At 38.5% G+C, this 72,089-nt stretch overlaps 4 protein-coding genes across 4 annotated transcripts; 1 reads left to right on the top strand and 3 right to left on the bottom strand.

Annotated features, from left to right (window-relative positions):
- The first annotated feature begins 7,713 nt into the window (after nt 1-7,713).
- On the top strand, nt 7,714-9,953 carry LOC131319011 (gibberellin 20 oxidase 1). The gene is made up of 3 exons (XM_058349106.1): nt 7,714-8,397; nt 8,561-8,885; nt 9,644-9,953. Exons 1-3 carry the CDS (start codon nt 7,859-7,861, stop codon nt 9,905-9,907), a joined length of 1,128 nt encoding a protein of 375 aa, XP_058205089.1. The 5' UTR covers nt 7,714-7,858; the 3' UTR covers nt 9,908-9,953.
- An 11,953-nt stretch (nt 9,954-21,906) lies between these two features.
- LOC131321297 (uncharacterized) lies at nt 21,907-22,987 on the bottom strand. The gene is made up of 3 exons (XM_058352293.1): nt 22,828-22,987; nt 22,483-22,550; nt 21,907-22,407 (listed from the first exon to the last, which is right to left on the bottom strand). Exons 1-3 carry the CDS (start codon nt 22,985-22,987, stop codon nt 21,907-21,909), a joined length of 729 nt encoding a protein of 242 aa, XP_058208276.1.
- A 23,054-nt stretch (nt 22,988-46,041) lies between these two features.
- On the bottom strand, nt 46,042-46,950 carry LOC131321296 (uncharacterized). Its single transcript, XM_058352292.1, has one exon. The coding sequence runs from the start codon at nt 46,948-46,950 to the stop codon at nt 46,042-46,044; it is 909 nt and encodes a 302-aa protein (XP_058208275.1).
- Nucleotides 46,951-55,952: 9,002 nt separating this feature from the next.
- Nucleotides 55,953-61,773, bottom strand: LOC131319078 (uncharacterized). The gene is made up of 5 exons (XM_058349184.1): nt 60,671-61,773; nt 59,941-60,363; nt 59,798-59,845; nt 57,808-58,500; nt 55,953-56,965 (listed from the first exon to the last, which is right to left on the bottom strand). The coding sequence occupies exons 1-5, from the start codon at nt 61,680-61,682 to the stop codon at nt 56,217-56,219; spliced, it is 2,925 nt and encodes a 974-aa protein (XP_058205167.1). The 5' UTR covers nt 61,683-61,773; the 3' UTR covers nt 55,953-56,216.
- Nucleotides 61,774-72,089: the final 10,316 nt, after the last annotated feature.

The following is a 72,089-nucleotide window of genomic DNA, read 5'->3' as shown; positions in this document are numbered from 1 at the left end:
AGACATGGTCTATATGTTTTTCTCTATAAATATCTATATGCACATAAACTGTTTATGTGATACTTATATACGCAGAATCTAAATAAAAAGGTGGGGGACATAAAGGAAATGTGGAGATATGTGACACTATATTAGTTTTGAGAGAAGCATAAAGAAAGGAGGGGAGCATATAAAATTTTACTGCAATTCTTGCTAGTCTTTTTTCTCTTTAGGCAGTAATTTGTAGAAGATGAAATAAAGGTAATGGAATAATTCCAAATCATTGCAGATAAAATTTCGAGCATAATTTAGTTCCAGAGGATTTTTTTTTCTTCCTATTTCTTAACTGCACATTTGTGGGAATGAGCGGCTACCTTAGCACGATGACCCTACAACTAGACATTGTACATACAGTGGTAAATGGATGTTCTTTTTTCTATATTTTGCTTAATAGGTCTCACAGTTACAAAATAGGGAAGTGATTTTCACTCCCAATTTTACAATCCGCATTTTCTTTTTTGTCTTTTATTTACAAGAATTTACTTTTTTGCCTTTTTTAATACACATTTTCACACACAAGGGCAACATTATAAATTCATGTAGATAAAGACAAAACAAAAAAGAGAAAAGGTTTGTAAATTCAAGTGGATTCTACATCTTCTCAATCAATTATACTAATCATTACAAGAAAACCTTCCCTCTCTCAACAATATTTTCAAAAAATATATTTTTGAGAACTTTTTTTTTTTAAGAAACTGTTTTTTCCTTTCCAAAAATTGTTTTTTTTTCAACTTATATCGGAACTGTTTTTTTTTTAAATGTATGTATACAAAAACTATTTTGTTTTTAAAATTGGTATTTTGAAAAAGAATTCAAAAACTATTTTCTAAGTTTTTATTAGTTTGAAAACTATTTACAGTTTTATTTTTTTTGATAGTTTGAAAAGGTGATTGGGCAAGTTTTGGTTATCCAATTTTGATTATGTCATTGTGAATCTACATTGCTAACTTTAGAAATCTCATAAATGGAACAAAAAGATGAGGTGACAACTTTTGGTTAGGCTGTTGTGGATGGTCAGTAGTCATTCATTGTTTAGAAATCATACTGAGCTTTGTAGTGGGTGAATATTTGGGTAGCTAACTGCTTCACCATAACCTAACCATTGAAAAAGGTTGAATACCCCAAGTGTAGGGTTAAGTCGTTTGTCAGCTAACTGTTTCACCAACACCCAACTATTGAAAAAGGTGGAATACGCCAAGTGTAGGGCTAGGTCGTTGTCAGCATAATAACTAGTAAGATCGGGATCGTATCCACAAAGAGCTTCAAATAGCTTGATCGGAAGTAAGTTTTATGTGATTGGTTTGCAGTGTTTAGACGATCGACCGTCAGTTTTACTTTGAACGGTAGAGATTTCTCTCGAAAGATTAGAAATGAGTTTAATGAACTAAAAGAGGTAGGTTTAGGGATCGTCCATGTTACACCCCGCTATTTTCTAAAAATAAACTCCAAAATAAATTGTATTTCAAACACGTATAGACTCCTATTTTCTCCATAAATAAATTACATTACCAAAATAAACTTAAGCCGCCTTCTAAATAATTTTCTAGATGATCCAAAATTATCAATTATTCCAAAACATCTCCAAATTAATCATTATATGCTCCGATTCAATTTTCACTAATCCGGCTCTACACCTGAAAAAGAAATTATGTGGGAAATATACGATACAACAGAATAACAAAGCTCATATTCAAGTGGAATCAATAAACGATAATTGACCACCAAGTCGAAGCAACAATCACAAGGGACCTCATTCCATGTCCTCCTCAATACATGACCAGTGCCCCTCTCCCAATACCTTCCTCATCGAGTCACTCTCGACCCATCCTGGATATTGGATAGACTATTGGTGCACGAGTTCACTTGATCCCTGTACTAAACAGTTCTATAGTACTCAGCCAATAACATCATATTCGATACAATTATTCCACTTTTCAATGATATCCACAACATTGAACAAATATCACGAGATAATCAAAAGGGAGTACAAAAAATGAGAGTGAAGAAATGATTCCGGAAATGGAAAGCATATCGTATATTCTCCGGATTACCTCAAATATGACCGGCCGTTTTGTCTACGAATCAATGCCTTAAAATATTTTTTCGCATACATCACTAGCCCACCAATATCCACCATTCAAACATCACTATCTTTCAAGCTTTTTTTTCTCTTCTCTTTCTCCCCTTGAATACTCTCTTTCTTTATTGACATGGTGGTGTGTGCCGTGTGTGTGGTGTGATGTGTGGAGGGGAGTGGAGGGGAGGCCTATTTATACTAACAATCCTACAAAATCCGGTAGATTCTAGAGGATAAGATCATAATATTATAATATCTAAACAAAATCTTATAATATCTAATAATATTTAGTAAAATCCAACAAATCTTAATGTATCTAAGTATATCTTAGGATATCCAATCATATCTTATCCTAATCATATATAATAAAATCCAATCTAATCATATCCTAGATTTTTAGGATTATGAAGTAGGGTTAGGGTTTCCTAGAAAGTCTAGGTTTAGATTTATCAATTAACAAAATCAATTATATTTACAAAAATACTTCAATAAAATATGTAATTTTATTAGGAAAAATTGGCCTGAGATTCGGATAATTACAACCTTCAAACCCCACCCCCCGTTAAAATAATTTCGTCCTCGAAATTAAAATATACGTAGTCAAAATCATATAATCAAAGTATCATACAGTTTGCAAAAGAATTTTTTTTTTCTTGAAAGGAAATAAGTCAAAATAAATTCAAAGTTCTACCATCGCATAACTTGACTAACTCCAATGTCCTAATAACTTCAAATTCATCCTTTGAATAATAGCCTATACAAAAAAATTATAACCACACTTTTGCTGCGAACTCTGATAAATTTCTAATCCTTATAACCTCAAACAATAATTTCTAATGACATCCCCTCCCGAGCAACACCTCTAGATTATACCCAAGGTCCCGATTACTCTAAATCTCCTCCTCTAATAAATCTCAAATAATAACAAGGATCTTACCCCCGAGCGATGTGAAACTCACACTTCCGGTCAGGACCCACTCTGATACCATTTATAATGCTCCGTTATTTTATAAAAATAAACTCCAAATAAACTGTATTTCAAACACTTATGGGCCCTCTATTTTCTCCATAAATAAATTACATCACCAAAATAAACTTAAGCCGTCTTTCTAAATAATCTTCTAGATGATCCAAAATTATCAATTATTTCAAGACCTCTCCAAATTAATCTTTATATACTCCGATTCAATTTCTACTAATCCGGCTCCACACCTGAAAAAGAAATTATTCGGGAAGTATAAGATACAACAGAATAACAAAGCTCATATTCAAGTGGAATCAATAAACGATAATCGACCACTAAGTCGAAACAACAATCATAAGGGACCTCATACCATGTCCTCATCAATACACGACCAGTGACCCTCCCCCAATACTTTCCTCACCAAGTCACCCTCGACCCATCCTAGATATTGTATAGGTTATTGGTGCATGAGTTCACTCAATTCCTGTACTAAACAATTCTATAATACTCAACCAACATCATACAATTATTTCACTTTCCAATGATATCCACAAGATTGAACAAATATCACGAGATAATCAAAAGGGATAATCAAAAGGGAGTACAAAAATGAGCGTGAAGAAAAGATCCCGGAAGTGGGAAGCATATTGTATATTCCCCGAATTACCTCAAATATGACCGGTCATTTTGTCTACGAATCAATACCTTAAAATATTTTTCCACATACATCACTAGCCCACCAATATCCACCATTCAAAACATCACTATCTTTCAAGCTTTTTTTTCTCTCTTCTCTTTCTCCCCTTGTATTCTCCCTACCTCTATTGACTTGGTGGTGTGGTGTGTGGAGGGGAGGGGAGACCTATTTATACTAACAATCCTACAAAATTCGGTGGATTCTAGAGGATAAGATCATAATCTTATAATATCTAAACAAAATCTTATAATACCTAATAATATCTAGTAAAATCCAAACAAATCTTAATGTATCTAAGTATATCTTAGGATATCCAATCATATCTTATCCTAGTCATATCTAATAAAATCCAATCTAATCTTATCCTAGATTTTTAGGATTATGAAGTAGGGTTAGGGTTTCCTAGAAAGTCTAGGTTTAGATTTATCAATTAACAAAATCAATTATATATAAAAAATACTTCAATAAAATGTTTAATTTTATTAGGAAAAATTGGCCTGAGATTCGGATCATTACAGTCCACCCCGTGAGTTAGGCCATTATCAATTCTCAAATATGACTCAAGTGAGAGTTGCGATTGTACGCTCACATTCAGAAGATTTAGCTTTAAAGACTACGTTTAATCAAATGATATGATTTTACCAGAAATGAACTAACTTGTTTGAACTAATTAATCGAACACGTAGGATGACTAAGTTCCAAGAATGCCGTGTGCCAAGACCGCTGGTTGACACGGCATCAAAGAAGTTAACAATCTTAGTTTAGACCGAAAATTGTTAGATTAGTTCTAATCCAAAAACCATTCTTTAAGCTCGAGATTTTCGAGAACAAATAACAACCTAAATCATTGGGATAGATTAACCCAGGACTTAGCCAAAAGACTACTCAACCATGCTAAAAGAACAAAATATAGTAGAAAAATGAAACATGTGATTTAACTGATAAAACTGAAATAAACTTGATTTATACAAGAATCCAAATCATAGCTACAACATTAATAAACGACAAATTAACGAGATATAAATACCTTGAGTAGTTTTTAAAGAAGTTAATTTGAAAAGCTTGAAAGACTAACAATGGAGTTTCTAGAGAAAAAGCCTTAAAGCATGAAAGGGAACTCACTAGATATTTTGTGAGAGAGAGTACCTTATATACGGGGACGGAACTAGGAATTTTACCATGCATGGGCGATTGTACATGCAAGAAAAAAATATAAATACACATGTATAATAACGTAAATACATTAAAACTCAAATAACGTAAATACATAAATCGGTTTAACTAATAGAATCGATCTCGATGTATGTGTTTTGTTTTTTTTATTGTTCATCTTTCTTTTTTTAATTTATCACAACTGGACAAATTCGGTCCAAGGGCTTCATGTTACTTGATTTTACCAGTCAAAAAATAAAGAATTAGAAGTTTAGAATAACAATTAGGGAAAGACATACCTACGACTTAGATTTCACCAAAATTAATGAGGGTTTCCAAAATCTCTTCTCCTCCGTTGCTATTTTTTCGAAATTGCCTTTCAAGTCTCAACAATTAGGGATGTTTGTACCAAGAGAGAAGGAGGGGGTTTGGTATGCCATTGAGGTTTTTGAGCAAAAAGAAATAATACTATAAACTACTAAACTCATTTAACGAAAGGTGAAAGTTTATTATTTGAATATTCCCAATATTAACTCTCTAATTTTATATTTTAACCCTTAACCTTTAGTAATTAATGTTGGTATGTTACTATTATTTTTTTTTTCAAAATTCTACATAGGGGCGACCATATACATTTTCATAAGAATTTATTTATTTTTACATATGATAGTAGTGTTTTTTTTCCCCTTGCAGAGGTGACTGCCCCTACTGGCCCCTTCTTGACTCCATCCTTGCTTATATACACATGAGTTTCTCTTTCTACAAATATCACAAAATATCTCTAAAAACTTGCCAAAAGTGGCAAGTATACTATAAAAGGAAAGGTGGAAAAAGCATAGATTTTTCAGTCTGTACCGGTACTCGCAATTTCTCAGTACCGGTACACGTCTTCAATGGGCTGGTTTCTGTTGCTCTCTGTTCGGTTTGTACCGATATTGGCATTTCCTCAGTATCGATACAGTTTAGACAGTTTTCTTCCTTGTTCTGGTCTTCCTCCCAATGGCCCTTTGACGTCCCGAACACTTCTCGATACTTCTTTAAACACCCCTTGGGACTAGGTGGATAGAAGCTACGTGGCTTTGGATGCTTTCGGGAGCCAGCCGTGGCGTTAACAACCGCCTTATTCCATGTTTTACCTGAAACTAACAAAAACATCAAAAACATAACCTTCGTGAATAATCATTCAAAATAAGCAAGTTACGCACAAGTGTGTGACTAAAATGAGATAGATAAACCCTATTATTTACACTATTTAAGGCTATAACTAACTCATTACAGATGGTGTAGTACCCTTGCTTTCTGTTTCAAATTTTCAATGACATAATATCCCGTAACAGCATGGACATGGTTTCTGTCATTTCTCGGGAAAATTGATTCCAATAGAGAAACACACTCCTGTCTCTTCCTCATACGCACTGCCCGCGGGGTGCTAAGTTGGTTTTGCAATCATTTTGTGAGTATTTTGACTTCGGAGACCTATATCTCGAGTTCTAGATCTAGGTTTTGGCTTTTAAATCGACCGGCAGAATGCTCTCCAATGGCGATAGTGAAGGCATCATGATGCAAATTCAGTGGTGATACTGTGACAGAAACCAGATCCAGTGAAGATCTTCCAACCATCTCTACGAGCGGAGTATTGAGTCCGACATCGAAGTTGAACGGCTTTTCTTTTGTTTCTTTTGTTTGTGCTTGTTGTTTTGTGTATTGTGTTTTTGTTTTGTTGTATCTACTATCTACTAAGAGTTTTAGTTTATTGTTATGGAGGAGCAAAATTAAAAGCTTAAAGAAAACAGTGATAAATCTCAATAGTATGGAGGCATTGCCATCAATGATGGAGTATATGGACAATACTAATCATTAAGAACAGTGCAATTAACATATCTCATAGATCTTTTGATAAAAAGATTCTAAACAGATAACGAAGAGATCATTTACATCATATATAAAATGCAAAGTAACAAATTCGGGATACTATATTAATTGTTAGAGTTCACGAGACAACCTAGTCTATTGACTCAATCTATACAAGAAATAAGCCCATTATAAATTAAAAATAAAGAAAGAAAGCAAAAGCATTTCTAAGCAAAGAACACCCATAAAAAAATGAAGAGATTTAAACTCTTTATATCCTAATGAGATGCAAGGATTCTGCCCGTGGGGTTGGTAAATAGGGGTGCGGTTAGCATTGCTGTCCCTCTAACAAACGCCAAATCCCATTGGGAAGCTTTGCCCTGGCACCACTTTAATTAAAAGACTACACAGGAAATGGGGACCTTCACCTAATTTGTCCATTCACAAACCAGAAATGCTACATACACTACATACTTTCACTACACCATCTATAATATTTTTTATGGGACTCATTTCGGATCCAACAAAAAATACAGAAAAATATTCATAAATTTTAAAATAATATTTTAGGGGGCCCCGTAAAAAATCAGCTCTAACGGGTATCGATAAATATTATTTATGGGTTTATATGTTCGGAACTGTGCAGTTGAGCATTTTCACTCCTATAAATTTAGAAATAATACTTACCGATACTGGTTAAAGCTGATTTTTTTGCAGGGCCTCCTAAATATTATTTTAAAATTTATAAATATTTTTATGTATTTTTTGGTGGATCCAAAATGAGTCCCATAAAAAATGTAGTGGATGATGCAGTGAAAATGTGTAATGTATGTAGTATTCATCTTGCAATTATGATTTTCCAAAGCCCTTGCAAAATTTACTCTCTTTTGTTTGCATCCGTGGGCTTTGTGGGAGAGAGAGACCTATAAAATTCCAACTTTTGTTCACCCATTTCCCCCATGAACGGTCTTGTCGGCTCTTCCCTTCCTCTCCTCATTTTCTCTGCCTTCAAACCTCTCTCTCTCTCTCTCTCTCTCTAGAGTTCAGTATTAGGCTGGCTGGAAAACCACCTAATGCAATGACAATCAACTGCATAACGAACAAACCAATGACTCAGCCACATAAAGAAGAGCAAAGGCCTTTAGTTTTCGACGCCTCCGTTCTCCAAAACGAGGCCGACATACCCAAACAGTTCATATGGCCCGACCACGAGAAGCCCTGCGCCTCCGCGCCGGAGCTCCCGGTGCCCCTCGTCGACCTCCGCGGCTTCCTCTCCGGCGACGCGAGCTCCGCCGAGAAGGCGTCGCGGCTGGTGGGGCAGGCCTGCCGGAAGCACGGGTTCTTCCTCGTGGTCAACCACGGTGTGGACCCCGCGCTCGTGTCGGACGCTCACCGCTACATGGACTCGTTCTTCGAGCTGCCGCTATGCGAGAAGGAAAGGGCGCAGAGAAAAGTCGGGGAGCATTGCGGGTACGCCAGTAGTTTCACCGGAAGGTTCTCTTCCAAGCTTCCCTGGAAAGAAACTCTTTCTTTCCAGTACTGCGCCGAGGAGAACTCGTCTAACATTGTCCAAGACTATTTCAAGAAGACAATGGGCGAAGAATTCGTCCGGTTCGGGTAAGATAGCATTACCACTTATTAGTCTTAAACTCCAAGAACCCCGAAATTGGTCAAGATCTGCACAAGCTGGCCCGGACATTCGGTTATTAAAAAAATGAAGAATATTTTCTCAAAACTCAGATTGCAAAAGTCTCTAAAATTTCCTTTTTCTTATGTGTAGGCAAGTTTACCAAGAGTATTGCGATGCAATGAGCAGTCTATCGTTGGGGATCATGGAGCTGCTGGGGAGGAGCCTGGGAGTGAGTCGTCAAGAGCATTTCAAGGAATTCTTCGAAGAGAACGAGTCGATAATGAGACTGAACTACTACCCGAGGTGCCAGAAGCCGGAGCAGACCTTAGGAACTGGGCCTCATTGTGATCCAACTTCTTTGACAATCCTGCACCAAGACTCGGTTGGTGGGCTCCAAGTGTTTGTAGATGACCAATGGCACTCTATTGCCCCTAACTTCAATGCCTTTGTCGTTAACATTGGCGACACCTTCATGGTAAGCAAAACAAATTAAATCATTCTTCTTTATTATAGTTGTAGTAGGAGTAATACTTAATTTCCCGTTCTGCTTAAAAAAAAAAAAAAATTACTTATTTTTTTAATTAAAAGTGACGTAAAATGAGAAATAAATATTTAAAAAATAAAAGTCTTAGCGGAATAGGACCTAATTATGAGCATATGATTGATTATGCAGGTTGTAAAAGTTGCTGACATAAAAACAAGTGATATGCAATATTTTTGTAATTAAGGAAACATATTCTTGTTATAGAGTTAAACTAACAAAATCACTCCATAACGATATGGTAATAATACTTTTCAAATTCCAATCAGTAATTAATCTTGATTAGTGATTTATTTTGAAGTTAAAAAAAAAAAAGAAGAAGAAGAAAAAAAAAACCCAATTCAGCGTATCATGGTATGCAACGCGAAAAGATTTTTCGTACAGTACAACTCGATCCTGTTACAACTTTATGTAAGTACTAATTGTAAAAACCCCAATTCAGCGTATCATTGTGCGCAACGCAAAAAGATTTTCGTACAGTACAAGTTGATACTATTACAACTTTATGTAAGTACTCTAACAAGATAATGGATTGAACATGAATCAAAATGAGTGGCCGGAGATCAAAAAGTAAGAGTTCGCATCGAGTTTATTTTATTCGAAAACATCAATAAAAGTTTTTTTTTTTTTTTTCCCTTGCAACATAAATATCTCATATATTGTGGGGTTGTGTTTGTTTTTTATTTTTTCAGGCTCTATCTAATGGAAGATACAAAAGTTGCCTGCACCGAGCAGTGGTAAACAACAAAACTCCTAGGAAATCCCTTGCTTTCTTCCTTTGTCCAAAGAAGGATAAGGTGGTGACCCCACCAGCGGAATTAGTGGACGATAATAACCCCAGGATATATCCCGACTTCACGTGGCCTACCCTGCTCCGCTTCACACAGAAACACTACCGAGCCGATATGAACACCCTTGAAGCTTTCTCCAAATGGGTTTCATCAGAAAACAGCTGAGGTGCTCTCTCTCATTAAATAAAAGGCATCCAATTACAAGTTTGCACGTAGTGGTTCTCGCGATTTTAACTTGTGTATGTATCTTTGCCCAAATGAGAAATGTTAGGTGCAAAAAAAATAGACAAAGAAAATATCCTTAAAGTGTATATGAACGGCTCAGATGCACTGCATCTGAGCCGTTTATATACACTTGCATCTGAGCCGTTTATATACACTTTAAGGATATTTTCTTTGTTCGTAGTACTCCTCCTGCCAAATTTATGACAAGGACATGAGGAGAGAGAGAGAGAGAGAGGAAGAGGGAGAGAGAGAGAGAGAGGGGAAATGTTACTTCATTGGGAAGGAGAGCTGGGGCTTTTGGCGGCAGAGGCAGAGTGGGAAGCCCACTTCCTTTTTTTATTTTTTATTTTATTTTTGTGCTAATGGGGGGTGGTCTGGTTAATTTAACTAGGAGTTTCTACCAGTAAAGATCAATATGGGCCAGTTTTGTATTCTTCTTTCTTTTGAGAATATAGATACATTTATGAACACCATTATTTTCGTCTTTATCCTTGCATATGCAAGGCTTGGAATTGGAGAGCCAATCTTATTCAATCAAGGATAGTTTCCACTTGGTCAATTGGACTAGTAATTCTCCCATTTATTGTATTTTCATTCTTTACTTGTCATGTAATCAAGAAGAAAAATCGACTTCGTAACTACATTGTTACGATTTAGTCCCCATCATCTCTCTTTAACTACTACGGAGTAGTGTTAGATATGAATTGACTAATATTCAGCCTTCTTTTCTTTTTTTTTTTAATGGCAAAGAGAATTTTATTAATTTTTGAATAGACATTACAAAGACTAAAGGGAAACAGGGATTTAAACGGTATCACAATCCGCCTCAAACATCCCAACTAGGTTGGTACGTAAGAACTGGAACAATCATATGCCAATTCAAGACCCAAAAACAGATAAAGGAGATGGTGAGAAACCAACTCAGAAAATGGAAAAGAAGAAAACACATTGCACTTGGATATTAGCATACAAATAAGTGAACAAAAGCAGGGGAACAAGTATCCCACTACAACAAGCTTAACACCTTTCCTTGAATATTAGCATTGTCCCCTGAGTTAATGAACACCAGGAGCCTTCAAGAGGGGGACATATAATCAGGGGGAGTGTGTTCATGCATGAATCATGATGGGTGCGTGTGTGTGATTTTTTGTTGGTTTTGGGAGTTGGTTCTATGGCTTCAGTCCATTTAGTTGCGTTACGGAAGGGTGGGTGGGGATTGATCTGAGGGCGCGTTCGCTGTGGGAGTGGGTGTATTTTCTTCTATCCTAGTTGGTAACTTGTCTGGAGTTGTTCAAGAAAATCGCTTGAACCGTAAAATCGATCTGATCCGGACTGAACCCTCTTATTTGGTTCAATTCTGCGGTTTTACAGTCAGGTTATGGTTCCAAAAAAAAGAAGAACTGTTAATTTTGGTTCGGGTACTGGTTCTCAATTAATGAACCGTTATTAGAACCGAATCGGACCATTTAAAACTAAGATAAATATATCTTTTCCTTGCTAAACTTAATTTATTTAGAGATGAAATCTCATTTGTTAGGAAAGCTTTTATTTTCTTTCTTCCTTTCCTATTCCCACAGATTCTCTTCCTATTTCTTTAATTTTTTGAGTTCATATTTTGTGAATAAGTGTTTGGATGCTTATTAGATAGAACCGGAACCAAACCAAAACCGGACTGGTCTTGCGGTTTGGTTCTGGTTAGGTTCTATACATATATTGGTTAGGTTCTAGTTCTCAATTTTTTAAAACCGTTTGAAATGGTTCGGTTACTGATTTTCTAGAGAATCGGACCAATCCGAACCGTGTACACCCGTACTTGACATCCTCGTAATGTTCCGTTATTATTCCTCGTGCTTAGAGTTCTTTTAATCGTCATAATTTCTTGCTTAATTAATAATCTTTGAAATCTAGCACTAATCATGTAAAACAAACAAATGGAGAGTTAGAATACTAATCCTACTGAATCCTAGATATGCAGCCAGATGAAACGTCAGCAATTCCAACCTGTAGTACTCTTCTTAATTATTTTTCCGAAGAAACTAACCTACTAATACCGGACGTTGAACCATGTAACAAATTGAACCCTGAATGTTTAGTTCTTCTATCTTAGACCCTAAATTTGTAATATGATTTCAATCCTATCTATCCATCCATGCAATCTGTCAAATAAGACTAAACAGAGAAGGGTCAACATTGTATTTCAACCACGTCAACTTCTACATGTTTCTCCAATATTGGAAATTGGTGGCACTAGTTAATATGATTAATTTCCAGTAAAATAAGCCACGATCGAAAGAGTACTCAAGAACAGGAAAATGGAAAACCATATATGTATGTTGCAATAACTCCTGTGGCTGTAGACATTTTATGGTATTTGATATATACATGTATATGTGCATACATGGCTAATAGTACATACAGAAATGCTGAGCAGGAAAAAAAAAGTACATACAGGAATGCAAAAGAAAAATTACAAGATTAGACGCACCTGCAATCGTTTACACTGATGAATCTTGTATGCCTTGTATTTGATTTGGTTTCAAAGGAGATTGGACGCCTAATAGCTTATGAAGTGTTTGTAATATGCAACCAAGCCCATCAACCATTTAGAATGATTGTGTGATATCTTTTGGTGCTACGAAAATGTGGTGTTGAATTTTTTCTTTTAATTTTGAAATGGAAAATAATAGAGAGAATTCACAGTTGCATTTCGAGTCTCATATGTATGAATTTGATTTGGTTTTGGGGTTTTATGTAAAGATAATGAAGAAAGTGAGTAAAGAGAGAATCGAAAGTAATATTAACATGCCATTGTAGTATATAACAAGACATAGAAGCAAATAAGATCCAAGTAAGAAGCCGAACATTATATTTGTTCACAAAGTTTTTGAAAAGAAAATCAGAAACACATCTGATCAATTGGAACTCTCATTCATGATAAGCCAGAAAACTTAATATCTTGTGAGTGTCTAAGCGGGTGGATAAAAAGGAAGAAAATGGGAAAGAAGGGATGAGGTCTGTAATGGCAAAATTACTCTCCTCCATTAGCATCTGTAAACAGAGACGGCCGGGAAGTGTTTCCTTGATCTGGCTTCAAAAGTTTGGGGTTTAAATTGATGAAATAAAAAGTGCAGAGGTTACTTTGTTACAGGGATCAAACCATAAGGTTTATTTTGTGCGTGGGATTGGATCTACATGGATATAGGCACAATTATGCCGGTCATTGAGGGCCGGCCCCAACACTCTTCTCTACCATACATTTATGTGAGATTGACCCTGCAAAAATATATGATGGAAAATTTGGGGCACAATGTGGCAGTGCCCTAAGACCACTAAATACTTACTCCCTCCATTCCGATTTGTTTGTCCACTTTTAGACTTTTTCATGTCCCAAAATGTTTGTTCATACTAAATGCCCTTTTTGCCCTTGTTTTTTTCAAATAAAGCAACTTGATAATAAAGTTAAAAGGGTAATATTGGAAAGTTAAAATATTTTTAGGTGTAATCAGTGTAGCTTGTCCGGTTTGAGATTTTGAATTCTCTCTTTGCGCACGGTACTCAATAAATTTATTCTCAATTATTACTCTCATTTCTCTCTTTATCTCTCCCCACTCAAAATCCAAAATCTAAATACCGAAACAAACAAGCCCAATTTGTTCTCTAAGAAACTGGGTTCCTAAAAGTAAACAAACAAATTAAAACGGAGGGAGTACTTTAGATGTAAAGATTCTACAAAAATATATAATAGAAAATGGTATTAGTGTGTGCCCGAGACCACTAAATAATTACTCTCGATATAGAGCCCTTTTAAAGAAAGGGCAAAAAAATAAAAAAAAAAAAGGAAGGGTGGGGGGTCACAAACTTCCAAAGGAAAAGACATGGCCCACCACCTTTGGCAACAAGACGGGGTTTGATTCTTTTTATACAAAACTATTGAATGGATTCGGCTAGAATAGGGTAGAATCCATGGAGGGTGGACAGAGCTTTCAATTTGTAAGGGATTCTTTGTGCAAGTGTTTTGGTTTTATCTTTGTTTTCTTTTAAATGAAATGATACTATACTATCTGGAGATTTGGAGGGTTGTGCGATCCACATAAAATCCCAAAAAGGAGCACTTGGGGAGGGCTAGCTTTGTCGTGAGTGTTTTTTCAATTAATTTTGATGGCCGGGATTTGTCGCGGTGTTTGTCCTTGACTGCTGCAACATTCTTTCCTCGAGATATTACTTTTGTACTCCTACTACATGTGTATAGTAGTAGTACTACAACACTACTTGTCAATGATAAAAATACACGAGTCCCCACATATTACATCTCTATTAGCTCAGCACTCTTGTCGCAAGTTGTGTTTAAAAATACTGCTATATATGCCTTAACCTAACATGTTCAAAAGTTTTAGTAAGATAAGAGAATGGTTTGTTTGAAGAACCCGGGGATGGTGTTGTGCGGCACCGTGTTGTGCATGATATTGTGCACGTCTCGGCCATCCGTTCATCTTATACAACTCATGTAAGTAGGCCGGATGACGAGTCAACTATTCAGGCAGGAGAATTAATTAAGCCTAACACGACGCTGGCCTGATCAACTAGATGACCAAAGCCTGTTGGCAATTGGATGGATCACCCGGCCTGGGGTGCAATGGGCAGGCTAAGGTATTAGGTCGGGTTGTGCGCAATAATTTTTCATCGAGGGTAACACGTGACGCCTATCTGTTTGGCCTGACCACTGGCACCAATCATGGCCCGCACTCGTTTGATAGCATGATGTTCTTGCAAAGACAAGAACGTGCATGTAAGGAAGGATTCGGTCTGTCAACGTGGCACCGATCTAATCGATCCATGTGGTGCGTGTGACGTACAACAACATAGTGCTTGATGAGAGTATGGTACGACCACGTGGCACCAATCTAGTCCTGCCATGTGGCACGGTCGTGCATCGTACAAAAGCGTACGTAGTACTCAGCGAGCGTACAGCCCGACCACGTGGCACCAATCATGGTCCAGCCACTTGGCGTGGTCGCTTGCCTCACGACATCATAGTGCCTAAGGATTATCGTGCTCGGTGTTTGGCTAGGGAGTGGCTGTCGATGACGTCACTACGGCACGGATGCTGGTAAGCGTAATCTTGATCGCAAGAAACTCCTATAGTTACAACATTGATAAACCCTAGTGAGGTATGCCATCTTCTTCCAATTCAAGCTCTGTTTCTCCTTACTCTCACTCAAGAATTGACTTAGCCATCAGAGTGCCACTATCGACTGTCACTAGCCGCTGGGTACTAATTTGGTTCCCCTCTTTTGCAGGGCTATGTAAGTTACTAGAGCGATACAAGTCAATTAATCAGATTACACTAATTAGCAACGCATGAAAATTTAATATTAATGATGAGTTTAGACTGTTCTTGAGAGTCAAATAATCTTACTTATTCATTGTTTAATTTTAGGATTTTAACCTAATTTTATTTAGAAAATTTGTTTGTTTAGTTCTAGCTACATGTTTAACGGTTCTGAAACCAATGGACTTTCTATGTTGGATTTCAATCATAGCATGATGCCAATTGCCACACATGCTATTCCTACTGCATCTATGCAGTTATAGTTATAATTTAACTGGGAATCTCCAAGATTTTTCTGTAGAGATGATACAAGACAAATGCTTGAGAGTGATACATTCGAGAATACAAAATTCCAAGGAACAATAATCCCACAAATAGGTCAAAAGATCGATAAGCCCTGGCCAGTTTTTACATTTAACTTGTAATTGGATAAAAGGGTACTCCCAATCCCAATGTCACGCCTCGCCCCGCTAACGTCACCCAAAGTGAGCCTGAGTCGGCACGGTCACATGGCATTTGTGGACCATACCACACTCCAAAAACCAAACATAAATAAAACTCAGCGGATCGAAGACTTCTCACATTAATACAACCAAGTCAATGCTAAAAAACCTCAACTCACAAGTTCAAATAAATAAACATCATTTGTTGGAACATCCCTCCAAACATAATAAATTTCAATTTTCAAAGCTAGAATTTAATGAAAATAAAGATTTTGACTATGAAAAACTGGATGGACTCTTTGAACGATTCAATAATTCTTTGAACGATCAAAAAATATTGAAAACTTTGTGGATAGATACATATACTAGAAAATAAAAAAAACATGATAAGAAGAATTTAAAAGTAAATAAAAAAAACCTCCTCTTTTGACTTTTCTAGCAAATTATACTTCTGCATCATTCCCCGTCTCTTGGCATAGAGTCCCGGTTAAGCTCCAGACGGAAGGGGTAACTTTTAACTACTCAAGATCAAAAGAACTATACTCAACCCAATTCGGCCCCGTTTGATAAGGATATTAGCTATTAGAATTAGACTATCAATTCTAAGGGACTAATAATACTTTTTCTGGTAAATAAAAATGGATTGGGACTATTAGTTCAATGGACTACCAAGGTGGGCTTTGGGGGTATGCACAATACCCTCTTACACTTGGTATTGATAATCCAATCCCAACATAAGCCATGTAAAATTACTTTCCTATCCTTGTTTCAACTAGCTAATGACCAATTCCTCCTCCCTGTTACAGATTTTAGTTCTTGTTTTTTGGGTTCCATTAAACACGAAAAAGAGCTAACTCCATGTAGATTAGGTTTGCTACTATTACTGATATATAGATTAGGTTTGCTACTAATTGTTGGGTATATTTTCAAAATTTCCATCTGCGTAATAATTTTTTTTCAAATGTATTTTTGTTGATGTTGTGATAGTTTTCTGGAAAATTGGTTTGATCCGGAAAATATTCATCTGGGTTTGAGTTGGTTTGATTAGGTATTGAATAAATTAATTTCACATAAGGGCAAAAATAGAAATGTATACTATCAATCCAATCATATTTCATGTGAAACAAATATGATATTAATAATCTCATCTCAAACAAACATACACATTATCAATCCCTTCTCATTATCAATCTCTTCTCATTATCAATCTCAATCTTAATCACATCTCTTTACGAATCTCAACCATATTACTGTTATCAAATGAGGCTGAAGGATACATAAACGAGGCCGAAGAATCCCTTCATGCCTTGGCCAAACAATCCGCCAATCTATTCCGTTTGAAAAAAAAAAAAGAAGACAAAAAATCAGCCAAACAGGCTTTTCTACTCCCCAAAAAATGAGAAATCCAAAAACACATAAAATTTCGTGCAATTTTTGTCTTCAATGGTGTGGTGGACCACCTAAGGTTTTCACTTCATTCCAGATATTCTACTTGACATACTTCCGTTCGTATTGCATCACTTGAAAAGGAAACAGAAATGATGGAGCGCCATAATTCTAAAGTTATGAGGGTAATGCATCGATGGTGTACAGATCGGCATATGGGACCCACACACAGATTTTCCATAAATGTCTCTAACTGTTTGTTAGTTTTAAAATATTTTCTTCAGCGGATTCGTGAAAAATTAGCTAAATAGAATAATTGTATGTGTTTGATTTAATGTACCCACTCAATTGGACATTTGTAAGCAGTTGATTTAATTCCCAAGTTTTCATTCAGAATTCACGATGATGAATTCCTAATGAAAACTTGAAGCATTGGATCGATCATTTAAACATATGACATACCTAACCGAGTTGATTTTTCTTTTAAGGCCATTTGAACAACTGTTTCAAAATTAATGAACAATTCAAGTTATTCGGGTGCGACCCCAAAAGTGGGCCCCACACAACGTCTGGTACAATCTCGATACCCCATCTTTTCGTACCCTTAGCATTTTCCCTTTTGCTATCTTGGCAACCACCACCTCCGGTGTTTTTTTATGAAAGTTGATCATGTTGTTGTTTGGAAACAAGCTAGTAGTTATCCATCCATCGATGGATCGGTTGATGCAGCCAGGTTGTGTGAGGTTGGAGTTTTAACTCAGCTAGCTAGCTAAGGAGTACGGAACATGGGTGGTGTGGAACCAAAACAGTGAGCGGCCAGAAGAAAGGACAAGGATGGTCTCTTTCCCGTACTCCTTTTCAAAAAGCGTCACGCATCATGTGGCAACTTGTGTTTCTTTTGTCTCAGACCTCCCCTTTGCTAACTTGATTGGATTTAATTGGAGTATGCGTATATTTTTCTTGGCTACCAATATACTAGTACTATATCTTTTTAATTTGAACCAACTATTACTACTACTACTACTATATGTCTATGTCTATATTTATTCTTTTATACTATATGTCCAGAGAGAGAGAGAGTGTGTGTATATCTGTTCTCTATTCTTCACCTCTACCACAAAACGACACACCTTAGGATTGTGTCATGGATTCCACCTGTCCTTCCTCTTTCACTCCTACATTTTGATCTGTATGTACTGTACCAATCCTTTGTTTTTGTTTTGTTTTTTCTAGCCCTTTGTCCAATATTTTGATCTGTATGTACTGTACCGATCCTTTGTTTTTGTTTTGTTTTTCTAGTCCTTTGTCACCTAGCTATCACACCATTTTTTATTTTCTTTTGGTAATGCAAGGTGTCCGGACAGGCGGACTAGCTTATGCGCATCTCACACGCTTATGCATGAGTGAGGTGGCCCCAAGAGTTCTTGACAAGAAAAATCGAACCTGAAACCTTAGAATGAAGCAAATACTAAGTCCCAAGTCAAGACCAGTTAACTAACCCCTTGGGATTAGCTATCACACCATTGCTAGCTGTCAGAGCATCCACATCTCCCTCTTCAAATGCATGTTTCCATCAAAGTAAAGAGTAAAACTTCCTAAAGTTGTCCGGCTTCAGCCTCGCTTAAGGTTCACTAAGGCGTTCCGCTTTCCAAAAAAAGGAATTTTTTTTAAAAAAAAGGCAATTTCAAGATCAAAAATTATGTATTTACGCAAATAATTTTCTTACCAATAGGGATCTTGTTTGATAGATCTCATTGAGATCTTTAATACAGTGCAACAAAAATTACAAAAATATTTTTCATTTTCGCTATATTTGAATTTGAAATTACCTTCTTTTTAAAAAAGAAGATTTTGGGAATAAGCAGAACGGGGTCAATTAACGGTGCTACAGTTCTTCATCATACAAGACAAGCTACTGTTCCCTTGCTACTCATTAATTTAATGTTTTGGTTTCCAACTTTGTTCAAATGTGGACTTGCCATGCCTCCAAAACACATCTGAAATTCTAGACTCGTGATTTCTACTTCATTTTCTCAACATGTATGTATATGTGGGAAAAACATTTTTACGGAGTATGCATTAAAAAAGTGTGTGCAAAGGTGAATCTCAAGCGATCTGGATTTTAATGGAACTTTTCTGGGAAAGAATTCAACTCTTCTCTGAAAAAGTTTTTTAAAAATCCGGACCATTGACTGTCAAGACATACAGTTGAGATCAAGCGCCTCTATGAATAAGATAATCTCATGCATATGTGTACATACATAAAGTGATATTTATCGAGGATTCATATTAATGATTTTCCACCAAGAAAATAAAAACATTCAACGATAAGAAAAATGCACACACAAATACTAAAATTAAAACATGATTGTTTGGTTTGAGTTTTGAGAAAGGTTTTTTGAATAATGAGTGAAGATAAATAGAGAAATAAAAGAAATAATTAGAGGGAAAGCTTACTGAGGTTAATGCGGATGCTCTTAAAATATAGCCGTTATAGAGTATGACGTTTGAAGAAAAAAACATACCAAAATTAAATTAGAAGAAGAATGAAATAATATAATAATAAACAAAAAGTTAGAATAGATAATCTGATGCAGTAGACGCTTTAAAAATGACTAGCTAAAGTAATAAAGTGGCCTTTTAAGATATAATTTGGTCTGAAATTTAAAGAGTCTGATACAGATGCTCTAAGTAATCAACCTTCTTTGTTCGTATATATTCTTAGCCGCTGCTATTCGCAACCCAGTTTGTGCTACTTACAGTCGATTGCTATATACAAACAACCACCTTATAAGGATTTGCTAAATACAACCTTGAAAATATCATTGAACTCTCCATTTTGCCCTTCTATACCTTATACCTACAACCCAACCATCCCAACACACCCCCCCCCCCCCCCCCCCCCCCCCCCCCCCCCCCCTCTCTCTCCTTGTTTTTCTGTCGACCCAAGCGCTCCCTCCCTCGACCCAGGCGCTATTTCTTTCACCCCGTTTTCTTCTTCCGCCATTACCACCACCAGCCACCACACCAATCTCACTCCCTCTCACCAGTCACCACTCCCAGCACACTAAACCCACCCCGTCTTTCTCTCTTTCTCCCCCTGTTTGTTCTTCTATATCCCCAGTCACCACACCACAATAGCAACACAACTTTGAAGTGAAAGAGGTGTAAGAGGAGAGCACAATACGCCGACATCACCAACGATTTCAAAGTTCAAACATCGGTAAAATTTTGAATCTTGTTATTATGCAGTTTTGTTTGATTTTTTGTTGAGAAACCCATGAGCGTACTGCTATTTCGTGTATTTCGAATTTAATCGAACATTAGAGTATGATTTTTTTTTTCCACATTTTTGGATATTAAAGTCTGATTATTTGGCTGTTATTCGGATTTTAATACCTGAAATTTATTGCCTCATTCGGATTTTAATATCCGATGGCCCCTATTCGAATATTACAGAAGCTGAATTTGTTAGCTCATTCGTAATTTAATATCCGAAATCTGTTGCCTCATTTCTGATTTTAATATCCGAAATATTTTACACCATTCGGACATTAGAGTCCGATTGTTCCCCGCTATTTCGGTTATTAGAATTCGATTTATATGTCTTTATTTAGAAGTTAGTATCCGATACTCCTACCTTTAATTCATGTGTTCTAACGTATTGTTTGCAATGTATAGGAAATGACACGAGTTAGATGATCTACGTGCTAGTCAGGTTAGCGGAAAGTTTAACTACGTAAATTTATCTTCAAAAACAATTTTTTTTTGTAACGTGAAATATTTTTTTGGCAGGTTATTTTTGACCCGTACACAGAGCGCAAGCAAGTTATCGCAGATGTTTTTTTTTTTACACCGGCTGCATCTCTTGCATGGGCATCCGTGAGCTGTACCTACTTGGTAGAGTATTGAGGCAGTTCGGCATGGTACAGTTGGTCCTAGGACCTCTGTAAGTCCTGTTGCAAGGTCGTAGAGGTGCTAATAATCATTCGTATAGTGTGGTGTACGCATACGCAGATGGTCAATGGAAAAATTGGCGGGGGACAAACGAGTTGCGGTTAGCCCTGAAGTCCCGTGGGAGTCACACCCCAACTACCTTCGTTGGTTTTGGACAGTCTCCCACTTCAGGGTCTCATCCCGTCCCATAGAGGTGCCGTATACCGAGAGTGCAGAGGAGCACAATGCAGCGGCTTTGGCTCTTTTGGACAGTGTTTTGGGTGTGCCTAGGACTTCAACTTGCTCGTATGATTTGCGAAATACAATTCTTGAAGTGCAAAGGACTTTGAGGGCATCGAAGGCTGCTGAAGCCAGCACACTAGACACTAGTATGATGGGTTACACTAGGTGCCGTCTCCGTGACCATACTTGAGACTTGGTGTACTGTGACATGTTTTTGATGGACTATATGGACTTGTATTGATGTATATATTTTGAACACTTTATGGCCATAATTTTTGGCACGGGCAATACTTTAGACAAACATAGAACACTATATATGTTGGGGTGCCATAAACAGAAAAAGGAATCTACTAATTACTCTTATTATAGTTTTGTCGACTTATGAATATTTTTACTATAGCTTCCCCAAGTTGATTAAAAAAAAAGGAACCCATGTACAATCGTCTCATTTTGGGAATTGAAATGTTCCATAAATTTCATATATTACAATAAGATTCTAGAAACTAAAATTTTACATAAAGTCCTTCCAACCTAGTTTAGTTCGATTATCTCTGTGGTTGTACTTTTCTAGCCGACCCAACAAATGTAGCATTTGAGATTTCTCAGCTTTCTCTATCACTCGGTATTTTTGTCATACATTGTACATGATTTGTCGTTACATTCTGAGGATCTTGAACCTTCAAATGGGCTAAGATTTCTCTGGGTTTCACCAAAAAGACTGACAAATTAACCACCGTACCAATCTGTTCTGCCGACAACCTCCCGGTATACAAATGGCCCTCCAAGTACACCACTGGAGGATGATTGTGAGTGTCATTGTGGACAGAGACAATCAAACCATCATTGCCCTTTACAACTTTCAATTCAAATGGGCATTCACATTTTTTGGGGCCTGTGGACTGCACTCTCTTCTTCACAACCACCTCCTTCCCATTAATCTTTTTCACAAACGGCCTATACTTACCGCTCCTTTCACATGAAAACCTCATCCTAGGTGTGCGATTCTTAATACATTTCTCCGAGCCCTTAATTACAATGACAATTCCGTGTCGTTTATCAGTGCATCTTATCCAATCTACCAACGCTTCATCGGATGAAAAAATCTTACACACACATAAAAAAATTTATACCATAATATAAGATTACACATGATAAATGCTCCATCACAAAACACTCACAATCTCCATTGTAAAATGCTCTGTATAATCGTATGGAGGACGAGTGGAAGTAGGTATAGTCGATGGCCCTACATAACTACCAAGCGTTGAGTGTCACCCTGTAACACCCAATGACAAACCAGGTAAGCACAAGATTCTCCACAGTTTCATTCGGATATTAAAATCTGAAAATTGACACCAAATTCGGATATAAGTTTCCGAACATGTTGACAATATTTGGATATTAGTATCAGAAAAGTTTTACATAATTCAGACATTAACATCTAAATAATTAGTGAAGTTTCGGCACTGTGTGTCTGAATGTGTCAGGCCAGAACTGAAATTGAAAATGGAGGGCGGGCTTACCTCTTGTTGCGTTTTTTTCCCCCGTCACTACAACATCTGTGCTAGCAACTTGTTTCTCAATTTCCATTGTGTGATCTTCCAACTGCACATCGTAGTGTAATAATGGGTCAACTATTTCTTGTTTATCAATGGAGGGAGAGGAAGCAATTGAGGTTTCCATTAACAATTTAGGAGGAAGAGGAAAGGAGGAAGACCAGTAGGGTAGCTGCCGATGCCTTCTGGTGGGAGGTGGCTATTGGTGGTGGGAGTTGATGAAAATGGAGGTGGAGGAGTTTGAATGGGGAGGGAGAATGAGGGAGGCGTACAAAAGGGGTGGGAACCCTTGCGGTTGTATGTAATATTTTAAGGGGTACAATGGTCAAATAACATGAGGTCTTGGGGATATAAAAGTCAAATTGCACGAGGTCATTTTTGTTTGAAAATGATAAAATTTTTAATAAGCTGTAAGTAGCACAAACTGGGCTGCGAATAGCAGCGGCCATATTCTTCCCTGGAAAACAATATTTTGGTGTTTCATTTAAGAGCAATGTTGCGCACACAACTTTAAAACACAACTCTGAATATTATTGCAATCACGGTCGTTAGATGATATATATGGGTCCACATGCATCGTGTAGAGACCCGTATTTTAGGCCTATATTTTTTTTTTTATATAACTGTACGGCTTGTCGAGATAAACGGTATGGATATATGGATTGACGCATTTGTGGAAGGATATAAAGGTAAATAGATGAGAGGTGCATGTGTGAGTGTGTGGTGTGAGGGCATGGGATTATTTCCCCCACCTCTATTATTCCCAGAGGAATGCTTTCCTCTTTCTCATTTCTATCTCTCGGCTCTCTCTCTAACTCTCACATATCTCTCTCTCGGCTCTCCTCCACTCCCACTCAAAATCAACTCCAATCAACCTCCACTCTCAAAACTCATGAAGATTGACCTCCATTCCACCCTCCGTACGTGGTCTTGAGCGTGTATTCAGTTGGGTCTAGCTCGGAGAGGAGTATTCAACTGATTTTGAGGTTCCGGAAGCTAGGGCTTACTCAAATTGCGTGGGTTTCGCTTCCCGACTTGAGGTAGGGAATTCTACCTCTCTTTATATGTTTTATGAGTGATTTGGTGCATGAATCGTGCTTGTAATGTCGTGTTTAAGTTTGGATTGAAAATTTGTAGTCGCTGTCAAAATTGTCTATTTTTCCTGGATTCCTACCGGTAGGCCCGTCCCTTCTACCGGTAGAACGTTGTTACTTTACCAGAAAATCGATTCCCTACCGGTATGAACTCTTCACCTACCGGTAGAACGATTGAGAAATTCCTTCGTAACCAGCTCAAACGTACAGCAGCAGCTCAAAAGCTGCTCAACGTATCGAACTTCTACCGGTAGGAATTCCTAACCTACCGGTAGGTCACGCTCGAATTTGAATGTCGACCTTTCTGTTTCCAAGTTCTACCGGTAGGACTTGCTTGCCTACCGGTAGGTTGCGTGAATTGGAGTTTCTACCGGTAGGACTTGTTCACCTACCGGTAGGTCTAGGTTTTACCGGAATGTTAGCCTTTCTGTTTTCAAGTTCTACCGGTAGGACTTGCTTGCCTACCGGTAGGAGACTAGAAGTTTCACCTGCTTTCACCTGCTTATTTGAGCTGCTGCAGTATCTTTCAGCTGCTTTCCTATATCCTTCAACTCGTATGTCGAAGCTTTTCTTTGACTCTTATGAGTTTGTTTACGCATCATTCCAAGTGTTTTGGTGAGTATTACTCGTTCCTCACTTAGAGTGGCATTCAATGGACTAGAGTGAACATGTCTAGGGATTTGATGAGTAGTTTTGCAATCCGTTTTCTCTCTTAACTCGTAAGATTCTTAGATTCCCACAGTGCATGCTTTTACAGACTCCGAGTATAGAAACTAGATAATCGGGCATCGTAGAGTCTAGTCGTGGGTTGATATGTGGTATGCGAAGGTACGGGGGTGTACTTAGGGGTACGGTGAGGACGTGTGTATTTGAGTATATGCGATATGGTAGATTGTTGGTCTTATAATACCATGCGATTGATTAAATGGTCTTTGGATTTAATTGAATGAATGGATGTTTGTGAAATAGGAAGCGGAATGAAAGTGAATAACTAATGGACAGAGTATTGTAGGAATTTATGTATGGGCTTAGTACGTCATGTAAGATGCGGGTATGTAAACAAAAGAGGAGGCATGAACATGTATATTTGTGGAGTCACATAATGACTAATTAAATTTCAGTGGTATAACCGTCAAAGGGATGATGAAATTGATTATGAAATGATGTCGATTGTGAAAAGTGTGAAAGGTGACCCAAGTGGTCGTTATTGAGGGAAAAGACTCGGGGTGACCCTGCGCTCGAGGGAACTAGACCCGAGGTGACCCAACTGATTCATATTATTGGAGGAAAAGACTTGGGGTGACCCTGCGCTCGAGGGAACTAGACCCAAGGTGACCCCACCTGATTATTGTTATTGAGGGAAAAGACTCGGGGTGACCCTGCGCTCGAGGGAACTAGACCCGAGGTGACCCTAGTGATTATTTGATGGGAAATACCGGATTAAAGGAAAAGAAAGGTTTTGCAATTAAGGGATTTAATGAAGATCAATGTGGACACGAGAAAGATTGTACTATCATACGGAGAATAATAAGATGTTTTGATTTGATTATAGACAAGTGTGAGATGACGTGAGTTTAATAATGTAACTAGTTAAAGAAGTAAACGGCTAGTGACATTGATGTGAAGTCTAGGACTCTTAGGCGATAATTCGCAGCTTGTTGGTAGTCATTTGTGGTATAGGCGTATCTGTCAGTACTCATTCATTCTCGGTGCATGGTTCATTCAAATTGCATATAGCTTGAGTTTAGAATTTTCTACTGGGCTAGTGTAGCTCAACCAAATCTTTCTTTTCAGGTTCTGATGCCGGGCAATAGATTGCATGCATTATGTGCTTGACAGTAAAAGACTTTTGGAAGCTGACATCACTGGTTATTTCGTCATCTTTGTGAAGATCTCATTTTGTTAAAGGTGGTTTTGTAACTAATTATTACTGAATTTTCTTTTGACTAAAGTTGTAATTATCTAAATTTAAGGACTTATTTGTAAATTAAACAGGTGGGAAACTCATTTGGGTAACGTATATGATATGCGAGGTTTCTCTTTTATTGAAATGTATTACTTAATTATGTTGAAAATCGAGGGCGTGACACATCGAACAGTTTCGGACACAATTATATGCAAAAATAAAAATTGTGTTTGAAGTTGTGTGTGTAGATTTTCTGTTGATTTAATTTGATTAGGAGCGCAACATTAATTCCACAATGCACATGTTTCATGCTTACCATAGGAAAAAGGGAAAAAAGAAAACAAAAAGGTTTGGTTAAATAAAAAGTTATTGGACTAGGGATAGACCTGATAGTCATATCAACTTCTGTTTAAACAATCCATGTAAAAATAATTCTCCACAGATGTGACACTCTGCTTTTCGGTACCCGACGGTACTGCAGTATAGCAGGTTCCGTCCGGACGGGAGGAGGCAAGTCATGATTTACGCATAAAAATATCCCTCTACTTGTACAAGGCCTTTTTTAAAGTCGTGAAGGCGGACCAAAATGCATAGAAACTTCACAATTAAGCGTGCTCATCCTGAAGTCCAGGGATGAGTGACCTACTGGGAAGCCTATAGGTTTTGGACATCCAAAGTGGACAATATTGTACAAAAATGGAACGGATTGTTACAACAGAAATCTCATTTCTATCAAGGAAATATATAGCAAGAAATTATGAACTTGTGTGCCCTTTCTTTTTTAAAAGTAAAAAATGACCCAAAATTTCACTAGATGTTTTTTTGAACTGTGGAAAAAGGTTTTATTGATAATATATAGATAATACAGTACAAGAGATCAAAAAGACAAAAGCAAAAGCATCACAATGGAAGACAAGCACTACATCAAATTGGCCGGATGAAAAGTTTTAATCTTGTGTGCCCTTTCCATTTTAAAAGTTAAAACTCACCATTATGGCTCAAAATTTAGTTGCGTCGACTTGGCTAGCTAGAATATCAACCCAAGAACATGATTGTGAAGCATTTTTCAGTTGATCACTAGTCCTAATTAGTATCTCTGTCTCAGAGTTTTAGAGAATAGGGTTTTCCTGTGGGAGGGGCGGCCCCTCCTTTTTCTCTCCTCTCCTCTCTCCACTTCAGATATCTCCCTTGAACTCGGCATGTTCCAACGTTGATCTTGTCTGTGGGATGCTAATGCTAAGTGACAAAGGCTTCTTTCGATCTTCCTCATCAAAGCAGTTCGCCTGCATACTCCTCGTTCAAATCTTCCTCACCATGTGCTTTTCTGTCCAATCTTCCTACAATTCCATTGTTGTTATCAGGCTGATCCCTTCCTCACCGCTTTGGGCAGCGCATAGATTCGCGCCCTGATGAGGTCGTAGTTTCTTGGGACAGAGGTAGCAGTTGATGTCGTTGTACGGGGGGGTGTGGCTACTACAATGATTGAGGTTCCGGGTTGCAGTTTTGACTGACGTTTTTGAGCGGCTGATTTTAGAAGTGTGGGTTTGTTGTAGGTTTTTTTATTTGTTGATATTTTTGTTTCTTCCTATTTTCTCTCCCGTTGTGGGGGCTTCTCTCACCCCTACGTGGGTGTTTTGTTGATTTTGTTGGTCACTTGCTTGGTGTTGCGCTAATTGAAGATATGCTCCATATGTTTTGCACATTTGGTTGTGTGAGGTCCTGGATGTTCTACGTGGTGTTTAGGCCTCATTTGTGATTGTTATATTCCTTCTCTCATGATGGCTTTCCATTCTATGTATGTTCTTCATTGTCGGACCGCTTTCCACCATCTCTCCTAAAACTAGGAGAGATGGTAGAAAAGCGGTCCGACAAGTGGTATCAGAGCCAGAAAGTCATGAGTTTGAGTCGCGGGAGCATCATCGTGAAGGAGGGATTGTTGACCCCGGAGTGCCCTCATGAATTTGGTTACACAACGCCACTCCCTGCGACTGCTCTAAAAATAAACTTGCGGGTACGATATCGAATATTATAAAAGACTTAATTGAAGCCTTCGCTAACACTAATTGGTTTTAGAAGAAAAATGGTGGAAAAGCAATCCGACATTCATTATTATCAATGCAGTATCCTATCATTTTAAACAAAAAAGTATATCATCCATGATAAAGTTGCAATTTTTTGTTGTTTTTCTACATATGAACTATTGCTAAACTCCAAAGCATATGATACAGCAACAATAATTACAGAACCCATCTAGCCTTTAATTATTGGGAGGATTAGAGACAGACCTAATATTTGGCAATATTTGCACAAAGTGACTATTCTCAGAATACCACTGGAACAATAACCCCCTATACCTCCAAGAACCAAGGAGCAGGGCCAGCCCCGCAAGCTCTCGGGCTAGGGCAACCACATTTTTTTTGATGATATATACTATTCATATATATATATTGACGAACATATTGTAGAAAGGAAGCTCCAGTGCAGGTGGTCAACATGTACGATCACCATTCAACAGCTCAAAGGTGCGCAGCACGGTGCTGTGCACCTCACTGAACAGCACCAACCCGAAGTCCTCTTTCTACAAGTCCCCACAGAGCTTAAGTCCATAACAACTTTATGTTTGTCACTCCATATCTTTAGAAATACTTCTTTAATGATATTTTTGTGACAATACTTTTTTTGTCAGTAATATAGTTTAGTGACAAGTTTTGCATGTCAATATATAGGTCAATTTTCTTGTAGTTTGATTTGAAGAATTTGCTTAATAAGATGTTTTTTTTAAATATATATATATATATATATATATATATATATATATATATATATTCAAATCGTGCTAATCATAAAGCACTGTAACCAAAGTTTCGTTTTCATTTTGATTTTTTGATGTAATTTAAACTAAAAACACATTAAGTCCTTAATTTGTGTTTTTCACTTATATGTTTTTTTAAATTTTTAGTATTTAATAATAAGCGAACAACCAAATTTGGAGTTGGGTTTGGGCAACCCAAATATCGGGACCGACTCTACCAAGGAGCTAAAGAGATGTTTTGCTGGAAAACCAATAACTATCGAAGCCGAAAGGTACCAAAGAGGACATGATTAGAAATCTAAATTAATTTATGTGCACATTATTATACTTCTTTCATGCATAGTTCAGAGCATCAGAAAGCATGTGAACGGGCTCCAAAGCATATGATATATGATTTGTACTATAATTTATTAAACTTTAATGGGGTTAACATATATGCCAAACACAGCACACAGATTCACCATTAGTATTGGGGTTGTTAACAAGCTTTTGGATTCGTTTGGTCCAAAAGAGATTTTCTTCCTGAATGGGCAAGGGGACCAGTGGTTTAGCCGCGGCGAACGCCACGACAAGAATTTTAAAAAATATAATTATTATATGTAAAAAAAATTATGCTCATCTTATACAATCTCGCCACCATTAAATTTTTTTAATATACATTTTGCTATTACTAGGATAAAAAAAATTATGCTCAACTTATATAGTCTCGTCACCATTAAAAATTTTAATCCAGCGCACTTGTGCACATGAAGGATCTGCTGCAATGCTTTTGTCTGCTTCTTTTAGACAGCAAAAAAGCTTTTGCTTTATCTTGAGAGAGAGGACATATCCTCTCTCTCTCTCTCTCTCTCTCTCTCTCCTAATTGTTTTGCATTGATAATTATGCCATTTACTACAATAGGACACCAAACCAGAGCCATATCAATGGTAATGCTAATGGCTCCAATACAAGCATTTGTTAATGGGTGGTTCACTAGTCTAGTTGCATCACCACGTCATTCTTTGTTGACCAATGACAAGGGTGAAATAGGATTTTAATTGGATTCAGCCTGCGATCAACAGATTGGGTTCTACTTTTCCCGTTTAGACAATTTCAAGCTCAAAAATTATGAGCTTATTGAAATTTAAAAATATATAATATAGATTTTGTTTGAAAGATTTCGATGAGATCTTTTATACGATGCAAAAAAAATTGAAAAAGTATTTTTCATTTACATTATTTTTGAGTATAAAAATGTGAAATAAGTTGCTTATTTTTTAAGAAGATTTCTGGAACGGGACCAATTTTTCTGATTAGGATATAGTAATAATATAATTTGGATCGGAATCGGATATTCGATTTTTCGAATTCAAATTTGGATTACTGAAATCAGACTTGCCGAATTCAGATTCGGATCCAAATCATTCCATTTATAGGCGGATTGATGTGTTTTACTGTTTTAATCTGATTCAGCGTTGTGGAGAAATATTTAATTTTTACTCCAAAACTACGGAGTAATTTCTTTAGATTGAAGGCCATTTTGCCTTTTTCTTTTGTTTACCAAATGGGAAAACAATTCTGCTATGGAAACCGACGGGAGCTAATGAGTGGGTTCTTAAAAAATCAGGTTAATCCGATATGTGTAGGTGCTCGATCTAATCTTTAATTATTTTTCATTTAGATTTCGGATCCATGAATAAAAAGAAGATTGAATCGAACATTTACACATATCGGATTGAGCTGATTTTTCAGACCCACTCCATTTTTAAAAAAATTATTGAACGGTTTAAATTATCTGTACCAGACCCCGAATAGGCTCCGCATGTCAGTTTCCTTAGTTTTTCGATGGAAAAACGACAGCCATGGTCCAATTTGCAAGGTGTCATTACTTTAATCACCTTTACAACAGAAAACAAAACACACTTTAATAAGTCCAATCACTAAACTTAATGTCTTAATATTTTATCTTTTTATAACTCTACCACATTGTGTTATTAGCTGCTTCAATTAAAAAAAATAAGTTCGTTGTCTCGTTCTAATTTTATCGCATGCAACAAAGATAACAATACGCTTAAAAAAAGGGAAAAATCCCTTTAATAATTGAGACATTGAAACATTATTAAATGTGGGATTAGCTCACTCATTGGGCTTGGCCTGGTTGGCCATTTTCAGAGCCATTTGAGAGGCACACCACGACAAAATGGGATGTGGATCGAAATCGAGTTGTGATTACCACTTTGCTCATAAATTATGTAAAGAATAATTAATTAAATTAAGCTTTTCTTAAAGGGATACTAATGATTCAATAATTAAGTGCCAGGATGTCAACCCACACACACGAAAAAGATCGATCGATCGATTGCACAAAATCTTGTTTCTTTCTTTTTTTACTTTGTCTCTTCTCTTAACGTTTTCTTAATTTGATATTTGTAATTAGCAGAAGACGACGAACTACTTATGAATATGCACCTCCGCATGTCCTCTTATCCTCTCTCTCTCTCTCTCTCTCTCTCTCTCTCTCTAGCAGGTAATTGCATGGATTGAGAAATTTTTTAGTGCCGAGCGAGTATATTCCACGTGGTACCCGCTTGGCACTGTTGAGTCGTTCGATGCACTTTTGAACGGCTCAGATTGAAACCTTCCACACCCCCCCCCCCCCCCCCCCCCCCTCTCTTTTTTCTCTTTCCAAATCCAAACAGTCCAAAATCGCATCGGACGACTCGAATGTGCCGAGCGGACACCACGTGGTACCCACCTGACACTGAAATTTATTTTTTTGAAACAATAAAATATTTTTAGAGAAAACTTGATAAAATGGTACATTAAGTTGGGGGAAGAAGGGAAGGGATCCAACCAAAGGTTAGATAAAAACACCTAGAGGGCCGAAGCCCAAAAAACTCGAAGGCCCAACCCAAAAAATGGGCCAAGCCCGAACGCCTATGGGCCTCAATTTGACCAGATTTATTTTGAGAAAATGATAGCCCAGAATGTGTTTTGATAATTAATACCCGTCAAGGACATGCTAAGAACATTTGTTAATGCTGAAAATGTCCTCGGCGGGTATTAATTATCAAAATACGTCATTGACTGTCATTTTCCCATTTATTTTAGGATTATAGTACTTCAAGAAGGTTGTCTTGCCCACGACATTAAAAGAATCTAACACCCGCTCATTTAAGAATTCTTTCAAAAAATTAATGATTTCCATTCTAAGATTTTTTTAATAAATTAATAATTCACGCAAACATAATTTATATGCAACTATAATCATGGATAATCAAATTTTTGTAATTTTAGATGTTGGCTTAAACTACGTATGGTAATCTTTTCGATATATAGTACTTAATTTTTGTTGACAAAAATTGTTATCGACTTTAATATAGACACAAATAATTTTAATATTCATCCAACATTGAATATATGCCTGTGTCCCGGACCTCTTTTATGAGTGCAGCAATCGAAGTTTAATTTGTCACGTTACAAGATAGAAGTCCGAAATGAGCAGCCCAACGGGCAGCAAAAGCTGCACAACAAAGGTAGTAGACTAGTGGGGTTGCAGGCAGATCAGTTTTGGGCGGTTCGGTTCGGTTCCCAAACCAATTCACTCGCGGTAGTTTGTCGTTTTCTCTATCCGCACGTGTCTGTGAGTATTGTCCGGTTTGATTAGTTCGGATGAGGTTTGGGAGGTTCGATTTGATCAGTTTTTAGACTTGTTTTTTTTTTATAGACTAAAACTAAAATGTCACGCTCTGGTTTTTTGGCTTGCTCTATTTTTTATCCCCAAATACTTGAACTAACAATTTTCAAACAACAAAAAAGCACCTCACTCACGTATAAATGAGCTATGTGTGTGGGTTTGGGATGGAAGGAGTAAATCTGAGAAGGGCAAATTTCACTGACCTCCCCTGAAGTTTCTGACAAAGACGGAGACCTTCCTTGAGGTTTCTGAAATATCACTGACCTCCCCTACTTTTGAAACAATTGTCAAGATTCCCTATTTGTTAACCCACCGTTAGATCCTTACCAGAAAATCATGATGTCAGCACATTTTGCAATGCCTACTGCCCAAATTACCCTTGCAACCATGCATAACCAAACAGTGACTCCTTTGCTAGCAAAATCCTTCAACAACCACCACATTCAGCCATAGCTGCATAGAAGATTTTGAGGGGAAAAAAAACACGGAACCTTGGGTAATTTAAATCGTTCACAACTTGTCGAATTCTAAGAATATTTTGACAAGCTTTCTCTTTATTAAATTTTTTGCTTCAGTATTTACAAATTCACATTTTCAAGCCTTGAGACTTTGAGGTTTGCTTTCTCCTAAGGTCTCAAGTTTAAAACCTTGTAAGTGCTATCAACTCTTTTGGGGTTAGTTCATATAGAGCTTTGCTTCAGCTTTAATTTGGCTTCCCACAAGTGAGCAGTGGAATGGGCCTCCAAAATTAGTCGAGATGCGCGTAAGCTGACCCAGCCATTTGAGTTGTAAAAAAAAAGTCACATTTTCGATGAAATGGATAACTGACCCTTAAGATATGTTCCCCACCCATTGAAGCACAAATTCACTTGTATTTATAGAGATTTTTTTTGGTAATCTCATGTCTATAGATGTCATCGGCTACGCATGTATGTAAATTGCTACCTAATATCTTATATATTTTGTATATATAATATATATATTCTTCCCTCTGTTCCCAATTGATAGTCCACTACGAAAAGACATATAATTGTCTGACCAAAAAATAAAGCACTTCCGTGCATTAATTTTTAAAATTTCTTGACACCGAATTAAAGATTGCGACTAGTTCTTTAATTTGGTGTCAAAAAAACTTAGAAAATGATGCACAGAAGAGGCTTATAATTTACAAAATCTATTGCACCAACTTGAAGAACTAAATGAGATCTTTGATTTATTTCAATAAAATAATATATATGTGATAATCGTAAGGAATTCATTAATAGAATTTTCTTTTTAATTAGCCAGTTAATAGGCTAAGGAATTCATTAGCTAGATATATAATCGTAAGGAATTCATTAGTGGAATTTTCTTTTTAATTAGCCAGTTAATAGGCTAAGGAATTCATTAGCTAGATATATAATCGTAAGGAATTCATTAGTGCTAATAATACAGCCCAACGGGTTGGCTTAGTGATCAAGACTTGAGACTTAAGGGTTTACTTCTTCGTAAGTTCACAAATTCAGAACCTCTAAGGTGCTATCAATTTTTTTGGGGCTAGTCAATATGGAGCTTTGCTCTAACTTTAATTTGGCTCCTTGCAAGTGGGCGATGAGATTGGACCACCGAGATTAGTCGAGGTGTGCGTAAGCTGACCCGAACACTTGAGTTATCAAAAAATGATAGTGGTAGATAGTGGCTCGGAGAAGTATTATGATTCTCTTTTCTACGCTGGTTTTCTCCCTTAAGTTCATTTGTCAGCTTATTCTTCCTAAATTTTTTTTGTTTGGTATTTTTTACTTTTTGTAAATTTTAATTCAGGTTTTCGTCGTAATTTTTAGGATTAATGGTCTGACTCGACAAGAGAAATCAGTGAAGGGTAAAAAATGTGGACCGAAACTAAAAAAGTTCATATAAGACGGTAAAAATATTAACAATACTAGCTATTTGGTAGTATTTTTTTCATCTTAATAATTTATTTTTATTTTTTTGCTGTTTGGTAATGACATTTTTCAATTTTTAGACTTCTCTCATCAATACGGATAATTAATTGAATCTAATAAAAATTCAAAAAGAGGAACAAAAGTATGAAAAGAAAACCAATTTCAAGAAGTCAATTGACATCGAAAGACTTTAGCTAAATTATTTTGTTCTCAATTAGAATAGAATGCATCTAAAATATTTTTATGATGTCTATTTAGTTTTTCATTGGGTGGATTCACAATTACTAGTAATTAACTATGTTTACAAATGGCTTAGCAAAAAAAAATAACTATGTTTACAGATGCCTAAAGCTTAAAGTTTGTTTTTGGTGAATTTAGTTTTACTAATTTTTGTGAAAGACAGTATGAAAAAATACTAAGTGTCTTGCACAATTACTCAAGCATTGTTATTAGGGGGGTATTCTGGTCTTTTAAACACAGCAGTTAACGCCATCTATTACAAGTTAACGACAGGGGGAGGCTTGATATTGTCAGGAAAAGCAAGGGATGTCAGTGACATTTCAAAAATCTCAGGGAAGGTCTCTGCATGTGTCAGAAACCTCAAGGGAGGTCAGTGAAATTTGCCCATCTGAGAAACAAATTACTTTTCTACGATTATAGGTCCTATATACAGTCAACAACCAACACTTCTCTAGTATATATAATATTACAACCTAATACTAAATGAGATATACCTCTCTATGGACTTGAAGTAGAAGTTTCTTGTCTAGGTTTCCTTCAATACCTTAGGCAGTGTTTCAGCCGGAGGTGTGCTTCCATCATTACCGGAGGTGGAGGAGGTGGTCAAAGAGAGGGAGGGAGAGAGGCAAAGAATGGAGAGACTGATAGAGGGAGAGAGTCAGGGGAGAGGTGGGGATAGAATCGAGAATGAGATGTGGAGTTGGGGATTGATCCACCAATATTAGGGATATTAGAATTTGTATCCGTCCGTTACATATCTTGGTTTGATTTGCGAATGGTTCGGTTTGATCGTTTTTTGGACAACCCTATTTGCGGCACAACATCCACGTACGTAGGACTGAATCCTTGGATCATAATGACAGCCTTTATTTTCTCTTTGGGCTCTTTTCCATGATAAGTGTTATCGGTTCGACCGATTTATGTTGGGATCAAAATTCTCACGATTCATCCTATAAAGTTAAAAGGAAAATCTTCTACATAAAAATCAACACTTATGAAATATGCGAGCGAGTCCGTGAAATATATATATATATATATATGCAAGCCGATGGAAAATAGAGAAGGAAGGGTTGATAAACAAGATCTCTCGAAAGGATCTCACTAGAAAAATAAGATTCCAGAATAGGATCTCATATGAGATCTCAAAGTGGATCACATTTTGGTAGGCCCGCAGTTGTTCCATTTCTTGACCAGTGCCGGCCCTCTTGTTTGAGTTTTCTAAGCCAGATCCAAATTTGGTTGTCCACTTACTATTAAGTCATAAAAAATAGAAAAACATAAAAGTACTCAAAAAGACCCCCCAAAAAAAAAATCAAGGTTAAAATGTGATTTTGACTTGAATTACAACAAAAATATTAAAATCAAAACCAAAATGTAGCACCAATTATAGTTGTTTACGTAGGCTGGGGGCTTATGGGGCTTACTCAGAGGCCAGCTCTGTTCTTGACATGGAAGAAAGCAAATGGAAAAACACAAAATACCTTCAACAATTAAGGACTTGACGCGTACAGGCCTGTAACCTGCTGTTATGTTGCACGCCAGCCCAATGACCATTCTACAACAAACTTATTTGGGCCAGACCCCAAAAAAAAAAATTTACTGGGTGCAGTTTTGTTAAGACCATAGGCCTCCGGCACCCATTTGGGGCCCCAAAAAATTTCGTAGAGCATTTTGGACTAGCAATGCACAATTATGGAGAAAAAAAGTAGAGTATACAACTACTATAAGAAACCATACCATTCTTTGTTTCGGCGCCCTTCTATGCTATTTTGACGGATCACAGGGGAGTGGAACACGCTGTGATCGGGTGCGTCGGGGAAGGGGGGATGCTTGGTAATTGATGTCCGCGAGTCATTGTGCCGCGGCTGCCGCCTCGGTTCAGAAAAATTGAGATACACACTTAGATAATTTATGTATGGATGTGGGATGTAATGATGAAGAAGTATTGGATGCCTTTGCTTTGCACCTCAATCCACCACCAATCTAGGTGAGGCTGAGGACTGGGCTGGGCTAGTAGCATATTGGGTTGCGATGGTTTGGGCTTTGAGTTGTAAATATGCCAATTTCTCGCATTGGGCTATTCTATGTTTTCGGATCCCGAGTTTCAATTTTTTTGAGTTTTTTTTTTTGGAAAATGATTGCCCAGGATGTGTTTTAATAATTAATACCCGCCAAAGACATGCTGAGAACATTTGTTAATGCTGAAAATGTCATTCGAGGATATTAATTATCAAACACGTTCTTGGCCGTCATTTTCCCTTCTTTTTTTTTTTTCCTTGTGCTGCTATTAAAACACTTGCATAATAGTATTAAAGTTAATAGGTCATTCGATTCGTACGGGAATCGATTCTACGTATAGTTTTTGGCATATTTTATCATTTCATAAATATAAATTAGAAATATATGAATATATCCATTTTCTATCAATCTGGATCCCTTTTTTTATTTGTAAATTGGGTCTTTTAGAGAGTTTCTTTTAGATTATCTCATACTTTTTATTTAAAATAAAAAATGCAAATACATTCAACAGTTATCAATAAAATAGCGGCGTGATGCCAAGTGCAACTAATGTCACAAATTATAGTTTTTGTAGATTTGTTTTCTATGTCATCATATACCATTGTAGTAAACCTCAAGCGATGAACGAACTAAATTATTATTGTTTCATGTTTGCAAACTTATCTTTATCTCTTTTGATAAAATCTACACACCACATAGATTTGAGTTATCAGTAGACGTTTCAAACCCACCAGAGAGAGAGAAAGAGAGAGGTTCTGAAAGCCAGGTCGGTGGGCACCAAGTCACTTTTACCTATTTGCCTTCGTACGTATATTTGTTCCCATGCAATTTCAATCGCATAATTATACAAAAACACTCGTACTGATCAGAGTTTGTTTTACAATCCTAAGCTACAAATTGCACTAGAAGAGAGGCATTTTCATTACGGGTAATTTGCTTCGTACTGATCACGCTCGGAATGGCCCGAGCCATTTTGCTCGGCCTGCTACAATAGCCCCTCAACCTATGTCGAAGCTCTTCACTTCGGTATGGGTTGATTTAAGACTTGGCCGAGCTTGAACTTTCAGCAGATTAATCCGAGCCCCACATAAGGTAACAGCTGTCGAGTATTCGAACGGGTGTGTCAGTTGAAAGGACATCTAGGCAGACGAGGAGACGGCTGGCATGGGAAAGGACTTCAGTCGCCACGTGTCACGTAGGGGTTGGCGAGGGGTTCGGCGGTGAAATGATGGGCGGGAAATTCGAAAAAGCCCCGCCCCGTTTATAAATACCGGTGAAGGAGGAGAGAGAAGGTTCTTCTGCACTTTCTCTCTCTAGCGCTTGGAGCTTCTCTCTCTACGTTTCCGTTCCAGAACTTTAGCTTGAATCCAGATCCTCAACTTCAAGCCCCATTTCAACTGAAATCTTAAGGTATGTCATCGATTCTTATCGTCTCACTCTTTCTCTTGCTTTCCACGCTTATTTTCTGGGTTTTTGGGATGACTTTGGGAGTTTTTGTACTGTATGAACAGTAGATTTCTGGGGAGAACGATGATGTTCATCCCTGAACTCAACTTGTTCTTCCGAGCCCCCATAGGATGTATGGGGCTCGCCGAACGATTTCTTTTGATGGGGGTAAATAATCGAACGTTCCCCAACTCTCTTGTTTGCCGAACGTAGGGAGTCTTTATAGAAGTACCGAGCCCACTATAGGTTAGCATATGACTCGTGAGCCGATAAGATGAACCGAACTTCCAAACGATTTTGTTTGCCGACGCAGATTTCAATAGCTTAATTCCCCTTTGTTCTTTTCCTTGGTCTGGCTCACGAGGTCATCGACGTGTCTTCAGACTCGGATTGCTCGGAAACCGAATCCAATCGTCAATTCCTCAACGAACTTATCGAGTGGCGTAGGTTGAGGAGTAGCCGAGCGGTTGTATCTTCTTCAACGAGGATGTCGGCAACTTCTCCAGTGTCAGACGATTCTAACGCCGAGCGTGACTTCGAGTACGCTGCAGACGGATTTACTACGGAGCCTGAGATTAGTTTCTCTTCTGACACCCAGTCTGATGCCGAGCCACTGGTGGGACAAGAAGCCAAATCTAGGCTTATGTCAGGAGCCGAGGCTTCAACGTCGGCGCCGAGCGATGCTGACCTCTTTGACAAGGGACTGCTATGCCCTTATGCCCACTACTTTAGTGGCGATCCGGGAGAGTATGAAACGTTCCGTACGAAGTACGACATTCCCGACGACGTTCTGATTCATAGAGTCAAGAGCACCGATATAAAGGACCACAGGGATCACCGTCCCGAGCACATAACCGTGCCCCTAATGGCCATCTGCGAGGCCGGGCTACGGTTCCCCCTTCACCCCTTCCTTAGGGAGATACTATGGAAGTTTAGCTTGGCACCCCATCAATTGGCAATCAACAGTTACCGAATCATCATGTCGGTAATTGCTCTGATGGAGAGCCAAGATCTGGACTTCAGGCCGACGGACCTTTTCTTCACCTACACCATGTCTCGTCATGGGAAATCTGGCCGTCGGTACCTTTCAACCCGACCTAAAAAGAGCCCCTTGATCCAGGGTCTATCCGACACGGATAAATGGGCCGATTTTTACCTCGAAGTCCACGGAAACTATGAATTTGGCGATGGTCTTCGTCGGTACGCAGTCCCTAAAGTTAAGGATACGAGAGGTACCAATGAACCGCTCCTCTCTTAATCTAATAAAATTTCGCTCGGCTTTACTTTTGTTGCTTAACGCTTGCATTTCTGCTATCTTTTGTTTGCAGAGCTCGGTCCCATATCAAAGGGACTTAACACAAATTCTCGAGAGAAGGCTTGCGACACGCTCCGACCCTTCTTGACTATAAACCCTCATACAAGGGTGTGCTGAGAAGGAAGGAGAAGAGTAAAGAAGCCGAAGCCGAACCGGGGAAGAAGAAAGTAGGTGCCCCCAAGACTACGGGAGTGTCTAAAAAGGGTGGTGCTTCAAACGGCGAAGGCGTTCGGGAGAAGCGGCAACACGGAGTACGATTGCCGAAGATTGGGTTTACCGCCGAGGAGTGGCTCACCCCTTTTTTATCCGACGATTTTACCGACCCTGCTTCCCAAGACATGTCGAGAAGAAACATCCCAAGGCCAGTGATACCAACAAAGTCGGCTAACCCAGGTCGAAGCCGAGGCTCTTCGGACCAGCAGTTTCAACAAAAAGAAAAAAGACAGAAGACATCGGAGGATGTTCTGCCACCGAACGTTTCTCAGCCAGCCCCATCGAACGTAGCACGAGCTTCTCCTCCCAAGGAACAAAGGGGTCTTTCCGAACCTCACATCGACCTCACCGACCCCGCAACCGAAGCTGCCGTCCGACGCCAGTTCAGTCCTTCCTATACAATGTCTGATGGAAGAGTCCTGCAGCTGAGTGATTCCGTTAAGGAAGAACCAAACCTCGCAGTGACGCTCCTCAGGGGTCTAGCTCTTCCTAGAGACTATGACCAAGTGCCGACCAATCTGATCCCTGGGCTCGGCGAAATGTGCTCCCATCTTGTGCAGGTATTACTTGTGCTTTTTCCTTTGTACTTGTGATTTTTCCTTTGAAATTTTCTTGTGGTAATCTTTGTTTCCATGTTTTTGACAGGCTGGACAGGCTGCCCTGAAAGCCTATGACAAGGCCACCAAAGTCTCTGCCGAGCGTGAACGGTACAGGTCTGACCGAGATTCTTACCGAACCAAGTGGAGGATCTCAGATCAGCAGGCAAAAGATGCGGAGGTAGAGGTGGAGAGGCTGAAGAAGAAGCTGGCCGATGTTAAGGCTTCTGCCGAGGCTGATGCTGAAAAAATGAGGGTGGAAGAGAAAGAGAAGCTCAAAGCTGCCGACGCGAAAGTGTGTGGCCCGTGATCTCTTGTGGCTCGTATCCTTCCTCCGTTGGTTCAGTTGTTGCCTAGCCTTCTCCACGCCGCCTGCACAATGAACGCACGACTAAGACCTGGCCGGGGGTTGCCCGGCAAGGCCCTCCGGCGAGAGGATAAGTGCGTGTAGGAGGAGAGGAAAGAGACTAGGGTTTTGAATGGGTAGTTGCGTATGAGAGTGCGTACCTTTTCAAGGGCGTTATCCTTCAGTATTTATAGAATTTCCTTGACTTGCTCCCCAAGCACGGGCACGTGTCTTGCACGGGTCAGGCAACGTCGTCATGACGTCGCCGGACGGATCTGGTAACCGTTTTGGTGTGAGCTGGCACACTTCACGTGCGCTCATGATTATCCTTTGGTGTAACCGCCTCAGCACGCGGGACGCACGTGAGTGCGCAGGTGGCCGAGCCCGACTGGTCGTGCGGGTAGCCGAGCATAAGGGTAGCCGAACCTGAAGGGACTTTGGGCCAAGCAAAAGTTCGTCTACGGGTCCACCTCTCCAGGGTGGCCGAGCTTGGCACGGTTCTTTCCGTTCTGAATGCAAGGTGACGGCAACAACCGACGACGACCAACGGTAGGTGCGGCTAAGCTGTTGCCGAGCACAACGAAGCAAGAGTCGAGTTCGGTCCTCTACAGAAAGGCTATGAGGCCGGAATAAACCGAGCCACTCTGGAGTATACCCAGATTGCTCACAAGATGGTAAACGATGAACTTGAAGCTCGGTTACCTGACTTCTTCAAGCTGGGGTATGCTGCCGGTGCCGACGCCATGGCTGGTGTTATGGCGATTCAGCCTGAGTCGGGTTTTCTGAAGCAACTTCCCGAGCCGGCTGTGCCTGACCTTGACCTTCCATACACCGAGGAGGAGTGTCAGCCTCTTCCTCCTGAGGATGATGATGAAGAGATGACCGATGTGCCTGCCGTCGATCAACAGCAGAAGGTTGGTGAAGGTGAGAGCCATCCTCAGGCTGAAGACAAGGTCGTCGAAGATACCCCAGTTTAGGATTTTCCTTAAGTATTTTGTTTTTGAATATTTTGAATTTTGCTTCTTTGGACTGGATGGCTCCGAACGTTTAGGATTTGCCATGCCAGATGTAATAGTTTTAAGGGGGTCGGTATCGAACGTTTTACCAAGCCGAGCCCTCTTAATAGGAGTTTCTGAATTTCAAGTTTGTGTTTTAATGACTTAGAAGAAATTCTCAACTTTGTTGCTGTACTGAATATTTTTCTGTGCCTTAGAAATATTTTCAGATTTTGGCCGCCGAAGGTTAAGCAACCTTGGTTTGTTTTCGAGGTTTTGGTAATTACTTATGATAGCCCCTACTTTGGGGTAAGGCTCGGCTCAAAATGCCAGTCTTATGCCAAGGTAATAGGTGGAGTAATTGCTTGTAGTGGCCATATTAGTTCAAGTCAAATTATGAACATAGCCGAACCAATTTGTTTAATCGAGTTGTGGCTGGAAATCAAATTGTCCGAGCCATAATCGAGTTTGCAGTAAAGAAATCTGAACGTAGCTGTAATTGTCAGAATACCGAGCTTACACCGATTGATGTTTGAATCATTGTAATCAAATATAGAGAACACTGATGCTTCAGAAGTAGGAGATACTTTTCATTAAATAAAAGATTGCCAAGACAAGTACAGCACTTTGGTAAGAGAAAAGTAATAGACTTGAGAGGTGGTGTGATAGAGTGAGACCGACGAGAGATTTCAAAGGTAGGCCTTTCTGAGGTTCAGAGCATTCCAGGGATTCTCAATTTCCCTTCCTTCTTTGTCTTCTAACTTGTTAGAGCCGTTGTCGACCTCTTTAATAACCCTATAGGGTCCTTCCCAATTCGGTTTGAATTTTGTCTTCTGGTTGGCTCGGACAACCTTCCGCCAAACCCAGTCGTCGGCTTTGAACCTCTTGAGCCTTACGCTTCGATTGTAGCCCCGAGCGACTTCCTGCTGATAGTTGGCTAACTTGAGCTGAGCGTCGTCTCGCTTTTCTTCGGCTAAGATAAGCTCGGTTGCCACTGCATCATTGTTGGATTCAAGATCAAAAGTTTCGGTGCGTAGGGTCGGGAACCTTGATTCCAGTGGGATGACGGCCTCCATGCCGAAGGCCATTGCAAAGGGAGTTTGGCCAGTGGAGCGTCTGGGAGTGGAGCGATAGGCCCAAAGGACCCTAGGGAATTCCTCGGCCCATTTTTCTCGTTTTGAGTCTAGCCGACGTTTAATGCCAGCGCAGACAATCTTGTTAGTGGCTTCGGCCTGGCCGTTGCCCTGGGGGTAAGATGGGGTTGAATTGAAGAATCTAATTCCGAACTCAGCGCAGAGTCCAGTTAACTCTTTTCCGACGAATTGGGAGCCATTATCCGACACAATTGCATAAGGCACGCCGAACCTTGTGACGATGTTCCTCCAAACGAATCGCCGAACGTCTGCTTCAGTCGTTGTGACTAAAGGCTCGGCTTCCACCCACTTTGAAAAGTAATCCGTTGTAGTGATCAAAAACTTGAAGCCCCCAGGGGCAGTTGGAAGTTTGCCAACTATATCCAAGCCCCACTGAGCAAAGGGCCATGGACTAGTGATAGGTTTGAGAGATTGAGCGGGCTGCCTTGGTATGGGGGAGAAAAGTTGGCAAGGCTTGCACTTTTTGACCACTTCTTCACAATCCTTCTTCATTCCTTTCCAAAAGTATCCCTGACTGAGAGCTCTTTGACATAGGGAATGGCCGCCAGAGTGACATCCGCAGCTGCCAGAGTGGAACTCGGTTAAAATAATTGGGACCTCGATTGGGTGAACAACTCGAAGATATGGCCCGGTGAAGCTTTTCCTGTATAGTTGGCCGAGCTCAGAGATCCAGTAGTAGGCTGCTTTGCTGCGTACACGGTGGGCCTCCTTTTTGTCAGAGGGTAGAGTATCATCTTTGAGGAACGAGACGATTTCATCCATCCAACTTGGGCCGAGGGAAATGTTGAATACTTCTTCCGAGACTTCGAAGCTTGGCTGGTGAATTTCGCCGAAGCTGATGTGTCGGAATTCAGATGCTTTGCTTGCCGAGGCCAAACTTGCGAGAGCATCGGCATGAGCGTTGTTCTCTCTGTTGATCTGTTCGATTTGGAATCCTTTGAGCCCTCGGATTAACTCTAGAGCGGTAGCTTGATACTTAATCATTCTTGGGTCCCGAGCTTCATAATCACTTGTTACTTGATTGACGATCAGCTGAGAGTCGCAGAACACTTGTAGGTCTTCAACTTGTAAACTTGCCGCGGCTCGGAGACCAGCAAGCAGAGCTTCATATTCGGCTTCGTTGTTTGTGGCTTGGAAGTTGATTGTGATAGCACTTTCATGAAGGACGCCACAAGGGTTTACAAGAACGACCCCTGCACCCGAGCCGTTGCTGTTTGATGCCCCGTCAACGTGCAACTTCCAAACGTCTCCGCTAAATAAGTTCCAAACTTTCCGAGCCTCTTGTTATTCTAGCATCCCATAATTAGGCTTGACCAATGTTTCCTCGTTCGGGCTTCCAGGGGTGAATTCAGCAATAAAGTCTGCCAATACTTGTGCCTTGATTGCAGTTCGAGGCTCAAAGTGGATATCAAAATTTGCTAATTCGACCGCCCATTGAGATACTCTGCTTGATAGATCAGCCTTCCTCAAGAGATTTTAAAATGGAAACTCCGTGAGAACTATGATGGGGTGCTCTTGAAAATAAGGGAGCAATTTCCGAGCGGCTGTAACCAATGCTAGAAGAAGCTTCTCCAGTGACAGATATCTAGTCTGTGCTGGGAGCAATGTTCGGCTAGAAAAGTAGATTGGTTGGTCCTCAAGGCTTTCCCGTCGGACAAGTGCCGAGCTCACGGCATGTGGAGAGACAGCTAAATAGAGGTGGAGGGTTTCAAAAGCTACTGGTTTGACAAGAAGAGGAGCCGAACAAAGATAGGATTTTAGCTCGGTGAGGGCTGCATCACAATCTTCTGTCCACTTGAAACTTCGTCGGCTTTGCTTCTTAAGAGTTTGGAAAAAGACATGACATTTATCTGACGAGCGGCTAATAAACCTGTTGAGAGCCGCTGCCATCCCGGTTAACTTCTAAATTTCCGAGGGGTGGATGGTGGTTTCAATTGCTAAATAGCTGAGATCTGGTTCGGATCTGCTTCGATACCACGCCGAGTAACCAAATAGCCGAGGAACTTCCCGGAGCTAACTCCAAAGGCGCATTTGTCGGCGTTAAGCCGTAGCTTGTGCTTCTTCAATATTGCAAAGACCTCGGCAAGATGAGAGAGGTGGTTCTCGGCTTTGAGACTTTTGACGACCATATCGTCAATATAAGCTTCCATGATTTCGCCGATGAGAATTCCGAACAAGAGGTATACCATTCTCTGAAATGTAGCCCCTGCATTCTTAAGGCCGAACGGCATAACCAGGTAGCAGAAGAGGCCTCTGGGTGTGATGAATGCCGTCTTTTCCATATCGTCGGGATCCATGGCTATCTGGTGGTAACCTCGGTAAGCATCCAAAAAACTCAACCGAGCATGACCTGCCGTTGCATCTACCAATTGATCAATCTTTGGAAGGGGTAGACAGTCTTTAGGACAAGCATCATTCAAGTTGGTGTAGTCCACGCAGACTCTCCATCTTCCATTCTTCTTCTTCACCACCACAGGGTTTGCGAGCCAAGTGGGGTATTGCACTTCTTTGATGCCACCAGCCTCGAGGGGTTTGCCAACTTCTTCATTTACTGCATCGGCATGAATAGTGGCAGACCGCTGAGGCTTCTGAATCACAGGCTTTGCTGATTTTGAAACCTTGAGGGAGTGCTGGATGAGCTTTGGGTCAATGCCTGGCATATCGTACGGCGTCCATGCAAAAACTTCGATGTTGCTTTTGAGGAACTGCAAGGTTTCTTCACTCTCGGCTTGGGATAAACCAGCGCTGAGCATGAAATATCGTGATGCATCCTTGTTAAGTAGGATTTTGATAAGATCCTCAATTGATTTCTCTTCAGGAAGAGATCCGACGTCTTCGAGGACTGGTTTATCAGAGACTTTAACCCAATGTACTCTTTTGGAGCTTGATGACTTTCCAATGGCCGAGACGTAACACTGTCTGGCTTGTAACTGGTCTCCAAATAGGTCTTCTTGTTTGCCGTTAGCGCCGATGTACCTGACCACTTGGTGGTAGGTTGAGGCGACGGCCTTGATTGAATGGAGCCAATTTCGGCCAAGGATTGCGTTGTATGGGCTCGGTGCCTCCACAACGACGAATTCTTGATTAGAGGCGACCGAGCCCGTAACGACAGGGAGGGTAATCCTTCCGAGAGGCCAAACTGGAGTGCCACTGAAACCAATTAAAGGGACTTCTGCTGGTAAAAGGCACGACTGTGGGATTTTGAGCTCGTTGAAGAGAGATAAATACATCACTTCTGCCGAGCTTCCTTGATCAATAAGCACCCTTTTGACCGAGTGAGTTAAGATTTGGATTGTGACCACCAGAGCGTCGCTATGGGGGGTTTGGATGTGTTGAAGATCTTGTTCGGTGAAGGTGATTGACCAGGGACGCTCGAGCATTTTGACTCTTTTTGGAGCACGATCGATGGAAAAAATTTGGGTAACTTTCTCAGCTTTGACGAGCTCTTAACGAAGCTGTTTTGCTGCCTCCTTTGTTGTTGACCCATGAATAACGTTGATTACTCCGACTGGACGTGGAATAAGGTTTTGTCCACCAGCGTTCAGCTGTCTCCTCGGCGTCTTTGTCCAATCGATATGATTATCAAGAAGTCCTTGTGCTGCAAGATTTTCCAAAAGTGCCTTATAGGGAGCGCAAGCCATGGTGTAATGCCCGAGCTCGTTATGGTACGAGCATCTCTTCCGATTGTTGTTATTGCCTTCTTCTGTGTTCAGTTTGGGAGGGTTCAGCCAAACAAAGAACGGTTCCCTCTCTATCGTACGGAGGAGGAAATAAATTGGCTCTTTGAAAACTGTGGTTTCAGCTATATAGTCATGAGCTTTCGGCCCCTTTTTGTCTGCCACCTTGACTGTGTTGACCTGCTTCTTCGGCTGGACAGCGACCATAGGCTTTGGTGGTGCGATTTGAGGCGTGGGAACATGAAGGCTTTGAGGTACGATTGAGTTTTGTCCTCCTTGGAGTTCTCGCTCGGCGAGGAACTCTTCGTAGGAACAGAACTGTTCTACCGTCCTCATTAGCTCGTTCATTCCATGAGGCGCCCTTATTGCCAGCTCATCCAAGATCTTGCTTCCTGTTTCCAACCCATTCTTGAAGTTCCTTGCCGCCCAGTTTTGATCAACTCCGGGTATCTCATTAAACAATTGCCAGTAACGTTCGGCATACTTCCGAAGCGTCTCGCCGGGCCTCTTCCTCATCTGTGCCAAGGCATCTTCTTCCTTGGCTTGCTTGTTGCTAGTGATGAACCGATAGTTAAAAGCTCTTTCAAGCTCTTTAAAACTGTGGATCGATCCAGCCTCTAATTGGTTGAACCAAAGCAAGCCGAGGCGCCCAAGACTCGAGGGGAATGCTTTGCACATAATGGCATCGTCGTCGGTGACGCATGAGATGGTGCTTCTGTAACTGATGAGATGGGTGTATGCCTCGGTCGTGCTGGGATCGAACTTCTGGAACTTTGGAAGATGTAGACCTAGCTTCGGCAACGTGGCTTGGATCTTGGCCGAGAAGGGTGATTCTGTCAACTTTTTCAATTGGTACTCGTGGGTTGGCCGAGGGGGAAGACCTTCCCGAGCGTTTCGAGACTTCTTTAATGCTCGGCATTCTTATTCTCTTTGTTTTCCTTCGTTCTCATCCTGCCGACGTTGAAATCCCCTCTCCCTCTTCTCTATGGGGACCTTTCTGTAGTCTTCTTCTGGAAGATTCTCGGTATGGTAAACCCTTCGTTGGCTAGGGCGATCGTCTTGCCGAACGACGACACTTACACTCCTTTCACGGTTTAGCCTCCGAGCGCTTACTGAATTTGTTGCTCGTCCTTCGTAGGCCTTTTCCCGAGGGACTTCATCATGTTCGATCCGATGGCTCTGGGGACCTTTCCCGTTTCTTCTCGGCGTTCGGCTTCTTTGCCGTTCGGATTTGTACGGGATGAGAGCCTGATCGTTGTCTTGGAATTCCACGGTATCGTAGCTTTGGGAGCCCTGGGAGTATTCGTCTCCAGCCGAAGAACTCGAGAAAACGGTATGCGGGCTCCCCTCTCGTCGTCCTTCTCTGCCCCTATGTCCCGCACCATTGCCGAGACGTTTATGAACTGGTGAGAGCTGCTGCCTAAGGCGAGCGCTATCCCCAGTTCGATGGTCTGCCAATGGTGGGTCCAGGTGGTCGTGGACTGAGATTCGTTTTGGCCGCGCATCAGCACCCAAAGGAGGAGGGGGTGGCAGATTTCCTCTCCGGCGCCGACCCTGAGATCCAGAGTGGGATGCCGTTGGAAATTCTTTGGCCTTAATTTTTTCGATCTCCATTCGTAGGATGGCTACATCAGCGTTGGTCTGTTCTTGTTGCTGTTCTAGCATTTGTACATATGCTAGAGCGTCTTCACTCAGGCCCACTGGATGTTGGATGGAAGAGCCCACGCCTGGTGGAGTAAATCCAGGAGGGTGAGATGGGGAGGCAGCGTTGATACCAGTTTCAGAGGTGATGTGTAAAGAGGAACTGAGGGGTTGAAAGAGAGGAGGTGGTGGTGGTGCTCCGCCCATTTTTCTTTGGAGGAGACTGGTAGAGATCTGGAGGGGTAAGGTTTTTAGGTACGAACGAGGCGGTCGAGGTGGAGGAGCCGCCGTGGATCTGAGAATCAAGTTCACGTCAGGTTCACCAAATTGTGGGGGCTCCGTTCTGTATGGTTCGTACTTTTTGAATGGTGGTTCGAGGTTAGCTCCTGTCTCCTTTGCCCAGTCCTGCAAAACGAAGCACGACTAAGAGACCACACCGGAGGTTCTCCGGAATGGCCCTCCGGTGCAAGAGTCAGTTTGCTTGCCAGGAAGAGTTAAAGATTGGGAGCTAGGGTTTTGTTTGAGCGTACCTCTTCTAAGAAGGCATAATGGGATATTTATAGGAAACCCTTCGCTTGGTCTCCAAGATTACACCAACGCTCGACACGCGTCGGCTGATGTCACTGTTGCATCACGTTTAGGGTTTTGCAACCGTTTTCATGATGAGCTGGCACCTTCACGTGCCACCATCATTATCCTCATAACCGTTCGGATGATGTCACGACCATCATCATTGTCATAGTTACTGTTTTGATACGGATGAGCTGGACCGTCGGCCAAGCCACGCTCGGCACCGAGCATGTTGTGGGACCTTCGGCAGCTATCCAAGCGAACGTGTTCCTCCAACCTGAGCAGGTGTAGGGAATGGAGCATTAAAGGAAGTAATAATTAGACAGACCCTCGGCTTCATGGACCCTCGGTTACGGTTGCTGATCCGAACATCCAAAGAATGGTGTCTTGGAGTTGAAAGGAGTACTTGATCACGCTCGGAATGGCCCGAGCCATTTTGCTCGGCCTGCTACACTGAGAACATTTGTTAATGCTGAAAATGTCCTTGGAGGGTATTAATTATCAAACACGTTCTTGGCCGTCATTTTCCCTTCTTCTTTTTTTTCCTTGTGCTGCTATTAAAACACTTGCATAATAGTATTAAAGTTAATAGGTCATTCGATTCGTACGGGAATCGATTCTACGTATAGTTTTTGGCATATTTTATCATTTCATAAATATAAATTAGAAATATATGAATATATCCATTTTCTATCAATCTGGATCCCTTTTTTTATTTGTAAATTGGGTCTTTTAGAGAGTTTCTTTTAGATTATCTCATACTTTTTATTTAAAATAAAAAATGCAAATACATTCAACAGTTATCAATAAAATAGCGGCGTGATGCCAAGTGCAACTAATGTCACAAATTATAGTTTTTGTAGATTTGTTTTCTATGTCATCATATGCCATTGTAGTAAACCTCAAGCGATGAACGAACTAAATTATTATTGTTTCATGTTTGCAAACTTATCTTTATCTCTTTTGATAAAATCTACACACCATATAGATTTGAGTTATCAGTAGACATTTCAAACCCACCAGAGAGAGAGAGAGAGGTTCTGAAAGCCAGGTCGGTGGGCACCAAGTCACTTTTACCTATTTGCCTTCGTACGTATATTTGTTCCCATGCAATTTCAATCGCATAATTATACAAAAACACTCGTACTGATCAGAGTTTGTTTTACAATCCTAAGCTACAAATTGCACTAGAAGAGAGGCATTTTCATTACGGGTAAAACTCTTGAGTTCTGTTTTTTTTTTTTTTGGGTCTGTAATTTGAACTCTTGTTTTTGCTGATCATGAGATTCATGACTAAGGTCCCTTAGGTTGCTGGGCAGAACATTAATTAGTTAGAAAGAAGAAAAATGGTCCAAAACTTATCAAGTAGAGGAGGCCAATTAAAAGCCTAGCTAGCCCAAGAATGTTGGGCATATAGTAATAGGCAGCATATTGCCAAAACGAAAACACAAGGACCCACAGGGCCACATGGACAGCAACACTGTTGAATATATATATACACACACAGGACTCCCCACTCTTGAAATAGGAGGACATTGCTCTCATACTTCCCTAGAAATAGATTGCAAATGGTTGGTGTTCACTAAAAACTCACTCAGCCGAAAAAAATCGACACAGTTTCTTTTCGATACGCTGGAATGTGGATGTTGAAACGGAAAGTTTGGTTCCTCGTTATTTTCACGACTTTTTTAAACCAAACTAACCAAGAGCAAGATAGAGACAGAAAGTCGGAGAATAACTAGTGAAGAACAACAAAACACTTTATTATTTTCCGATGGAACCAAGGGCGGACCCACCATAGAGGTCACGTGCCCCCACGCCCTTTAAATTTTTTAATTTTTTTTGCGGTTTTGTACATATATATTATTTATGTTGAATGCATGTAAGAAGTTGGCTGTTGGTGCATTAGTAAAGTGTTCTCTTGCTTAACAAGAGGAGGCGGGTTTGAGACTCTGCCCATGCTCTCCTGCAGGTTCTTTCTGCCTTTTTCCCCAAAAGGCAGAGTAGAATATATGTTTTTTTTTTTTTCCAAAAGGCAATAGAAAAATTTGTCTTTTTCCTAAAAGACAGAGTAGAAAATGTTTTTTTTTCTAAAAGGCAATAGTGCGTATCTTGATTTTTATACTATTCATGGGTTCGAGTCTACCCTCACATTACATTTGTATACTTTTTGTCCCCAAAACTGTAATAGTAGAGTTAGTAATAGAAAAATAGATAATGAACATGTGATAATGCATATAGTCAAGGTGCGCAAATTTGCCCAAGTAGTTAATTATTAAAATACATATATACTTTAAAATTGTTAATTTATCATAAATACTTAAATTATTTTGGAGTAAATGTGCTTAACGGTAACTCGTAATAATGGTTACAAAAAAAATTAGTGTCCCCGCTATTTCAAATTTCTGGGTCCGCCACTGGGTGGAACAATCGACAATAAGGCCTTGTTCGTTTGGGAGTTTTGATCAAGAGAGATTTTTGAAAGTAACAAATGAAGAGAGATAAATAAAAAAAATTTATTTAAAACCAACACGGTAGTTTTGAGTTCCCAAACGAACAAGGTCTAAAGTACTTCCACTCCTAAAACTGTTAATTAAGAAACGACGTACTGTGGAACCAATAAAAAGATACTTATTTATTTTAATTTTTTTCCAACAATTTTAACATTTGTATAGGTGTTAGCCACACACACGGGAAAGTAGAATCTAAACCGCTTTCTGCAGCTTTTTTGTTTTCGTTATTATTTGCGCTGTCTGCCTAACATTTTTTTTTGTTGGTTGGTAAGTAGACCACCACCGTCGTTAAAATGACCAATTCATGTTTGGGACTCTAACGATGCCCTAGCTCCAGAACCTATTCATATGAGCAGCTTTATTCAATGTACTGGAGTAATTAAATTAAGGGCAAATTTCACTGACCTCCTCTGAGGTTTCTGAAATATCACTGCCCTCCCTTACGTTTTAAAATATTGTCAAGATTCCCCCTTATTGTCTAATTGGCTCTAACGGTGTTAAACTTTGGAGGAAAATGATACATATGCCCTTAGCAAACAACCTTTTCTTTACATTTTCCACTGTCCCAGCTCATTTTCCTTTTGTAAAAAATCATTTAAGCCTAGTGGGACCAACAAAATTAATGCAACATGATAAATTAAATATGAGGCTATTCAAGAAATTTTTACGCTTTAAATTTAAATCTAAGTTTATTTATTCATTGGTTTCTGAAAATTAATATTGCTAAAGAAATATTTATATTTAATTTTAAATGAGAAATGATATCCAAAAATATTATAGCCAAAATAGAGCCCCTAATTGATATGAGGCCTAGGAAAACACTTAATTGCTTGCCCTTGAGTCACCATTGAATTATTATTTATGTGTTAAGGTGCACATAGGCCTCATTCTCCCCAACTTTTTTTCATATTTTTATTTAAATTGTATTTTTGAACCATTTTTGTCTTCATGTTAAAGAAAAAAAATGAGATAAGACGACATTAATAACAAAAATGCCAGTTGTTTCAAATATTTTGTCTTTTTTTTTTTTTTTTGAACGGTGAAAAAATTTCATTAATCTTTAATATTGCAAAACTAATGAGAGTAAGAAAACAACATCATGTTTAGAAAAACAAATCTGTCCAATCCAAGACCAAATATTTCATCTTTAGTAACGCGAATCTAAAAACAATAAAAAATGACAAAAGAAAAATAACAAAAGAGTTAAGGAAGAATGAGTCAAACATTTTAGGGAGAATGGTGGGTATGGGTATTTCAGCACGTGTTGAAAGAAAAAATACCAAAAATAAAATTAGGAATAATGAGGCGTTAAAGGTTCGGCTAAGGTTCTTATTTTTTTAAAATTTATTTTTCGTTTTACGAGACATATCATATCATTCTCTTACAATATATTATCTTTAATTCAAAAAATAAGTACTTATTTGAGTTAGCGGAAAGGGGCCATAAGTGTAGTTTAGACTAAAGTCACTATTTCTTATTTGTATTTTATTGATTTTTTTTAAGCTTTTGTGCAAAAGATTTAACCATGTGGATTCATCTCAATGAGATGAATAAAAAAATTAACAAATGAATCAAACTTGAAATAAGATTATCAAAGATAATAATGATTAAAAAAATAAGTTAGGTATTCCTTTCGGTTGTTTCGACAAGAAAGGTCAAGTTTAGTTGGGTAGAATCAACGGTTTAGGGGTAATATGGGGATTAAGAAGTGAAAACAGGTGACATCAACAATTTCTGTTAACAAAGTCAGCAGATACTAATAGAAGGGGGAATGGAGATAATATTTTGAAAAGCAAGGGAGGGCAGTGATATTTCAGAAACCTCAAGGGAGGTTACTGCACTTGTCAGAAACCTCAGGGGAGGTCAGTGAAATTTGCCCTTAAATAAAAGGTGAAAAGTTAAGAGCATTGTTATGGTAGGGGAAAACGTTCCATTGAAGGTGTTCCGGAAAAGAGAGATGAATGAATCATTTCATTTATCTTTTCTGGACATTTTCATGGAAAGTTTCATGCGTCCTATCAAAAAAAAGAGGGTCGGTGCTAAGTTACGTGCTTGCATCAGTGTGAGGGGAAGTACGAACTTCACTGCTATCCCCTCCGTCCCATAATGTCGGTTCTCTCAATTTTCAAAAGTCAACTAAAGAGGTGTCTTCATTTCCATAATTTACCAGTTATAAAAAAATTAAAATAAGGGAAAAGGACGATCCCATGACGTGTTTTGATAATAAATACCGGTCAAGGACATGCTAAGAACATTTGTTAATACTGAAAATGTCTCTGGCGGATATTAATTATCAAAACACATCATTGACCGTCATTTTCCCTTTAAATAACTTTATTAGTGGGATTCAAAGATAGTATTGGAAATAAAATGTCATTTTTTTTAAGAAGACATGCATTTGAAGTTGGAAAATTTATAGAAACGATCCTCTTAATTTCACTCAGAGTCTCATTTTTATCCTCCAAGTATCAATTGCAACTCTTTTGATCTTGAAGTTTATTTTTTGTACAAAGTTGGTCTAATTGATATATGTCTGTCAGCCAAACTAGACGGAAAAAATCAAATTGACGGCAGACATCGTCAATTGGACCAACTTGCTACGAACTGCAACCCCCATATTGCCATCAATTTGATTTTTTTCATCTAATTTGGCTGACAGGAGTTATCAATTGGATCAATTTAGTACGAAAATCAAATTTGAAAGTCAAAAGAATTGTAATAAATACTTGGAGGACGAAAATGAGATTCGAATGAAACTAGAAGGATTATTTATATAAATTTCTCTTTTAAGTTTGTTTCCTTAAAAAGTTGAAATCCCTAGAGGAACCAACATTGTGGGATGGAGGGAGTATCGAAAATTGTGAGACCAAATATTGAGAATAAGAACGTACAATGGCGATTCAGAGCGGGCGCAAAAAATTCTACTTGAAAATTGTGTGACGCGACCTAAGTTAGTGGCTCGGAGCATCAGTACTTTTTTCTTTACTAGGACTAAAAAAGAAAGTAATCGAGGTACGTTCATGCTGACCCAAACACCCCGTCCGCCGTTTCAACAACAAAAGTAGTTTTCCCTTCATTACTGGTTTTAAATGTATAATCACCCCCAACAGCCACTAGGATGAAGAGTAGCAATCCTAGCTAGCTAGTTTTTCACCATTATGCACGGGCAGCTTTGCTCCACATACGACGTTATTACTCGTGACAGCAGACACGTTTTGTAAAAGCAAGTGGTTGAATTTAATTAGCGCTGAAAATGTAGACAGGGGACAAGTCCCAGGACAAACTTTTGTACGTAGGTGGTCATGATCAATTGCGAAATACTGATTGATTCGTGTAGCAACAGCTGCAACGTGCACCCTCCTGCCAAATTAAATGCTAGCTATTAGTATTTAATTACATTATCAAATGGTTCTCCAGATTTGGTTCCTGATCTGAAAACTTGAAATAATGCCATAAAACCGTAAAAGAATAGTATACCAAAAAGGCTTTTAAAGGGTGAGATTAACCCAGTAAAAAGAATGAGAGTTTTTGAGATGAGTTTAAATTCTTTAATTCCACCTTAAGTGGAAACCCCACGATTTTTACCACACCATTCCTTGTGCCCTGCGGGTTTTACCGTGCTTTTGTTGCAACAATACGGACCGTTCATCTTGTAGAACTGACGAAGATGTATTTCCATCCAAAATTAGCTTAATTAATCTGACATCGATAGGTATATATATAAATAAATAAATGAATTTTGTGTTATAAATTAGAAGGTCACGGATAATTTAACTTTACAATAATACATAATGATAGAAAACTGTTTTCATTTTCTCGAAAGCAATTTTGATGAAAGTCCTCAATAATACTACACATCAATATGATATGCATGTTCAGCAAAACTAAAATCTTGAAAAACATCCCAACTTCTCAACAAAAAAAAAAAAAATCGATAGATTCCATAATAAAACTCCTTGTGGCTTCTTTTTTTTAAACATTACAAAATAAATATAAAGATAGACTACTTCACACATTTATCGGGGAGTATTGCGCGCGCTCAACACATATAGACAGAAGCGACACCAGTGGGTTGGATGAGGGTTGACTGACCCGATGCCAAAGTTAAATATTTAACAATATTATCGTGAATTGTAAAGAGGATTGTAAAAATAAAAATACTACTCATACAATAATCCAAATACAACCTCTCACATACACATGGGCTCTGAGAGGTTGTGTGAATTGTTGTCTTTGGATTGTTGTATGAGTAGCATTGTCATTGTAAAAAATCACTTTTGTGTGTGAAGCCCACGTGTATGTGAGAGGTTATATAAGTTATTGTGTTTGAATTATTGTATAAGTAACATTGTCGTTGTAAAAATCACTTTCCTTATTTTTTGTATATCTTTGACCACAAGCTTGAGATAGGAGCACTACATATTTTCTCTAGTCACATATTCAAACATCTAACTGTTTGAGTTTCCATCTCTCTATGTATTTGCAAAAAGCATATACATATATTTTAAAAACTTCTCTCTTTGGCAAAAGCAATATTCAATTATATGAAAAAAACCCGCGTGAATCTCATAATTTCAGTCACATCGACATCTGAATCTATATCCATACATTCACACCCCTATTGTTGCTCAATTTTCCTACCCTTTATTTGACGAAGCTACTTCCTCCGTTTCCTTTTATTTGCTCATATTCCCGTCAAAAATTGCTCTATTCGTTTCCAAAAATAGTAACCAAAACAAAGCAATCTTCTAGTTTTACTCCATAAAAAGTTTGGTTAGACTTAAATTGCATGGGGGTTGAATTTACGTTTGAAAGGTAATTATGAAAAATAAATTTTGAATGGAGGTAGTACAATTTTCCATCAATTAGCTCATTCTTTAACCTCAGCTCTAGCGCTAATCTCATCTCTAAAATTTCTGCTGCATTACAATTCAGAAAGAAAAATAAAAAATACAGCTGGACAGTTTAGTCAAATATCCCATTTCACAGGTTAATCCAGATACATTACTCCACATTAAAATTCTCTAATCCACCAATTAGCATACCTACCATCCAATGTCTACCTTCAAAATGCAATTAATTCGGTTGTTAAACCAATTTAATAAGTAATCAATAGTCAAAGTAACCTACCTATAGCCCTAGCTCAGTGGAACACAAATCTGACTCATTCAGTTAGGCTTAGTGATCTCTCTCTCTCTCTCTCTCCCCATCAGTCACACATCAATAACCACCACCGCCACTACCACCGGCAGCGCCAGATGCTGCTGCTGACTGCAGCGAAGACTGCAACTGCATCAGGTGGTGATAGCATTCAGCCGCCGTGGGCCGCTGCTCCGGGTTATGGTCCAGGCACCTGTTTTGCAACTCCCTAAGCAACTTGGGCACGCCCACCAACCCACAGCTCTTAACCAACTGGCCCACCCCCCACACGTCCACCTTCACCCCGTGCAGGCCCCGCCCCATCTCCGGCGCATGCCGCCCGCTCGCCGCCGCGTGTGGGTATATCTGCGGCGCGCCCACTGCCTCGTCGAACCCGACCACGAACCACGGATCCCCGTCCCTCTCCACGCCCCTCATCACCTTGTCCCAACCCAAGTCCCTGTGCATGAACGATAAGTCGTGGAGCGCGACTAGGGCTTCGGTCACGTGCTTGAGAGCGTCCACTAGCTGGTCGCAGTTTGTCGGCTTGAATTTGCAGCCTCTGGGTTTGAACACCAGGGCTAGGTCTTTCTCGGACGACCGGAGGATGTGCTCGGCGTGCGGGACACGGTCGAGGAAGTCGTAGATCTCTTTGACGGCGGCCCATTTTCTCTTGCTTGGGAAGTAGCGTATGACGGTGGTAGGCGTCGTCTCGGTGATGTTTCCGTTACCTAGATCGATTCTCTCGAAGTCGGTGTAGAGGAGTGGTTTGTGGGGGTTACCGTTGTTGATGAAGTTGAAGCACCGGTCTGCTAGCAATGGCAACAAACCTGCAACAGAAGCAACGTTGTACAAAAACGAAAATCGTTACAGTTTGTAAATATAAATTTTAGAAGAAAAAAAAATTCAACAATTCGTAGTCAACTTTTAAATAAAACCCCATTAACTACCTTGACAAATAAGTTTCTGAAAAATTCGCATACATTTAAAAAAAGCAGGTCATGTGTAACATCTTTGTGGCATTGTACATGTTTCTGTGTCCTGTAGTTAGTGTCGCTAAATTGCAGGACAGAGATTTATTCCATACACATTCTATTTTTTTTTTCGACGAAAGTAACAATTTATTAAGAAAAAACTTGACAACGGGTTCATCAAAGTTAGGTTCATCAAAGTTAGGGGGAGAGGACGAGAACAATGGAGTTCAAAAACAACGGAGAAGAAAGACAGTAAAGGCTGGGGTAGGGAAAAGTAAAAAGAAAAAGGGGGAGAGCCACGGAGAGAGAGAGCAAAGAGGAGAGGGGAAGAAAGGGAGCCCGGGGGAGGTCGGCAAAAACCCTAGCCGCCTGAAACTTTACTAGAGAGGTGGATAAGAAATTTTTGAGAGAGAGAGAGAGAGAGAGAGAGAGAGAAAAGGGCTCTTCCATACAGATGTTCTTAATCTTAGGTGACACTAAGCACATTATTTTATGCGTCGCAACAGCAATTTAGTTGATGTGTGAGGTTAGATATATCCAAAAAATTTCGTACAATGAGACATATATAGAGAATGATGTGATTTCTCAAAATGTGGAACCGGAAGACCAGTAGGTATTTTTTTGAATCATAGGATAGGAAAATCGCTGTGACATCATTCGAGTAACAAAAACTATTAGATTAATCACTTTCAGCTAACCTGCAATCCTCCAACATGGAACTAGGGCTTTCATCCTCTCAGCCGGAGTCGACAAGTCAAGCGTGCACAGATCGGTTCGGATGATTCGGTCCTGTGATCGACTCAGCGCACAAAACGTAACAATATAGCCAACAGCATAATACCCCAGTACGTAAGGTAAGTCGGCGTAGCTCCAAAAAAGCTTTTGAACAATTGAAGAAGAAGGATCCACGTGACCCTCCCTCAATTGATCACTCTCTTCCCCTCTCCACAAACAAAAGCATCTCAGAAAACCGGTCACGTTCGGCCATTGATCTTTAAGTGTTTCTGCCAAGGACGAACTAGGGGGTTTCCGAACCATATCGATATTGGAACAGAATCTGGCCACGATCCTATTGATGCAATCGTCCCAAAGGCCGATAAACGAGTCCCTACTTGAGGCAGTCATGCTAGGGTTCGTTTTGATAATCGGGCTTAACAAATCGAATGTGGCAGCTCTACAATCAAGTTGCTCGGAAGTGGCGGTGAAGAACAGTTCTCTACCCTGTGGCAAGTCTCTGTACACGTCTTTTCTTAGCGGGAAACGAAGCTCCTCCGGTGGTGGTTCTTGCAAGTGCCATGAGAGTTCGAGTAGGGTTGGGAGTGTTGGTGGTGGAAGTCGCAGGCACCCCAGGTAGTACTCGGTTGGGTCTTGAAACTCCCATGGAGGAATCGCTGCGCGAATACCAAAAACATGTTAGAATTATAATAATAAATTTAATTCTAAATCTCATGCCCAATTAAAATTATATATATATATATATATATGCATGATATGCTGAATTATAGTAGTATTGCTTTACTCATCTGATAAAAATATGAGGGTCAACACTTTCCATGAATATTTTAGCACAAATGTTCTATTTGTAATTTAACTTCTTAGAGGGGGCTCCACGATGCATGATCACATTTGGTTAGGGCATTTAGGTATCAAATGTGGCGTCTGCCATGGAGAAGAATATTTTGCATTCAGATATCTCGTGTCGAGCCAATATAAATATATATATATATATAGAGTCCCCTTCAGGTAAGGACGCCCTTACCTAATTAAGGTAAGGGCTTCCCTTTTTCTCCCTTTTCCCGATCGAATTTCGATAATCCGAGCCGCTCAATGTGTTCAGAACATGATTTTAAGGGTACCCGCGAGAAATCAGCAAAAAAAAATATTAGGAAGGGCTTCATTCAAACAGTTTTTATTTGAACCGTTCGATAAAAAATAAACAAAAACTGCTCGGATAAAGCCCTTCCCGGTCATTTTTTTTGCCGATTTCTTGCGAGTACCCTTAAAATCACGTTCTAAACACATTGAGCGGCTAAGATCATCGAAATTCGATCGGAAAATGGGAGGTACTTACCTTAACAAGATAAGGGCGCACTTACCTGATTGAATCTGTATATATATATATATATATATATATATATATATATATATGAAGATCAAATAATGCAAACATTATATGACCCACATAAGGTAATGCACGCACAATGTGATGCCAATAGAGTGCCCGGCCTCTAACTGTATCCCCCTTACGAGATGCGTAGCATGACCGTGGAGTCCTTAACCCTAAGCCCATGGGCAATGCACCCGGCCCCGTTTTGCTAGGGTTTCTTAATTTTTAAGTATTTATTACCTGTTTTACGAAAGTACATCACTCTTAATTCAAAAAATAAATACTTACTTCTCACAGCGGAATGCGGAATAGGGCCGAATACATAAAATAGCCTCGACCATATCTCAAGACAATAGCCAATAATTGCAGCATATGTATATGTCACAAGACTCACAACCCTACATTATTCATTGACATGTGATTTACAGGGATGAAAAGACTCTAAACAAGTCGAGATAATACCTACTTTCTTAGCAATAAGATTTATTTTCCCAGATGTGATTCGAGCAGGAAATTTCTTGTGGTACTGATTAGAAAAAAATAAACAAGAAAAAGATAAAGAATGATGAAGGCTTCCTTACATCTAATGGAGGGCTCTGTATATGGAAGTTGACCTCTTTCATTAAAACCTAGGAGAAACACAGGGAAAAACAGTCAAGCATAAGTAAAGTTCCAAGCAAGTACTCCTTGAGAACATGACTGATAACTACGAAAAATCAAGTACCAGGAGGGATAGCAGCAGCAGCAGCAGGAGTCGATGAAGAAGATTTTCTCCTGCCAAACACTTTGATTTGCTGTCCGGAGACGAATCTGTCGACAGAGAACCCCCTGAGGGCCCCATCTTCGAACGCCTCCATGGTACAAGCAACCGTGGAGTCGTCCAAGAACGTCAGCTCGTCCGCCTCCAGGAAATTCGAGCCGCTAACCTTCACTCTACCCCTGTGGTGGTCTCCTTCTTCCCCCCATATGCTCACTGATTCCTCCCATATCATTCTCACTTTCCCGATTCGACGGATTTCTTTCGATGATGTCGATGCGGACGGCGCCGCCGAGACGTCGAGTGGCGACTCGAACCCTGGTAAACTCCCTCTGCTCCCGTGGAAATAGGCATCTCCTCCACTCGGTAATATAATTTGTTTGGTCCTCCCTGCTACATGTAACAACATCAATTAACTGAGAGAGAGAGAGAGAGAGAGAGTCAACCTAGCAGTACCTTATTCTTTTCTTGGCTTTCAAACCCTAAATCTAAGTAAAATTGTTGCAATATGCACTTGTATACACTATTGCGTTTACGAGTTTATATTTTAATAAAAGAATGTTGCCATCAATAAATGTGTTGTATAATAACAAATAGAGCAACAAACATTATTGTTGTCAGAATTAATTCTTGAAGATCAAATAATGAACTATGCAGTTATATATTCCCAAGTACAAACAATGAACGGTACTATTACCCGATAGAGACACATCTTCCTCTCTAAAAGGAGGCGGCGGAAGGAGAGCCTTAGCACCCATCGCCGCCGCAGCATGTGGCGACCTACTATCACCGCTGCCGCTGGCGGAAATCAAAACACCTCTGCCCTGCGGAGTCCTCATCTTGGACCCCATAAACGGCGACAACTCCTCGAAAACCTCCTCGTCAAATGAAGCAGGTAGCCTGTGCAGCTTCCTCTCGTAAGGCGACAGCCTAAAGTAGCTCTTCCCAACTTGCTCTCTCTCTCCTCCCCTCTCCCACTCAAACACCTTCCTAAACTCCCCCAGCATGTTATCCCACTTGGTACCCGCCGTCTTCGCGTCCCTGCTAACCCCGTGCCGGTTCAAAAACTCCGCCACTTCCCTATCCTTCTCCGCCCTAGTCTTCCCCCTCGACGGCTGCGGTCCAGCCGCCGCATCACCGCCAGAAAGCTGGGCTGCCCCCTCCGCGTCACCACCTTGGTATTGGGCCTTCCAGGCCCTGGCAAGCCACAACATCTCGTTGGGCTTCCAGACCGGGCTGACGTACTTTCCTTTTCTCAGCTGGTGCTGGAGCTGGTGGTCTCCGGTTGCTTCCGGCTTGCTCGAGGAAGGGGAAGGCGAGTGGGAGGGAGACGACGCCGTTTCGGAAGAGGAAGCCGCGGTGGTGTGGGGTGGTTCGGTGGTAATTAGGGTGGTGATTTGGGGGTGTTTTGGTTGTTGGGAGGAGGGAGAGGGAGAGGGCAAGGGTTTCCATTGGGCGCTGGTGTATCTGGGCCGCTTTGGGTTCACTGCAGGTTCGAACTGCTGCTGTTGTTGTGGGTCGAAATTTGGGCTGCTAGTTGGGACGTAGAGAGGTGTGGAGATGAACGGAGGAGGGACGGCGGTGGGGGAGTGGTGGCGGTGGTGTTGTGGTGGCGGTTTGGTTTCGGTGGATTCCTGATCAAGTGGGTCTTTGGGAGAAGAAGAGGATAAATGTTTTTTGGTGGTCGATTCTCCTTTGTTGTCACCCATAATCTCTCTCTCTCTCTCAAATGGGGGCCCCAAAAAGACTTGGGATGTTGGAGAAACCTTAAACAGGAGCAAGGACAAGGAGAGAAAAACCCATTACAATTGGACTAGCTTCGTCGATCTCTTTTACACATTATATACAAAGTACTGTTTAGTTCTGCACCATCCCAAAAAACAATTACTCCTTCCGTGCTCAATTGTAAGCAGCTTATTTCACATTTTCAAACTCAAAAATAATGTAAATAAAAAATAATTTTTTAATTTTTTTTGCATCGTATAAAAGATCTCAATGATATCTTTTAAACAAGATCCATAGTGCATATTTTTAAATTTCAATAAGCCTTATTTTTTAGCTTGAAATTATTTTCTTAAAAAATAAAGACTTTTTTTGAGTTCTGGAACTCACCCGGTCACTCTTTATATTCTAACCAAATAAATTTTATATTTAATATGAATCTTTTTTTTTTATCCTTAATATGAATCTTGTTTAATAAATGTTGATTAGTCCCTTCGTACTCAATTTATAGTGCTTTTTATAATTACATAAAATATTATAAGTTACGATATAATCAATTGAAAAGTGTCACGAACTCTCAAAATTGACTATTTCCGATTTGTTTGTCCATTTTCACTATTTGGGACTTCCTGTAAAAGACTCTACTCCCTCGTTCCAGATTTAATAGTCCGTCATTCAATTTTAACAGGATAAAAAAATGAGTTATATTTTCAAATTGGTAATGAATTTTATATCCAATATGAATCTTATTTGATAGATCTCAATTAGTTCTATAAAATAGTGTTTTCAAAATTACATAACATATTATAAACTAGAGTTTGCTCGTGCCTAAAGCCACCACGTAAGAGCATCCGCAACAGGAATAATAAAAATCAATAACCAAAATGTGCTACGGCAGCATTTGATTATCTATTTAGTTCATAATCAAACTTAACAAACTTTACCTCCACATTGGTTATTTTTGCATCCCTATAAAAAAAAAACCCCACAACATGCAATGCACCTATGTCCAATTACAAATGAGTTCTAGTCACGCACCCGACCACACCAAATTATTCTTCTCGATGAGACGATTCTAATGTGGGGTGTTTTTAAGTTTTTTAGTTTTGAATTTGGTTATTGGGTTTGATTATTGAGTTTTGGTTATTGGTAACAGTTGTTAAGTTTGGTTATGGAATTGGTGGAATTTGATTATTTGCTAAAAAACTTGTAACTTTGCTTATTAGGTCATCCACAGTAGTATAATCAAATGTTAATTGTTTTTAAAGTTAACAATGTTTGTGCAAAAGATGACTCACAATGGTATAATCAAACTTAGCAACATCCTTAAAAATAATCAAATTTTAGGTTTTAGATAACCAAAACTAGCAACATTTTTCAATAATCAAAAGCCTTTGTAAGCTTTGGATAACCAATTTTGGGCTGTGGACCCCTTATTTTGGTTATGGTCTAGAAGCGACCATTGTGAATCTCAACATTGGTAAGCCTAACAACCTCTTAAATGAATAATCAAAAGCTGATGTGTCAACTTTTGGTTATCCATTTTTGATTATACCATTATGGATGGCCTTACAATGTGAGGTATTTTTTTAGCATTTTTGTTAAGTTTGCTTATCCATACCAATTTGCTTATTACAATGTGGATGCTCTAAGAGCATCCGCAATGTAATAATCAAAATTGAATAACCAAAAGTTGCCACATCATCTTTTGGTTATCCATTTAAGACATTGCTAAGGTTAGCAATGTAGAGATTCACAATGTAATAATCAAAATTGGATAACCAAAACTTGCCACATCACATTTTTAAACTACAAAATTCTAAAACCTAAAATTTTTTACAATAATTTGAATACTCTTTTTGAAATGAAAAAAAAAAGATTTTTTTTAAGAAAATAGTTTAGTGAATTTTATTTTTAAATAAATTTTTTTTTTTGAAAAACTGTTAGAAACAATTTTTTCTTTTAAAAACAGTTTTTGTGTAAAAACAAAAAAAAATTGTAAATACTTTTTTTAAAATTTTTAAAAATAATTTTCTAGAAACATTGTTGAGGCAGAGAAAGAAGATGGAAGAAAGTGAAGGTTTTTATGTAATAATGGGTGTACTTGATTGGAAAAATATAGGGACCATTAGATTTGATTATTGGCAAAAGGTTGTTAGTTTTGATTATTCAAAGGCCAATATTTGATGAGTTGCTAAGAGATTGCTAAGTTTGGTTATTACAATGAGAACACTTTTTTGAGCAAATATTGCTAATTTTAGCAACCTTTTAATTTTGATTATTACATTGTGTATGCTCTAACGCATTTTAAACACAACTAAAATGAATTGTGATATTGACCATCTCCGCCAATGAAACTGATTTATATGGGAAGATTTTTTCTTAAATTAAGACCAAATAGATTCTTTTTCTTACCCTTTTGTTTAGTTTTAAAAAAAAAAAAAACACCCCAAAAAAATTGAAATTGATCAACCAATAAACAATAATATTTCTTACCCTTTTGTTTAGTTTACCTTGCACTATTTTATACATAAAATTTTATTACTTTCTATCTTCCCATAATAAAAGAGAGTTTGGATATGAAAAAGTTATAGAAGATTTCACCTTACTTCGGAGAGAGAGAGTGCTAAAGTTTCAATAATTACTTCCTTGTTTTAAAATCCGACTCTTTTTTTGACAATGAAATTTTATTATTTTATATCTTTCCATAACAAAAGAGAGTTGGAATAGAAAAAGGGAAATGATATGATTTTGCCACTCCATTTTTTGTTAACGTCACTCCCCTGCAACTGTATTTTTGTACCAAAAATACATTTGCAGGGGAGTGGCGTTAACAAAAAAAAGGAGTGGCAAAAACAGCAGCCTAGGAAAAATTAGAGAAGATTGAAAATAGGATTTTCTAGCCTTAGGACTCTTCTCAGCCTTAGAATTTATGAGGGATAAGTTTGGGTCGTTAGATTTATGTACATAGAATTCAAATACTGGGTTGTTTTATTATATAGATTACAAGATATAATCGATTGAAAAATGACACAAAGTCTAAAAAATGACTGTTAAATTTGGATGGAGGGAGTATATATTTTGTATATGCAATATGAATCTTGTTAGATAGATTTCGATTAGGTCTATAATACGATATTTTCAAAGTTATATAAAACATTATGAATTGTGAGATATAGATAATTTTTTGAAGGGCACATATGTCAAAATTGAACAAGCAAATTGGAACGGATGGAGTAGTATATACACAACCCTAACACAGACAAAGAAAAATGTGTGGTGAGACGTCTCCTATTTTGTAATTGGTTGGCATTAATTATTTTTTTGGCTTTAAAATCAAGGACAGAGTCCAAATTAATTTCACAAGCATTTTTTTAAACATTTACGTCTCTCAATTTACTCAAATCAGCATAATGTTAACAAAAAAAATTAAGTAATCCAATTACATCGAAGATTAGATCTACATAAACATAATATACGGTAGCAATATATAAATCTAACGGCCCAAAAATGTAGTAGTAAGCAATCATGTTAGAGAAAATAATATTCCTTCCATTCCTAATTGTTCTTCTATTATTTTTATTTTTGAGATGTTCTGAAATATTAGTCCTTTCTGGAAGTGGAAGTACAAATCTAATAGTAGTAACTTTTCAAAAGTATCCCATTTAAATATATTGCACAATAGGTAGAATATAAGCTCAACGAAGGAAGTGATTTCATTACGTTGAATATAAATGCAGTCATTACATGTATTTTGATAAAATTGAAAATTCCGAAAACGGACCGACAATAAGGTTCGGGGGAGTATACAAAAACTTGATGGGGAAAGGTGAAGTCATAAACCTTGCTATCCTTCCCTTATACGATTTTAAATAGTGGTAAGAGTAGCGAAACTATTCATTAATACATAATTAAAATCTGATTCAACGGCTATGAATTTAATAAAAACCATTTTTAGCATCAGAACACTTGAACCGGTGACCATAGTCAAGTATCTGTCATGATTCTTGAAGGGAGCCAAAATCGAATATAAAATTACACGCATTGGAAACTATTGAATTAATAGAGAAGAAAGTGTGAGAGAATGACTTATCTGGTAACTAAAATAAATACTTATTAGTTTTTAACAAATAAACACTTAATTTTTAAATTAAAGATGATCAATGTATTATAAAATAATGACTTATCTCATAAAATAAAAATTAAAAAATTAAAAAATTAAAACCTTAGCAAAATGGTAACGTCGGTGCACAGGAGTAAAATTACAGGCCTCAATGCTTCATTATCGGCAACCTTGATGGTCTTCAAATTCATGAGGGATTTTAATGGATTAAAATAGTTCACTTAGACCCTGAAAGAATTTGAAATATTCGCTGTGTAAAAATTATATCATTTTCCGGAAAATAGGATCAAATTCTTGGAAAACGTCAATGTTAAACAGAAGGAAGATGGCTGATCAAAAAAAAAAACAGAAGGAAGATGGGAAGTATGATTTGAGACTTGCTGGATGGTAATAGGACACAAAAAAGAAGCAGCAGGAAAAGCCGGTCGAGTGGTTGTGGAACCTGCGGTGAATAAGACCTTTCAAGTTTTGACAGTTAATGCAAAACCCAAATTTAACTTTAATCAAAAAAATTTGACCAAATTTAAAAACTTTAATCAAATTTGATCCTCTTTTTATACTCCATTAGTACCATTTTAGAGAGAGAGAGAGATCCTCTTTTTATATTTTAGAGAAAGAGAGAGAGAGAGAGTATATACGGGTGGCAGTGTGGGGATGATTGGAGACTGTAATGATTGTACTGTGGGACTGAGAAACGCGGCTCGAAGCAGACTTTAGCTAGCCAACATTGATCATTCATTCTTTTTACTGGCCGAGGCCTCTCAGTTAGTGAGGGGGAGGGAGCATTTATAACATGTTGCGATCAAGGGACGAGGGCCTCCCACTTCTCGCGAGCTAGTGCGTTGATGGACACCGTACTCTTTTATCTCTCTTATGGAGAGAGAGATGAGAGAGAGAGAAAGAGAGATGAGAAAGTACTGTGTGTGTGTGTGTTTTTGCGTTTCAGACGGACACGATGGGGACGGATCGAATCCATGTGTAGGATTTGGGTATGGATTCGGCTTCAGTGTGTGCTTTTCTGTTCCTTTTTCTTTCTTTTTTTATCATCAAATTTAAATGCGGTTAAAGAGATGCTACTGTACTACACTCTCCTTAGAGCATCTCCAATCCATCTATATTTCCTCCAAAATAGAGTATGGATGTAACACATTGAGGGGAGATTTTGTAATTTATTCCATTTTTTCTTCACTTTTTGTACTTTTTGGGAGAATTTTTGAGGGACCCATCGTCCTTTTTAGAGTTTGGAAGAATTTTGTACTCCAAATTTACTTTTGGAGGACCAAACTCTAAAAAGGACGGTGAATCCCTCAAAAATTCTCCCAAAAACTACAAAAAAATGAAGAAAAAAGAGAATAAATTATAAAATCTCCCCTCAATGTGTCTCATCCATCCTCTATTTTGGAGAAATAGAGGTGGATTGGAGATGCTCTTAGAGCATCTCCAATCCAATACTCTATTTTATTCATAAAGTGATTTTAGAGGAAATCACTATTTATATTTACTTCAACCATAAACCTTCTATTTATTCATAAAGTGATTTTGGAGGAGATCCTCTATATTTTCTCTCATCCTCCAAATATGGATGATCATCAAAATCTCATCCTCTCAAATAGAGGAGGCTTGAGAGGATATGTTGGAGGAGTTCTATACTCTCAAATAGAGGAATAGAGCATGGATTGGAGATGCTCTAACCCATACTCCATTTCTTCATTTTGGAGGAAAAACATTCTCCAACCCATCCTCTAAAACTCTCCTTCATTTGGGAGGATGAACTTTGATCCTCTAAATACAGAGGATGAAGGAAAAAATAGAGGATCTCCTCCAAATATGTGTTGGAGTTGAGAAATAGAGTATTGGGTTGGAGTTGAGATAAATATTACAATCCTCTAAATCTACTTTTCAAATAAAATAGATTAATTTGATCATCTCAAATAGAGATTTGGAGGGTGTTGGATTGGAGATGCTCTTAATGAGATCCCGTTCGGTAAATAAGGCTCCATTCCATAACACCTTCTTAAAAAATAAATACTTATTTTACGTTTTCAAACTCAAAAATAATGTAAATGCAAAATAATTTTTCAATTTTTTTTGCACTGTATTAAAGATCTCAAAAATATCTATCAAACAAGATCCATATTGATAGGAAAATAATTTGCGATGATTTTTGAGCTTGAAATTATCTTCTTAAAAAATAAGTACTTATTTTTCTTTCCGGAACGAAGCCAAGTGGTTTATTTTTTTTATCTTTATTCAAATTTTTTTCCAATTTGTTAATTTTTCGTCAATTTTTTGGAGGTTATTGCATCGCCGTGACGAGAGAAATCTAAAAAATAAAAAATTACGATCGAAACCTAATTTTTTTGAATAAAGACAAAAATAAGTCAATAAGCCAATTTTTTCGTCTTTATTAAAAAAATTGAATTTCGATAATAATTTTTTACTTTTTAGATTCCTCTCGTCATGACAATGCAATAATCTCCCAAAAATTGATTAAAAAAACTAACAAATACGGAAAAGAAATTGAATAAGAACAAAAAAATAAGCCACTTGGCTTATTTAGCTGAACGGGACAATTCCTTTCACAGACAGTGGAAAACTTCACTTTTTCGCCACTACATTTTTTGGTTCTACCGTGTATTTATTATTGATTTGTACCGTTCATCTTGTAAATCCCACATAGTAGTGTATTTATTCAAAAAATAATAAATTTGATCGGATATCGATAAGAGTATCAAAAATTGAATTTTATTTTGTAAAATGGATAGTTTATATTATTGACAGAAATTAGATCATCCATTTTATAAACCAAAATTCATATTTTGATATATCTATCAACTTCCGATCGATATGATTTTTTTCAGGGCAATACTATATTGCGGGTTTTAAAATATGAACGGTTCATATTACAACAATAGACACTCGGTGGAGCCCATAATAGAAGGTGATAGAAAAGTAGGTTTTACACCGACAGTGGATATAATTTATTTTCTTCTCTAATTACCGATTATTTTTGTGGGACTCATTTCAGAATTCTATACAAACAATTCGAATTGTTAATTTTTTTTTAAGATTTTTTTTTCCAGAATTCCTCCGAAAATGCAGTTATATCAGATAAGTAAGTTCTTGATCTAAACTCTGTTTGTTTCGATGTAAAATATTTTTTCAGAAAATAAATTTCAAACTTTAATTTTTAGTTTTTGGAATTTGAAGGATATTTTCAGAAATCGACAAAATAGTAGAGAGAGAGAAAGAGAGGGAATTGAACATGGGTCAGGACTAACGATTGAGGAAATTGAGCAGTGAAAATTTGTAATAGAAGGCAACGGGTTCATTTCGGAAAATAACATACGGAAGATTAAAGGATAAGTTATTTTCATTCAATCAATAAAAAATGTTTTACATGTCAAATATTTTTGCCATTTTTTATGCAACCAAACACCCAAAAAAAAACCCGTAAAATATTTTACGCCCGACTAGACGGAGCCTAATAATCCTAATTTTCATTTAGAATATCATTATCAAAGTCCACAATGGAATCAAGAAGGAAGTTTTTTTTTTTTTTAAATGAATGGAATCAAGAACTTACGGTTACTCGATTGGGATGAATATTTTTTAGGCCCATCAAAAAATTATTTAAATATAAATGAACGGCTTAGGTCTTTTCTATGGGATTCCGGAGTGAGCCAGACACAACCACTACTACCCTTTGCATCAGTAGGCATAGCATTTTGGGTGTGTATGGACGCGCGTGTGCGGATATGGGCTATATGGGATTATTTGGAGATTGTATGTATATAACCTAATCACTGTTAAATGCTATTCGCTCAGTTCTGATGAACTGTTATTCCATTTTCAATCATCGTGTCCACACCTACATAAAAGATTTATATGATTTCATAAATAGTTTTACAAATTTAAAACAACTTTCAATATAGTATCAAAACTTTTTAATAGTATAGAAACAACTCGAAAAGTTATTACTAATATAGGATTTTACAACTTGATTTTGGATACAATCATTCAAGATGACCAATTAATAATTGAACATAAATGGAGTATATAAAGATTGGAAAAATCTATAATACACACCACTTAAAAGGATGTATTATATGCACATATTTTATAGTTCATTCATAACATTTTAACGTGTTTCGTAATTTTTGTTCTAGAATTCATAACTTTTCAGCAGTATGATTCGTAACATTTTCATTGTGATTCATAACATTTTAGTGTATCATATAACCTTTATACGATTCATAACTTTTTAGCAATACGATTCGTAATATTTTTTCTATAATTCATAATATTTAGGGGGTGCATATGATATACACATAAATAAAAAATGTGTATTATAGTCTTTCCTATAAACATAAGGTCTCTTTCCACTGATGGACAAACATTTTCCCCCTTTTGAACTGTTTATTAGGAGTATATGTTTCAATGTGTGCTTTATCTTTATAAAAACTCGAAGTAATTAATCAGGTATTTATATCCATCCACTAAAGAAAAACGAGTCGTTCACATTAATCAACAAGTTTCAGCATTTTACCATCCCGTTTACATTAACAAAAAAGTTGTTGGCAATAGCTTCTTCCTCAAAAACTCTTTCACTCAAATACCCATCAAGAACTTATGTTAAAGACTACAATACACATTTCTTATTTGAGTGTGTATCATATGCACCCCTCAAAATGTTATGAATTATAGAAAAAATGTTACGAATCGTATTGCTAAAAAGTTACTAATCGTATAAAGGTTACGAGATACACCAAAATATTATGAATCATAATGAAAATGTTACGAATCGTACTGTTGAAAGGTTATGAATTCTAGAACAAAAGTTACGAAACACACTAAAATGTTATGAATGAACCATAAAATAGGTACATATGGTACACTCTTTAAGGGATTTGTATTGTAGACTTTCCCATAACTTATTCACTAGTGGAAACAACTTGACATTTTTCACAAACTTATTTACTACCGAAAATAACTAATAACTTTTCAACAAAAAAAATGAAAAAATCTTCATGTTTTTTCTTGGTGGAAACACCCCCTAATTGAGTCTCGTTTGTATGAACAAAGTATCCAACTTATATCTAGTCGCAATATCCACGTCTGAGCGGAAGTAATTTTGTAAAGTGATTAAAACAATGGATCTTGCTACAGCCACCGACGGACACGTGGGGCCCATTTTGGGTTTTGCACCGATGATCCGAACCGTTCAATAATTTTTCAAAAAGAATTGAGTGAGTCTATGAAAAATTAACTCAATTTGATCTCTCACGAAAACATTTTACATTTTGGAAATAAATTAAAGCTCTTAAATTGCCCCAATTGTTACAAGACTAATAGGAGCAAAGAATTGCGCTCTCTCTTTAACCCTAAATAAGCCGCTGCCCCGCATTTCCTCCTTCCCCTCCTCCCCCCAGGGTTTTTTCTCCTTTCCCCTTCACCCATATCTTCTTCCCAAAACCATCATCCGTCGCCCCTCCTCCACCTCTTCCACCGTGCAGTCCGACGGCTTTTGGAGATAGTGCCTTGGAGATTGTGGTCGCCGAAAGTGTCCTCCCTGCCAGAGTGGGAGATCTAGGTTAGTGGATAAAGTCTGCTTCGGTATGGCGGACTCCGTCCGGTTCCATTACCGATTTCTCTTTTTTGTTCTTTCTTTGATGGGCACTGTGTGGGATTTCTCTGCATTTATGAGGCTTCTATCATCTCTATGTGGGTGTTTTTGATTATTTTCTGCAGTGTTTCGACTGTTTAGAGCGATGGATTTAGTTGGAATTGAGTATATAGTCTTTGGACTGAGTCCTCTCCTGTTTGGTTTCTTAATCCCTTGTTTAGGGATAAAGTTTCCTCTTGATGTATTGTTTCTTGGATCTATAATATCATCTTTTATTGTTTTGGCAAAAAAAATTTTTTGCCCCAATTTGCTCCAAACATGAAATACAGTCTATATTCTCAAGCATTCTCTTCTCGGTTTAATAGCATTACAAATGAGACTAATAATTAAGATGTACTATCATTTTCGATTTCTGAAAAGTCCTTTTCAGTTATAATAGCAAAAATCGCATAAATTATCACATTACTATTTTCCTATAATTAACCTCTTATATTAATCATTTCATTCGATTAACAAATGAGAAAAGTAAGTCAGTCCTTGTTTTGGCTGGTTTAGAAAATTCTTCATTTACCAAAAAAATGTAAGTCGAATATGATTTTAGGTTTTAACCCCACTAGCAAAATTAAATTCATGGCTCCACCCATA

Source organism: Rhododendron vialii, chromosome 3a (genome assembly GCF_030253575.1).
Source record: "Rhododendron vialii isolate Sample 1 chromosome 3a, ASM3025357v1".
Classification (NCBI taxonomy): Eukaryota; Viridiplantae; Streptophyta; class Magnoliopsida; order Ericales; family Ericaceae; genus Rhododendron; species Rhododendron vialii.
This window is presented reverse-complemented; position numbering and strand designations above follow the sequence as displayed.

Excerpts from the sequence above, each read along its gene's own strand:
- LOC131319011 (XM_058349106.1), top strand. The coding sequence starts at position 7,859 with ATGACAATCAACTGCATAACGAACAAACCAATGACTCAGCCACATAAA. Across the intron at positions 8,398-8,560 it reads GAAGAATTCGTCCGGTTCGG|GCAAGTTTACCAAGAGTATT; the intron begins GTAAGATAGCAT and ends TCTTATGTGTAG. Across the intron at positions 8,886-9,643 it reads ACATTGGCGACACCTTCATG|GCTCTATCTAATGGAAGATA; the intron begins GTAAGCAAAACA and ends TTATTTTTTCAG.
- LOC131321297 (XM_058352293.1), bottom strand. The coding sequence starts at position 22,987 with ATGGAAACCTCAATTGCTTCCTCTCCCTCCATTGATAAACAAGAAATA. Across the intron at positions 22,551-22,827 it reads GGAAAAAAACGCAACAAGAG|GGCCATCGACTATACCTACT; the intron begins GTAAGCCCGCCC and ends GTAGTTATGTAG. Across the intron at positions 22,408-22,482 it reads AGCATTTTACAATGGAGATT|ATTTTTTCATCCGATGAAGC; the intron begins GTGAGTGTTTTG and ends TGTGTGTGTAAG.
- LOC131321296 (XM_058352292.1), bottom strand. The coding sequence starts at position 46,950 with ATGTGCAAAGCATTCCCCTCGAGTCTTGGGCGCCTCGGCTTGCTTTGG.
- LOC131319078 (XM_058349184.1), bottom strand. The coding sequence starts at position 61,682 with ATGGGTGACAACAAAGGAGAATCGACCACCAAAAAACATTTATCCTCT. Across the intron at positions 60,364-60,670 it reads GGAAGATGTGTCTCTATCGG|GGAGGACCAAACAAATTATA; the intron begins GTAATAGTACCG and ends TACATGTAGCAG. Across the intron at positions 59,846-59,940 it reads TGCTGCTGCTATCCCTCCTG|GTTTTAATGAAAGAGGTCAA; the intron begins GTACTTGATTTT and ends TGTTTCTCCTAG.